The sequence below is a fragment of the Ixodes scapularis genome, unplaced genomic scaffold (assembly GCF_016920785.2).
Source record: "Ixodes scapularis isolate PalLabHiFi unplaced genomic scaffold, ASM1692078v2 PGA_scaffold44__24_contigs__length_19508400, whole genome shotgun sequence".
Classification (NCBI taxonomy): domain Eukaryota; kingdom Metazoa; phylum Arthropoda; class Arachnida; order Ixodida; family Ixodidae; genus Ixodes; species Ixodes scapularis.
In genome coordinates, this window is record NW_024609873.1 from 17,289,726 (window position 1) to 17,361,814 (window position 72,089).

At 44.5% G+C, this 72,089-nt stretch overlaps 1 protein-coding gene across 1 annotated transcript; it reads left to right on the plus strand.

The window, feature by feature from the left end:
* The first annotated feature begins 10,400 nt into the window (after positions 1–10,400).
* On the plus strand, positions 10,401–42,220 carry LOC8032982. Its single transcript, XM_040217095.1, has 5 exons — positions 10,401–10,460; positions 10,578–10,637; positions 37,038–37,352; positions 39,832–39,951; positions 41,165–42,220. Exons 1-5 carry the CDS (start codon positions 10,401–10,403, stop codon positions 41,603–41,605), a joined length of 996 nt encoding a protein of 331 aa, XP_040073029.1. The 3' UTR covers positions 41,606–42,220.
* Positions 42,221–72,089: the final 29,869 nt, after the last annotated feature.

Below are 72,089 nucleotides of genomic sequence, written 5' to 3' on the forward strand. Positions count from 1 at the left end.
ACTTAGTAGACACGCACAGAGCTATGTCCAAGTCTAAGCATCGTTTAAGTCCATGTATCGTTTAAGTCAAAAATTGGGGTTTAAGTTACCAATTAAAGTTTACCATATAGGAGTTATCTCTCGCTCAACACTATTATGGTTTATTTAATCAAGTACCTACAAATAAATTACCAGGATTGTGCAGAAATCCGAAGAAAATAATTACAATGCTTAACGGAAGAGTACAAGTCGAGCCCCCACCTCAGTCTCTTCAGGCTTGGAAAAATTTTCTTTCATTTTTAACACTACAGGATATGTACGTGCGCGTTCCAAAGAAAATAAAGAAATATTGAAAGCATCTTTATCAACGAGTGTGATCAGCGCTTGTAGAGCACAATTTATCACGTGATAAATGTCCTTACCTATTTGAGTTTTTTTTCTTTTTCAGTCAGGAAGCTGTTTTTATTTGTCACAAAAAACTACCATATCAACCAAAAACCCTTTTTAGTAAAATTATGCAGCTATCCGCAGCTTCTGCAGCAAAGAAGAAGAAAGAACATATTTTGGAATTGGAGGTACTGTTTCTTTAAGAATAAACGGCTGTGGCTACATATGAAGATGTCTGACACTTCGCGATTTTTTTTCTTGATTCTTCTTAGCGGCTGTTGCTCGCAGCCTTTTCATCATTTCTGTGGACCAGTAATTCGATTCAATAAAAAGAGACGTGAGGATTCGATTTTTTTGTAATTGATATTAGAGACAGTGTGATTCCCCGCATTGAAATCAATCTCAAGTGCAATCTCTGCAGCGTATTGGTTAATGTTAAGGTAGCTTATTATTTGCCTATATTTTATGCACTGCAAATTTCTTTTAAGTCTTAGTCACACTTCTCATGCATCATGCAAAATACATGGTGATCACTGCAGACGTGTAGGACATGATTGTCTGAGAGCAAGCCTCATACTTGTACGGAACTACGGATTCTGCCACACCGGTTCCAGATTGTCCGAGGCGGGTCTGCAAACAAGCATGCATGAGCAGTGAGATTGGTACTTCGGCAATTATAGCAGACTTCGAGAATGAGAACGATTCAATACAAAAATGGGAACAGAAATAACAATATGTTACATTTCCTGCTCATAGCATGCCATTGGCGTAGACTGCCACCCACTAAAGCCGGGGTTCACGCTACTCATACACCATACGAAGGACTGTCTGCAAACACAAGTCACCGCAATACCCGTGGTTCGAATGCCGCGTGCCAAGTTTTCTCCTTGAACTCATCGCCATGCCGCATTCGAAGCACTGATCTCGCGGTGACTCGCGTTCGAATCTGTATGCAAACTGTCTGTTGTATGACGTATAAGCAGTGTGACCCCGGCGTAATGCCGAGAGGCCCAAATGCTGCGCGCATTTGGGCATATATGCGCTGACCCAGCTCGAGAAACGCTGGTAATTGCCACAAAAGCACGTGAAACGACCATCTGCTGGTTGCGTACGACCGACAGAAACTGAAGGGATGAACCAGATGAACACAATGAGCCTGAACAATGAAAGAGCACTTACAACCAAAAACTTCTCGAGGTGCCGCTATATTTTTTACTGTAATCTTCACCTTTCTTCCCGCCACTTAAAGTTTATTATTATGGCTTGCTGCACCGCCGCATTTTGTGCTCGGCTGCACCGCGTAAGATCCATCATCACTATTAACTGTAGCAAAAACAACCAACAACATCACCGGCACGAAAACAAAAGGAGCTGTCCGGTCGTAGGAACGCTTCGGCGTTTAGGACGGCAATCGGTCCTTAGCGCCTGTCCCCTTTCAGAACCGACGACTCCATTGTTCCCGTATAGATACGCACAGGCAACACGACGGCGACCGGGCGCACTCTCGGCCACTGCTACGTGCTTCTGTGGCGTGCTCCCAGCGAGGTGTGGGAGCGGCAGGCGGTTTCGAGAGCACGCGTTTCTACAATCGCGTGTTGCTCGTGCGTCCATTTCGCGGTGGCGGCAGTGGCGGCGAGCTCGACTCGGTCCTGGTGCAACGCCGTGTCCCTCGCTGACCAGTCGGTTCGCCCCGGCCTTCCATTAATCGATACGGAACGTGGCAGTTACGCAACGTAAGCGCGCGCGCTACCCCTTGTACGATCGAGACCCGAGCGCGCTTTCGTGGCGTCGCTTGCCGTGACTGGCAGCTTGGACAGGCTGCCTGATTTGCTTTCTTGAGTCGCGTCTTTTTTCGTTGTTGCTGTTCTTGTCGTTGTTGTTGTTGTCGTTGCAATGTCGCTGACCGGTTCTCGTTGTCGGCGGTAAGCGTCCTTGTCGCCTTGCGGTTCTCACTGTAAGTGGGGCGTCCGCCCCTGAGAACGGGACTGCCCGCTCCATGTGGACGTGCGGGTCAGCGGTGTGCATATCGCTCTTCAATTAGCGTCAGGGAGAAAGACAGACGATCGACGAATGCTCTAGTATTTTTTTTATCTTCTACCGCTCGCTCACGGCGGCGATGTAATTCGATTAGGAACCACTGGCCTTCTCAATTGAGTTCGACGCCTCGATTTGATTGGTTTCCACTCTCTGTGTGCCCGCGGCATGGTGGTCTTGTCCCGCGTCTGGGCACTTCTTTTTTCTGAAGCACCACGGAACGTATAATGAATGAAGTCAATTCACACTTTTCAAACCCCCATCGATGATCAATGGCTGTTGCCATTTGTTTGGTGGGTAGCGTGGCATTGGGCCCGAGTCCTCGCCGAAAGCTGACACACTGGTTCTCAACACGAGCCGAGGGAAGTTCATGATGAACGCTGACCCAGCCGTCGTCTCCAGTACATGTTAGAAGTTCGAGTCGCCATGTTTTAATCGTCTGCTTTCTACACGTATTCGACACAAGTGCAGTAAAATCAGAGTTCTCCGTGGAGGTTTTCTACTCTCAATGCGTTACAAAGTTGCTTCAGTGGTGGTGTGCAAGCCACGAGATCCCTAATTATCGGCCCCTCCGCTTGTAGAACAGCTTCTACGTCATATCTCGTTTTTCATTACGTCAATGGATTTCTCTGTTGCGCAGTTTGTTGTAAGTTAACCCGCACCAGCAACGTTGTCGTCTGTCCTTACAAGGGCGGCAATTAAAAGGCGGACTCGTTAAGCAAGGCCTGCGGTAGAAGGACCCGTGTTTAACCGGATCGGGCGATTGCGCACAATGACCGGAAGTTGGGCGGGGGTGCCCAGTTTCAGACACAAGGCGCATACGAGCGGTAGCCATATAGAAGTCTGAAGCTAGTTTCCGGCTATTTGTTTTCTTTATCTGTGAAACTGCGTGAATAGTTTTTTTAAGCATACTGACTATTATGGTGCTTTGCAGTAGTTCGTTCCCGAGTATCCCACGGACAGTAGACTGCCTGCTGCTCAATGATCTCAATGTGAAGCCACAAATAGGCATCAGGAACATGAAATACCGAGTTGAATGGATTGTTTGCAGAAGGATTGCCTTTCTTCATACACGAAAGAACAAAGGAGTAGCAGGCGCGATACTAAAATTGCAATTCAAATCAAATATATTTTCACATCTTAGAAGATGTAGTCACATCCACATCTCTGAAGATGTAGATGTAGTCACCAAAATGCAGCTTGACAGGGTCAGCCCTCTCCTCCTCCTCCCTTATTATTTGATAAAATAGCTGGACAATTAGTAGTTGGGAATAGCACTTGCGGTATTTGCAAAAAAAAAAACACTAGAAAAAAAAAACAATTACAGGCTCTTTAGTCTTTTCCCAGATTACAGCAGGTAAAACATAGCCTGCATAGAATGCCGAATATTTGGTCCAAGAAAAATAAACACTTATTTGCATTTTTTTAGTTCTAGATAACAAATACACGTTCTAACGTTTTTATGTGGTCCTTGTACCGGAGGCAAACTAAATATGAATTGCGCAAACAAACCTATAATGATAAATGAAATCGAAGCCACTTTGTTGATTGAAGAATTACGCTAGACACACCCGTGTCTTGTTAGTGGATGAACTGAATATGACACGCAACAAAAATGCACACGTTTTGTGCTTTTACGTGAAGCTACACAGACACGTGAAGGTATCTGAAAATGAGAATTCTAGAAGTCTCAGTGTGGAAGCCGAAGATTCGCTAACCAGTTCCCGACCGTTCAGGCCTTCAAGAATTTCAGTCCGTTGGAAAAACACCGGCAGCTACACGCAATATTTTAAGAGTTTTTTTTTTTTTTTTTTCATCTTTCTACCCTTTTCGTCTATCTTATTGTTTTACACAAAAACTTCCTCATATTTGCAAAGTGCTAAATATTGACATGTTATTTTATATTATTATTTAAATAAGGTTTTGCGTATTGGGATTTGATTTGAATAGCGCCGAGTAGTATATAGCTTTCGCAGGGCAACCGAAAGCCAGGGCTGAAGCTGCATATTAAAGGGTCTTACAGTTATAGGGGTGTAAATCAACTTGCTCCAAGGCTGACACCCTGAGGGTGTTACAAAAGCACTCTTAAACTGCTAGTACACACCGAAACAAATAGGATTCCCTAGGTCTTGGCAGCCTTCTATGGATTTTTTTTTTTTTTTTTTTTTTTTTTTACAACCAACAAGTTTTGACGCAAGAAGCATTACACGCAGATCTGACGTGCACGCAGATCTGACATTGACGAAACAGCATTACACGCAGATCTGACATTGACGAAACCGCAAATGTAGAAGCAGTAAATCCCGCACAGGATATAAATCACGATCCCGCTGACTATTCCACCGCCTTATATACTCGACAATTATAACACATTCATTCGCAGACAAATCGTCTTCGGACTCGCGAAGTGTACTAGCATGTTCCTTTGTTCTCTTAAATATATCACGTAAAGCGTAATATATCTAACTCCAAAGAATATATATCTAAGCAAGAAAAATTATACAAGTAAAACTTATTCGACAGTAGCTGAAACAACCTCGCTAAAGCTTTTTGGGCAGGAGGAACCCCCTTCAAAAAGGGTGTTCACCACCCACTTCACTCTTCCTCTACTTTTCTCCACCCTTTTTAGACGGAACACCCTTTATATTTTGAAGGCTGTTCTATGCATTATTACCCTTTTCTACAGTAGTATGCGTGCATCATTCAGAATGAGGGTGCTGAAGAAGTGTAGTCCTAAGGGTAAGTCACTAGAAGAGGCCTTTCACACCCTCAAAGGTGTGAAATTTATTAGTGTTGAAATGATACTGAGGTAAATTCCAACTAGTGTTTGTACACCCATAATTTAAAGTATTTCTTTTATACTGCTTCTCTTTTCCTACTAATAATGTCCTAGGACCAGCATGAGGGGTTGTCCCACTAGAATCTGGAATGGGCAATTAGATTTGTATTCATCATTGATAGATAAATCACTACAACTTGCACCAAAGAAGAAAAAGTCGGGTAACCCCCAGCCGCGAATTCGAATCAGAATGTAACTAATCATTTGACGAAATTTCGTGGAGCATTCATGCCTATGGCGACTGTTTCACTCTACAGCCCAGCCTCCACACAGCATCAAGAGACTTTGAAATACAAAGGGTCCGACACGTCTAGCGACAAATACAATCCCTTTGCCAGACAGCGCCTTTCATTTTCTCGTTTTATAAGAAACAGATACTAAGAAACAACGCGCTCAGTCTGAGGAGAGGCCTCGATTTTCGACGCATGACCGCGCTTGTGTACATCAGCGCAGCCCTAAACGCGGATCAATTCTACAACACGTAACATAAACAAACAAAAAAAAAACACAAAAAAAAAATATATATATATATATCACCGCACATTTATAAATAATGTATGGATAAATATGGCCGCCGTCTCGCCCCAAAAGACACAGCCGCATGCATTTGAATTCTGTAGCGCCGGCACCTCGTTTCCATCGACAAGTTAAACAAAACCATCTTGTCATGCCTAAGAAACTAGCTACACTTTCCTGGCTAATTCATCATTTTATGGTTATGAACCTTGATAAATGGATAAAAATTTTGTGTTTGTATCTTAATCACAGATATACCTAGAGGCGTCCTGCTGTCTATTTTCTTTCCCCTCTACGTTTTCATGTTTCTTCTCTAAATATTCACCAGCACGCGTGCACCCCTACTATATTTCTTCATTCCAAAAGAGTTTTCTTTTTGGAATCGTGCAGAACTATTTTGTGAAATCTCTCACATACTCATAGAAATTATGAATAAGCAGTGCAGCATCTTTGTTGTCAGTCACGTGATTAAACCCAAGGTGGACACATAAAAACGATAGGCCTCCTGACTGCTTTTATAAAGGCGAATATTTTTTTTTTTTTTGAAAAATACACGCATTAAAAAGTGACAGCTTCGAAAGTTATGTCTTTCAGTTTATAAACGGTATAAACGACAACTGCAGTTACTAGCGCCACGGGGTTGGAAGCCTAGAACGTCAAACTCTCTCTTCCGGAGGATTACCGACCACGTGTCCTTGACAAGAGCACCTTGCTTGTCCGTCAAGGAGGTACCCATGGACGTGGTGGATGAAAATCTGTAAAAAAACGCATCGGTCTGGAAGCGGTTCGTAAGGCTTCAGGGACGCCCCTCGGAGTGTGCGGAGAGAGTCGAATGAGCGTCCTTCTTGTCACGAACCTTGCCAATCACAGGCGCTAGATCACGAGAGTACGCCACCAGTGGACGGTACAGCAATTCATACGCTTGTGTTTGAAGACAGCCGAGTGTGTCACGCACGCTCACAAGGACGTTGTCTCGTGTAGAGAGCGCGAAACCGTTAGGATACGAACGCGCAATCAGCGATGTTTGAGTCTTAGTATTCATAGAAGTATTCTATGATTATAATGCAATTAAATGCAAAAAATCCCTTCTCCAAGGATTATTTTCGTCAAGTATTCTAGGTGCTAAAGTTTAATGTTTGAAGCAACATTCTAACAAAAGATAAATAAGTATTCGAAGTCATATTTGGGATGACTTTGTTGTGGGTTTAAACAATTTTTGCGACAAAATCGGGAAACACTGGTGTTTCACGATTCTTGCGAGTTTTGGTAAAAGGGACCATGAAATGACCTCTTTACGTTTGCCAAATAACTTTTACGAAAAACTGTCAATGTTCACTGAACGCGGGACAGGTATCCGTTTTCGTTTCGGTTTTTTTATTATTTTATTCGTATATACTGCCAGCATTCACTTTGAACCTCTACACGAAGAATTCATAAAATACTGCGTTTTTCTTCGTCTCCAACTCACCGCAAAACAAGCCGTATCATCATTTTCACGATCGTGGCGTACTCTGGCACCGGAATCGGAAGTTCTCTCGGCAGTATAACAATGGAAGCGCTAGCGACGAGCTGGTGGTGTGCCGGTACGTCTTACCGCAGGGTTTTACTGCGCTGATAACGCCGATGCCACCGACATATTTTCTGAATCGGCGCCTCTCATCACCGCGATAGCCATGGACACATTGCAGCTGAGCGAAATTTAGGTAAATATGTTGCGCTACAACGACAGCATGGGACTGTTCCCATACGCCGGTGCGCCTGTTGGAAATTCCGGCAAGACTTCCAACGAACACTCCTGTTCCTCCTCGGAACTGGATGACAAGGAGTGGCGACTCGAGTGTACGGGATGTTCTGAGCATACACGGACGTCCTTAGACCTGGCGTCCCTCAAACTGATGAGCCTGCACCAAGTGCTTCGACGTGGATCCTCGAGTGGCAAGCGGTGAAACTGCAGCTGCTTCTTTTTAAGCTCGGGACTGCACAAAGTGTAATTCTTGCACTTGCAGCGAGCGCGTTAGCTACGACTGCGTCCGTTGTGACCGGAGAAACTGCTCTGCGCAGTGCGTGCACACTTCTGCAACCACTGCGACAAGCGCAGCAGGTTGTCGGCACGACTGCAACTTCTCCGGCGCCCTTAGCTGTTTTCGCGGCGCCTTTTAAAAGGAAGGGACTCGACGCGCTGCCACTCACTGGCGTAAGAGAAAATTAACAGTGTGTCCTACGAGCTCCAGCTTTCTTCATTTCTATTTTGTCAGGATAGGCCCGCAGGGCAGGGTAGATAAAAAAAGAAAAGAAAAATATGCAGTACGCTGTCTTGGGCGATCGCGACTTTAACACACGACTTTAACGATTGTGAAAATCTCGCCACACGCCTATATTCGACGATAGCAAAATACGATCTAGTTTTTGCAGCAATTTAGCAACGTATAATTATGATTTCTAGATCACATAGACGTTGTGAGAGTTCAGGAATGCTAACACTAATCACTTTTTTTGGGTGATGAAAACGCGTCAAAATTAGCATTCTTCATACACTCCTTTAAATACAGTACACAGCAGTAATACCCTGAACTTGAGCCCGCGCGTGGAATGCGCAAAATAAGAAATCCGGGAGATGTTTGAAGACACAAATGCTCAGAAAGCACCAGTGTAGTCGAAGTAAACATACACGACGACACGAGAGTTTCTGCTTTCTTGAAGATGCCGCCACAAAGTCGCCGCACGAGTACATGGATCTTCCCCTTCTAGGGCGTGCTGGGTTATCATCCCGACACACGACGGGAATTCAGTCAAAGATAGCGCTCTACACGGAACGATGAGCTTCCACCACGCGACCATGTCGACGATCACTACCGACGCATGTTTTTCACCAGATAGCAGGATAACAGGAACCAAGACCGGCATGCAAAGCGTGCGGCCGAGCTCTTTCAGCATACGATGGCTCGTGGGTTGACCGTGTAGGCGCAGTCTGATCTTTCTTTTGCTTCGTCTTCCACACGATAGATGGCGCATGGCTCCGAGCATTCTAAAACTCGTCAATTTCCGTAACATCGCTAATGATGCTACAGGATCTGGATCAGAATTTTCTTTAAGACAACTTTTAAGAAACATTCGCTGACTATTTATTGTTTATGATCGCGGTGCTGGTGAAGTAGGCTTTTATCCAGAAGCGAACGTGGATCTGACTGACGTGCTTTCGCACCGCGGATGCATCGCAGCGAAAAGGCAGAGAGCTTTCGGAAGAAAAGAAGATATAAAAAACGTTCGCCTTTCTTTTAAATGTTTAATGGCGATTTTTTTTCCCTGGCTCTATTTTTTTTTTGCTTTGGTTTTCTTTTTACACCTTTTACAATGTATGGTAGATGAAATTCGATTTCAAACTCGTTTTATGGTCCCTTTAAGTGTGCATCCGAAAAGACATTTTACAGAACGTCCATTTATTCAGATATACATCCGTAAAATGGTCATGTGGACAGTCTATCATTTGTACTTCTATGAGACACTTTAATTCATAACCATGGATTTTCAACGTAATTTATTGAAACTTATTTTAATTTTTATTCGTTGCTGTTTTCCTTTTTGTTCTAGTCTTCCCGTCCGTGAAACAGATATGTTAAATGTGCAAGGATTGCCAGCTTAAGAGGCGGATGGTGTATCTCACTATGTCCACACTAATTCAGGCTTCGTAATTCGTTCTACTGCTTACTTATCGGCTAATTCCGCAAGCTTATTGACTGCGGAGCGACGATAGACGATATTGAAGCAGAATTCACTCGAGTCCTAAAACGATTGCTTGCAGTTCATTAGTGTTTCATTTGATTACTTGTTTATTAGATAGCTGAACTAATGAAATTACGGTGTCACAAAGGACCCGAGACGAAAAATAAACAGAACGAAAACAGCAGTTCTGTTTATTTATTTTAGAGCGCAGCTCTTAGGGGCCCATTACGGGCTTGAGCGGCGTCGGCGTGACCGTCTGCGTCGCCGTCGCCGTCGGCGTAATTGCGAGGTCACGTGACCCCCCCCCCCCCAAGGTCACGTAACCTCCCAGATCCCGTGACCCCCCAGGTCACCTGACCTCCCAGGTCAAGTGATTCCCGTGCTCACGTGACCCCCGAGGTCACGTGACCCCTCTGAGGCCACGTGACCCCCTGAGGTCACGTGACGTCCTAAGGTCACGTGACCCTCCTGACGTCACATGACCCCCCTGAAGTCATGTGACCTCAAAGAGTCAGCTATCCCTCAGTACGCTCCCATCCTCCTCCTCAAGAGCTGCGCTCTAACCGGCATGACAGGGAATTCTAAACGGCTTTCATTTTTTTCTTCGTTCCTGAATTTTCACCATGTTAAAGTTTAGAAAGCCGTTTGCCGTTGCTTTATCCTTTCTAAAGAGGAAAATAACACTTAGTTATCGGGTTACTTTCCGGGTCAATATAGCTTGTGTCATCTAGATTTCTTTTTTTTTTTTTCTTATGTAAATGGTATAATAAATGTATACCTATTTTTTCTGACAGTGTAAGAGTTTTTGTGTGAAGTCAACCTTCATCACAAAATAATGCTCATGTTTTGTGATTTTCGTTTCGTCTCTTATTAACTAATTTAAAAAGAATTAAAGCGAATTTCCATCTTTTTATTTGCGACGACAATGCAGGTGCTCGCGGGTTATCTCAGACTCAACGAAGACTTTCCAATGACTCCACGGGCTGTAACTATCGATATCACGAGCCCCAAGAATTCCCATCAAAATATTGTTCCTGTATTTTTTTTTTTTTTTAATTTTTTATATCGGAAGTCTTTACTGATGCACCTTTCCTTCTTTCAGGTGTGTTTACTAGCGTCTCTGCTTTTGGCCTCCGTCGACGCCGGCTACGAGGACCAAGAGGTACAGTTCATTATTCCTCTTTTTTTTTTCTTTTTTTTCTTTTTTGACGTGATGTCCGCAACGTTTAGTCAAATATAATCACTGGCAGAATGAAAACGGCCTCCAGCACGCGCTACATGCCTTCCGCCGTGCTTTGGGTGCACGCGCTCGAGGTCGTTCACACTGGAAAGGGACAACGGAAGCTCCCCTCCCTGCAGCATTTTCACCTTTTTAGTGACTATATGCTGGCTAATTATAAAACACCTGTGACGGCTATGCTTTATACTCCAGGTTGTTCGTTGTCTGCACACAGGTTTACAAAAACTCGCACCCGGGTGGCGTGCTGAGCTGAAAACCGCCTAGAGCACTACAGTGGAGGCTGGCGGCGAGCAGGCTAATCGCGATAAGCAATGATATCGAAGAAATATAGGTTGTCCCAAGTCACCAGGCTCGATCTAGAATGGACCGTAAAAATCGGCGCCTGGACGTAGCCATTTAAACTTCTCGTCAAAGGTGTCTTTCGCAGGTCCGTTTTTTCACGTAAATTTACAAAGCGTAGCTTCCTTTCTTTGAAAAATATGGGTAAGGAACTTGCTATGGTCAACGGCAGGCGACGACGCAGTCGACCAAGTCGAGTGGCGGGGCGCGTTTGGCGCTCGTATTGGTAGATGGCGCTACCTCTCATCGAGTCTGCTCGCGACCAAAGTGGTTTATTAAAATGAACATCATCCTTTTGTAATATTCCTTTGGTTAAAAAATAAATTCTTACAATAAAATAAAGTCTAAAAGTTAACAAGCAAGAAAAACGCGTTTCCATAACGACGGCGCTTTTACTGCCAACGAATTTCGTTTGCGTGTCGTCTGCTTTCTTTCGCTGATCGGCTACACCTTCGAACGCTGCTCCCGGCGCCATCTACCAATACGCACTCCAAACACACCTCGCACTCCAAACACACCTCGCAACTCGACTTGGTCGTCTGCGTCGCCGCCCGCCGTTGAGTCTGGAAAGTTTCTTGGCCCCATTTTTTACAGAAAGGGAGCTGCGCTTTGTGATTTTATAAGAACAAAAACGACCTTTGAAATACACCTTTGACGAAAAGTTTAGATTGGCACGTGAATGGCGTCGATTTTCACGGTCCATTTTAGATCGAGCCTGGTAACTTGGGACACCCTATATATATGAACGACGACCACCCGCGGGAATGAGCTCGAAACCAGTGGGCAGACGACGAACGGGATGACCGGATATAGAAAACGCACGGTAGTCGCGTTCGTTTCATTATAATTATTTCACCATCTCTAAGATTAACTCTAAAATATATATTCATTCAACTTTTATACAACACCAAACAAAACATTTTGAGTGCGGAATTGCAGGTATGTACGTTTCAAACTTGAATTCCACAAGACGCGGGCTAAATTTGCTGGTTCTTGGGACCGCACCTTGTAAGTATGAAAATTTTGTCACGCAATAGCAAAGTACTGACTTTTTTTTTTTTAGTTAAAGGACGTATCGTAAACCAACTAAACGTTTGTTCTCAGAGGGAACGATACAAGATGAGCACGACCAAGTCCCCAAACTCAACTTGGAAAATATTTATGGTTTCATCACGACGGTCCCGTCCACTGCCGTATCGCGGCGCTTGCTCTGCCGAAAAGACGATATATTTAAAGAAAGTATCGCTCGAACGCGTAACCGAAGCGGTAGCTGAGTGATAGAGACAATAAAAAGGCGGGTAGGTTTGCCCGGACCACACCAATGCATAGCGTAATGTGGCCAGGAGATTTAATACCAGCTCCACATCGTGAACAGCGGGATCGGCAGCCGAATGTGTTAGCCCGCCGGAGCTCGGAGCACGTGGAGCAAAAGCTCCCGCCGCTGAAAAGAGAGGAATACGGGCACTGTCGGTACCACGTTTAAGCTGAGACCGGAAGCTCCTCTGCCTTTAGCGCGTGCTCGCTGGCTTCCGCGGTGCTTTGATTGCGCGTGGATGCGCCTTCACACTTGTGTTAGCAAGGGTAGAAAGCTCTCGCTGAAGGCGGAGCTTCTAGTCTCAGCTTAAGTGCGAACAGAGTATGCGGACCGCAAGTTCGACTGCTTCTTTTTTAGAGGTTGTGGTGACGTCAGAACGCCAAGCTGTTATTTGGTTCTGAATGTAAGATAGTGGGTAGACCTCAAGGCAGCTTGCTTTGAGGTCTACCCGCTATCCTTCACTCGGAGCCAATCAGGGCTCGGCGTCTCTCTGACGTCACCGCAACTCTTGGGCAGGAAGCAGACGACTTTCTCTCCGAATAGATTTTTACGCCATCACAGCAGAATCAAGCGCAAACCGCTTATTGGACACGAGCGCTGACGCCGAAGTCCGGCTGGGCGTCGTGTCCAATCGACACGTCAGAGGACGCACGACGTCGGGCTCGGGTCCAAACCGCTGAGTTGGCGTCATCCGACTGTTACTACGTTTCATGGAGAAAGAATACGATGAGAAAGTAGGCATCGATTATTCTAGGATAGTGTCGGTTCAAGCCATCGAGGCAAAAAGCTAAAAGCTGAATGCGTATTTTTCTGCTCGGTATATAATTGTTCTGTTCCGACTCCTGAATGGTGCAAACAAAAAGTTCGCATAAACGGCTATCGAATGATAAAACTGGAACGGATAGATTCGCTCGCCCAAATATAATGTGAGCATAACCACGGCAAACTTTGTTTAGGGAAACTGGTTTGAACTTGACATACTGACGGTGCTCGCTCCTGTATACATTCTCAGACACGTGCAGTAAAATAATAAAGATGGTTGATTAGAATTGTAATGGGCACTAAAGCTTCAACGCTGTAATAAAACACAAAATATAACACTTTTTCTTTCAGGTTTTTTTTTGTTTTGTTTTTAGGTGGCAAATGTTTAAAACAGAAAATGACCCTGAAATTACCGGAATTATTCCTGTAGGGTACCGTTGTCTACTTCGGTGGACGTCAGAGCGCGAGGAGAAAGAAACAATTAGTGACTTAAATAACTAAAATTTGCTAAGTAACGAGGTGGCCAACTGAGCCAGTTGGTTGAGGTATTTGGGAAAATACGTCAATATATGGGGAAAACAGCTTAGAAAACAAGGAATAAGAAAAAGAACAAATACGACAGCATTGTCTTCTCGTGTTTGTTCTTCATCGTAGTATGTGTTTTCTGAGCCCTTTTCCTCATCATGTATATCGCTAACTAGGCACGTAGCCAGAAGGAAAACCCATGCGGCCCGCCCCCCCCCCCCCCCCCATCTCCCCCCCGAACCAAAGTCCTGGTTACATGCCTGCCGCTAACTAACCATTTCAGTATTCTTAGCTGGCATATTCCAATCGGGGTTTTATATATATATATATATATATATATATTCTCGGTAATATAGCCCAGATGGGTTATTAGATTTTATAAACAAATATATGCTTCGAGTTACCACTTCGTGGGAAATTCGTCATGTGATTACTTGAAGACGAAATTGTTTTCTATAATCTAACTACTCATCTGGCCTTCATTAACGACGGCCTACAAATTTCTTATAGAAATATGTCGTATAAAATATAATTAAAATCTTAGTACCGAATTTTAGGTAATTGCTAAGTATTTCTGCATACCCTCGCCCTGGCGTCCGTTGCCGAAGATAACGTTATTCTGCAGGAATATTTACTTTTTAATTCCAGACTCCTTTTCGTTTTGAATAATTGCCGTCTTAGAAGAAAAAAAAATACCCTGTATCTGTATATTTAATTTTATAAAACAGGTTGCATTTGTAACGCTGAGACGTGTCCCCATTTACGAAATTCTCATACCTCAATTAGCTTTTATTAGTTTTTGTTTTTGCATTTTGTAATGCATACGTGCGTTTCAGCAGTAATTATAAGAGCAGCGGGGAAAACGAACGACTTGAAAACGTAAAATCCTATGTTCTGGCGCAGCCCGAGCAAAGCAAGAATTGCGAGAGCGTGCGCCCCCCGTTCTCCTGCGGTTGGCGGACAACCTTCGTGCGGAGAGACCTTGTCCAAGGAGAGACATATACCTAAACGTTTGCCCGAGCTTATCCGACTCGAAAATCGGAGAGCGAGCACATTGCACGCGCGGCATAATTTATTCCTGGTTTACTCCTTTGCTTCGCTTTTTTCTTCTTTTTTTTTTTTTTTTTTTGCGTGTATAGGCCATATGTTTTCGCGCGCTCGGATAGACTGGTCTCAATCGTTTCCTGATTACAATTTGTTTTCTTGTTTGAGGTCGCTGCTTACGAGAAACGTGTCAATGAGCGCTTACGAATCTCCCAGAGAAGACGATTACTGTGTGTTCTTGGTTCTCCACTAAGTTGACAGTGCGGTGGAAGTTACTTGTTCGTTGGACGAGCCATTAAGTTATTTTTTGTTGGTCCGTGAAACAACCAGAATCACGGACCTCGAGAAATTGCGTTTTATCAAATAAAAAAAAAGAAAGGATGCCGCGCATGTTTGCAAACGATCTATATCTTTCGCACGCAGAAATCCTGTTCAGAAACTATAGTACTCTCAATATTAATAACGTTTTTGTTTGCAAGCTATCCATGAGAACCGAACATCATGTACCAGATTTTTCTCGTGTAATCTGCGGCAGCATCTAGTAACCTACCAAGTTTCATATCTAGACTATTGACAAGTTTCGAGGTTTCGATTGAACACCGGAAACGAAATGTTGACCTACAGTAGCCTTCCGAATTTCTTTTATCCTAGCGATATTCACATGGACACGTTGAACCTTCCGGGGTTACGTGTCATCTTATGTACATTTTTCTTTACGATAGGTTGTTCTGATTAACTATATTGTTTGAGTCGGTTACTGTGCATTTTTCTTTCTTTTTCCGTTTTCTTTTTTTTTTATTTCTTTTTAATTTTCGTTCTTGCGAAGCGCTGGATAGTTATTATATTATGCCTACTTCGCATTCACTTTCCTTTTGAGCTGCTGCTACAGAATGTATGAAGGCCGAGAGCTCGTCAAATCGTCTAATGCGGCTCTATTCTTTTATTATTATTTTTGGGAGGTGTTGTTTGATAGATATGGGAACAAACTATATTATAATATATTACATACATCTACTTTTCGCCGCGTGATCAGGCTCCCTCCCCTACCCACACGCAGAAAGCGGGGTCAGGCGATGAAAGAAAGGCGGATGATTGGTCCTTGGAGAGCGTACCTGCCACCGCACTACCAGTGAACACTCCGTTCAGTGAAGCAACGGTGCAGAATTAATGGATATCAACCACTGTCGTAGAGGAAGGGTTAAAGGGGCTGATTTCGACCTGCTCGCGATTGCGCAGAGTTGCTTCCGACTCTGCGTTTGTGGCTGAAAATAATTGTAGACGTTTGGGCTTAATGTGACGGGCCGCGCCATTGCAGGTAGACCGAAGCACAGAGGCCTCGTTGCAAATAGGTGTACTGGGACGCACCGGCCGCTAGACTAACCTGTTTCAGGTGTCTGGTTCGTAGAAATCATAGATTCCACGAAGTCCGATGGGCAACCCATTCTCTTCGTTGAGCGCCATTGCTTCAAAACAGTAGCGCATTAGTAATAAAAAAAAAACGCAAATTTTTCGTTTCTTTTTTTTTCTATTTTTCATATATGATGGTTGATTTTATCTGAACTCAGACACAAATTTTGGGTCGAACCTTTAATTTTTGTCAAAAATATATATGTTCTCGGGCAATTCCTATAATAAAAGAAAATGCAAACGGCGAGTTCGTCGGATTTTTTTGTTCTCAAGTTATGGACCATTGAAGCGGCCAAGGTGGGGAAACAGGCTTTTTCCAGCTTATCGGGGGTGCCATATTTCACTCCATCCCTTTTCCCTAACTTTTACGCTACATCAATATAAATGTTTGGAAACACTCTCGAGAAATGCTTTTTTATGCTAATTAAGCGTCTAGGTCATAAAATCTTTCATTTATTTTTTTGTCTTTTTTAATTGTTAAACCACCTCTCTGCGACGATATTTGACAAAGTTCAGCAAGCTGTGCTGCGTGACCTAATTAACATATTTGTATGATCTATGCATCACCGTAAAGCTCCAATTAAGCTCTTAATTTTGAGTATAATTTTAGTATTTTTGCAATAAGTATATAACCCACAACATGTGCCTGAAAAACTAATATTTCAAAAAACAAGCAAATTTGGAGTTAATTTTCTAAAAAAACACACATTTTATTTCTTTTATTTTTCATTCACAGTTAGGTCCTGTAGTCGTCTAACAGGAACTACCAACAGAAATTGTATTATATTGTTCGTATGGCCGCTACTAAGAGTCGAATCTCATGTTATGAGCGTTTTAAACGGGACTGCGCACAGGCGTTGTGCTGAGCAGAATTTTGGCCTACGTATGTTTTTTTTTTTTAATTTATTGTTAGCAGTTATCTCAATATCCAACCATAAGCATTAATGAAATTCAGAGTAGTGCACTTAAAAAAAAGGTTTAGAAGTCCGTATCCACAAGTGCGGGCTTAGCGCTTACTTCTAATTCAGGGGAATGCAGATCGTTAGAGAATTCCTCTGGGGCCTTTTGCTTTCGCCTTTGAGTCCGAAATACCGAACTTGATATGTAATTGTAATATTTTCTTATGTCAAACAGATATTTAGGGCATATACATACGTATGATTCAGTATCTGACGCTTAGGAAGTACGGCTTATTTTGTGCACATACGTACTCTTTCGTAGAAAAACGAGCATTTCGTAGCGTAAGGCTTCAAATGTGTTAGTCGTGTGATTAGGTTTCATTTCTATTTTTAGTGATTCATGCCGGGTTACTTAGACTTTTCCCTCTTGACTTAAGTTTGTCCGGGAGTCTAGATGTTACGTATCTTCTCCGTCAATATATAGGGCGAAGCTCACACACCTTGCAACTTACCCCAGTGCCAAGTAAATAAATATTGTTAGGATAAATATTGTTGCACACTGGCTTTTATGCGTTAAGATATTGAGGCACCCACTAACATTAAATAGAAAACCTTACATAGGTCAAAATTCTGCTCAGCCGAGCTTCTATGCCAAGTCCTGTTCAAAACGCTCATAGCACGAGATTCGAGTCCTAATAGCGGCCACACAAACATTATATTACAATTTCTGTTGGTAGCTCCTGACAGACTACTATATTACCGAACTGTGAATACAAAAATCAATCAATTAATCAGTCAATGCTTATTTTCCCCTTGTGCTAGCCAACAGTTCAAAAAGGGTTAAGCTCAAACACTTGAAATACACACAAGATACAGAGTTGACAAAATAAAGAGTTGTGAAAAAAGAACATGCAAGCACGCAAGAATGTATATATGCCAACTAAAAACACATCCACCGAAATGATCGCTCTCCGAAAAACATGTTTGTACGAAGGATATCGATGCCAGTAAATTGGGTGTTTAAAACATGTTGGATACGCGAAACCGGCGATGCGTTTCAAATGAGGTCTGGGTAAAGTACTCTTTGATTTCTAGAGTTCGTTCTAAGTGGAAAGCGAACAAAGGTGAGGAGAGTACGGCTGTCTATTGCATTATGAATTAGCCTATGTAAAAACTGAATATCCCGAATAGAGCTTCTTTTACCTAAGGTGCGCAATGTTCATTTTGCTAAAATCGAATTATATTCAGAAAAACAATATGAAAGAAATAAAACGAGGGTCTTTTTAGAATATCGACTTCAAACTTGCAAGTTTTTCTAAATTTTTGTTTTTCAGACAAATGTTCCGCGGTATATGTGTAGCGCAAAACATTAAAATTATATTCAAAAGCTAGAGCTTAGTTTGAGCTTTACGATGATGTGAAACTCCTAAAAAAATATATTGATTAGGTTACACAGCATAGCTTGCTGAATTTCGTCAGATATTGTTGCAGTGAGGCGGTTTTGACAATTAACCAACTTTAAAGATATTATGACCTAGACGCTTTATTAGCATAACTCGCCGTTTGCATCTTCCTTTACTAAAGAAATTAACAGGTAGGTACTAAAAATTTCAGAGGAGTTAATTAGGACTTAGTTTATTTTTGTGAGTCACTAGTATTACTGGCGACAAGTGAATGCAAACCAAAATGTGAGCGTTTACAGCCGCCGTGCAAACAAAATATTACATTCTCTGTTTATTTTACTTTATAAAGTACTGCGTAGGTACCTAGAGAAAAACAATTAGCCAAATAGCAGTTAAGGTTTTTAGAAAATTAACCTCCAATTCGCAAACCTTTTGAAATAGTCCTTGATTTTTGAGAGCATACTGCCCTTTCTCTTTTTTACGCAACATCAAATTTGATATTATTAGAAGGAGTATACTCTAAGCTTTTTGAAAACACTAAATATATTAATGCACCTCATATAGGTCACACGGAAGACCTGGTAAACTTTCACAAATATCGTCCAAAAACGTCATATTGGCAAATTTTCTCAAATATGTTTTATATAAATAATCGCGTTAAAATTATTTATCATGGAATAATTCTGTTCACAGGTATCTAACAAAAAAAATAAGAGGCGCCAATTTTGAATAAGTGTATTTTTGAGAGTAAGTAGATTTACTGACCAAACAGTGAAACAAAATCCTTCAAGCTTTTATAGCTGCCGTACAAGCAAAATATTACATTTTCTATTTATATTGCCATATAAAGCACTGCAATAGCTAGCTATAGAAAAACAATCAGCCAAATAAAAGGTGTTTTTCTTTTTTTAGAAAATCGACCTCCACGTTGAAAATATTTTCAAATAGTCCTTGCTTTACGAGAATAGGCTACCTGTTCTCTTTTACACACAACATTACATTTTTTCTCAGTAGAAAGGGTATATTCTCAGCTTTCTGAAAATACTAAATATGTTACGATATCTCCAATAGGTCACACGGAAAAGCTAGTCAAACTTTGACAAATGTTGTCAAAGGGACTCACTTTGACAATATTTAAAACAAAAGTGACGATAAATAACCACAATAAAATATATTGACCATAAATAATCGCTATTCTGGAAGTGGTCGAAAAAAGTTACATTGCACTACCAAAAAAAGGCGAAAAGTTGAGACGAGTGAAACATGACACCTCCGACAGGCGAGAGAAACGTCAGTTTGCGCCTCGGCTGCTTAAAATGTCCTTAACTCGAGAACAGAAGATTGCCCGAACTTTCGGTTTGCACTCCCTGTCACAGAAGGGTTTTCCCCAAAACATATATTTTTTCATCAAAATTAAAAATTAGACCCTAAATCCGTACCTGAGTTAAGACGAAACCACCCATATCTATATATATATATATATATATAACGGGCATGGTGGCGGGAGGCCGAAGGCGTGGGTATAAAACTGAGAAGAAAAAACCCTTAGTGAAAAACAGCAACAACGGACGATTTAATCTTCAGATTGAATTAAGATTAAATCGTCCGTTGTTGCTGTTTTTCACTAAGGGTTTTTTCTTCTCAGTTTTATATATATATATATATATATATATATATATATATATATATATATATATATATATATATATATATATATATATATATATATATATATATGGTCGGTTTCATTTGGATTCAGGCAACGAGTGGCAGTCGTATTTTTTAATTTGCTTTAAATATTTATATTTCGTGGCGGCGCATGTTCCGAGAAGAACAATATTTTTTATTTTAATGTCCTGACATGTTTAGTTTCTGAGAAACAAAATCTCAAAGAAGCGGGAAAGAACGACGAGGTTTTGACGATTGTCGTGTGTGGCGTTTTTGAATCACTCTCAATCTCAAAGTATTCAAAAGAGAGCGTCTATGCGTCTATATTTTTTAGTGTGATATATATGCAAGTAGATAAAACTACATAATGACTAATATTCATCATTCCTCGTTCCAATCTTTGTAAAAATCCCCAAACATGCCTCCACGAACAACTGTGACCCAAATTGCGGATTTTTGTTTGAGTCGACTATGTTTAGTATCGCTTTTAAAATATTACCACGTGTAGAACATTTTATTGCCTTCCAAATTAAGTAAAATTTGTGTTTTGATCAAGTACGAGTACTGAGAAATAAATTATGAAACAGAGAGTGTTTTCACTTTTTGTTCAATTTCAGCACGCTGTATAAAAAAAAAAACATTTTTAATTTTTTTCTTTTTCTCGCGTCGCGTTCTCCTCACATCCCTCTTTTAGCCAGAACACATTTCGTTAGAAGTATTTTCTTTGGTTTTGAGCTTTAAGCCTCTCAATATGTTAAAAAAAAGAGCAAATGCCGATATTGGGTTTCGACGATTTTCGTGTGTGGCGTTTTTGAACCACTCTCAATCTCAAAGTATTCAAAAGAGAGCATCTACATTTTTTTAGTGTGATATGTATGCAAATAGGTAATACCACATTATAACTATTATTTATTATTCGTTGTTCCTATTTTTGTAGAAATCCCCGAACATGCCTCCGCCAAAACTGTGACCTAAATTGCGGATTTTTTGTTTAGTCGACAATGTTTAGTTTTTTTTTTTTAATAATACCACGTGTAGAACCTTTCATTGCCTTCCACATTATTAAAGTTTGTGTCTTAATTACGTACTAGTAATGAGAAATAAATTATGAAACAGAAAAGGTTTCACTTTTTGTTCAATTTGAGCGCGCTGTACAAAAAGGAAAGAAAACTTTTTTTTTGTTTTTTTTCTTACGTTGCGCTTTTTTACACTTTTCTTTTAGCCAGCATACAATACGATAGAGGTATATGCACTAGTTATGAGTTTTAAGCCTCTAAATATGCTAAAAAAAATACTGATGGTGGGTTTATGCTTTATACCTGTATATTTTATTCTTTATTTTAATAATCTAAGAGACGTTGAATAAATGCTCAAATAAAGTACATTAATGTCGTTTGGCGTATAATAACAAGTTCGCAATTCCACACGTCTAAAGACTATAAAATTGCAACTGCCGAAAGCGGGTTTTCAGAAAACTTTCACCGGAGCAATGATTGGAGAGGCCTCAAGCCTAACCCTATGCACTACATAATCTGTACTACGTTAGTAATATCAAAGTACAATATTGTAAAACATTAGAGTAACAGACACTTCCTGTAGAAACCTAGATTTTTAAATGCAAAATCGCAAATTTTAAATGCAAAATTCATGTTGATAAAAACAGAATAATTTTTATTTATTTTGCCCCTCTTGATCTTTTTACGTTTTATTTTTACTCTGCAAACAACTGGTGGGTTCTAAAATTATTTTTCTGGAGTTTTGCGCCTTTACAGATGCTAGAGAACAGTACATTCCGACTATGGGTTTATAACGAGTGGAATGTGTGTGTAATGTACGAGGCAGTCAGTTGTGGTGGCAATGTATTATTGCCACCACAACTGACTGCCTGACTGCCCATGAATAATTCTAGAACATAACGAGGGAAATATTCACATTGAACAGCCCTCGAAGCAGTTTGTAAATAAAGCAATATTTATTTGTTTCTTTTTATTTATTTCCTTCGCGAGACTGCCAGTCATCTGACCAAGCACTGAGCGAGAAAAGTTGAGAGGACAACCCAGTCAAGGGCTAAAGATCGACAATGATAAATGAATGTGTTCTTCCTCCCATCGTGCTCAGAAAACGCTGTAAAGCTCCTCCCATGCTTTTTACGAAATAGCGAGCGAGCCGCGGCCTTCGGGCTCTTTCCCTTGCAAGGTTTCCCTATCGCCTCTAGCGACCTTCGCGATAAGAGCTATCGGCCTCGCATAAGGGAAGAGGGGTCGGGAAGTCGCTTGGTGGGACCATCCCAAAGGAGAGAAAGAAAATACGAAAACGTTCAAAAGGCTGGTTGGCCGAGCACACTGGTATGATTATAATGCAATTAAATGCAAAGGTGCAAGCGAGCTGGACAGTAATGATGAAAACAATCCCTGGAGAAGGGTCCTTTGTCCCTCTTGTTCCCCTTCTCCAGGGATTATTTTCATCACACTGGTATACTGTTGAGATCGGACAGACACAGGAAAGCGCTTTCTCAACTTCGAGTGCCACGATCCTCCAAAGCGATGGCGGAACCGTTCAGTGCGGACCGCGTTTATTGTGCCAATTATCGACGCCGGCACAAGAAAATGGTTTTACGGAATAAGGACTTCAAGTGTGTCACCGCTCTGGATTTGAACTCACTCAGAAGAATTTTGGATCCTTGCCCTGTGCCCATCCTGGAGACTGACGAGCTGTGCATGAACTGCAGCATCTGTCATCGAACTTAACAAGTGTGTATCATCACTGGATACAGAGGTGTCGCCGTTCAGAATGCCAGATGAATTGCGAAAAAGATCTCTTCGCTCATACTCCGGAAGAAAGCAGAGCCAAGTCGAGGATGCTGTGAAGTCAAAACTACGGCGCAAGATCAGTGACGCATATGATGTGCCAGAGGAGGAACTTAATAAGACGTCTTCTAACAAAATGTGCGCGGAATGGGAAGCGAACGTTCGAACAGCATACGAGAAGAGCACTTCGATCAAGGAAAGATGTCAGTTGCTGACGTTGTTTCCGAACGAAATGACAAGGCAACAAATACTGAATGCTGTTCCTGCGGCTACGAAGTATTTGATTGACAAGTCGAGAAAGCTCAAGGCAGCTGACGGGGTATGGACGCTTCCTGATCCGTACACTTCAAACAAGTTGAAAGAATCGGATGTTGCGACAGCTCTCCGCTACTTTTTAGAAGATGAGATGGACTGCACCATCCAAAGCCCAAACAAGAAAGATGTTGTTACCATTAACATATCGGGAACCAAAGAGTGTGTTGTCAAACGCTACATGACTCGCTCTATTCGCGAATCGTATGCTCTATTGATTAAAGCTCATCCAGACGTCAAGCTTGGTCTAACAAAATTTTATACGCTGCGCCCAAAATGGGTCAAGATTGCTCCGTACCGGGACCAATGTGTGTGCGCACATTGTGCGAATGTCGAACTGCTGCTAGCTTAAATAAACCACGCGTCATCGGTACATTTCACTAAAAAGGACATCACTGCACTTTGCATGTGCTCCAACTCATCCGAAGCCTGCATGCTCCAGGAGTGCAAGAAATGCCCTGGAGCGAAGATTCTAAGTGCACGTTGTGGGGACCTTCTCCCTGGCTCCTCCGTGACCTTGCCGCTACCCGCCGCCTTACTGTCGGGCGCTCCTTCGTTCCCCGTGACCTTCGCGTTTCCTGTCGCCGTCCTGTCGCGGAACGTCCGAGCTCTCCGGGAGGAACGGGGCAAGCGCCCCCTCACCCAGCGCTGACGTCGGAGGGTCGGCTCGCAGCACGGTTCCCGATTGGACGGTCGGCGGGACAAGGACTTGGGAAGGTCTTAAAAGGGTAACGGAGACAAAGGAAGAGGGCTTGGGGCTGCCGACTTCACAAGGGACCGGTCATGGAGGCGAGCTCGGACGGCGCTGGACGCTGGCGCAGGGAGTGCGGGCACTACGTCGAGTAGCGGACTCGACAAGCGGACCGGGCAGCGACCCTGGACGACGACGTCCCCATGACGCGGTGTGGACGACCACCGCTGGGACTCGGAGAAGCTGCTGTGGCAGCGGACTCTCCCCCGGCCTCGCTGTTGACCGTCCCCCGATCCCGAAACCCCCCCAGGCAATCAGTGAGTGAATAAACCCTTTTGCCGAGAGCGAAGTATTGAAGTGTCATATTCATCCGGAAACAGGGTTTGTGGGAATCGGAGTAGAAGATGCCCGCAACGTACGCTACACCTCGATCCCGAGGAAGAAATAGAAATTGCAACGCGGGAATTGGGAGATCTGATTAAGAAAACGCTCAGTGTAGTCGTATTTATCAAATTGGCGAGAGATTGCGTCGAAAAGTATATCACCCATCAGTACATAAAAGACATTCAAAGAAAGGCAATATGGAATGCTAAGTCGAATCCGTCACCCAAGTCTATAGTGCTTCATTTCGACCTTGCCCAAAAATTGGAGCATAGTGCTCCCAAAGCAAGTGCAGGGGTATTACTGGCAAAAGAAGCAACTAAGCATTTTCACCTGCGTTGCAACGACACCCATCACTACAAAAAGTTTCGCCACCATCAGCGACGATCTTCATCACGATTCCGCGCACGCCATCTTCGCCTTAAAGAAGATTGTTGAGGTCCTCGAAGAAGAAGAACCAATCTTTACAACTTTAACATATATCTCGGATGGTGCGGTGATGCACTTTAAGAACAGGTTTCAGTTCTACGAAATGAGCGAAAGCGGCCTTCTTTCAAGGTGGTTGTTCTCTGCCAGCGGGCACGGCAAGAACGCATGCGACGACATTGGTGGCCTCCTAAAGCACCATGCCACATTACACAACATGCGAGAGCCTGCGAATGCTGCAATCCTCACTTCTAGAGACTTCGTGTCGGCGCTTACATCAAAGCAAGGCAAGACACGAATTATCGACTTGACCACCCTGGACCTCTTGAAGTTCCGAGAAGAAATGATGAAGAAGTGGGAATCCGTTGGCTCAGTGCCCGGTCTCCGTTCGTGCCACGTTTGGTACAAGCAACCATCAGAGGTCTCCACCGGGAAAAGAGTGCGAAAAGCTAGGACTGCTAAGAAAATTCATCACTGAACTTCAATCCTCTGAACGCTCTTGTCAAGCGCGTCGCATGTATATAGCTGTATTGTGCTACCTCAAACTTTATAACTTAATCGCTCACTGTAAATAAATATATCGTAAACCACCCAAAGGAAACTTCAGCTTCACTTTTTTAGTTGATAGTTATCCTACAAGAATCAAAGTAGTTAAATATCTTTATAAAAAGTTCCGAGAACCTCTGAAATTATTTGAGGTAACTGTGCCATTTTGTGTGTTATCACGCTGAGCTCGCCTGAAAGCAGAAAACCTCGAAATTTGGAAGCAACGCATTTTTAAAGCTGATCGTGTTCTATATTTTATTTAACATTACTAAAAATCAACAAATCCCTAAATCATACGTAACGCATAACGCCCTTGACGTGCGCCTTACTTGTCATTACCTTGAATGCGATACTCATAAATATATGTCACTATCTCTGATCTACAAGAAATAATGTAGTCCATAATATTATTTCCTAAACGTCTCTTAGATAATTTAAAAAAATATGTATAAAATATACAGTTATGCCCGTTAAGCCTCGAGGCCTCTTCATAACCAATAAACCCGCCATCGGCATTTGCTCTCTTTTTAGCATTTTTAATGGCTTAAAACTCAAATCTAGTGCATATACCTCTAACGAAGTGAATACTGGCTAAAAGAAGGGTGCGATGAGAACGCGACGCAAGAAAAAACAAAAAAACAAATTCAACATATTTTTTTTTATACAGCACGCTGAAATTGAACAAAAAGTGAACACACTCTCTGTTTCATAATTTATTTCTCAGCACTCGTACGTAATAAAGGCACAAATTTGCTTAATTTGAAAGGCAATGAAAGGTTCTGCTCATGGTATTATTTTAAAAGCGGTACTAAACATAGTCGACTAACAAAAAAATCTGCCATTTAGGTCACAATCGTTTGCGGAGGCATGTTTGTGGATTTTTACCAAAAGTTGGAGCGACGAATAATAAATAGTAGTTACAATGTGGTCTTACCTACTTGCATGCATGTCACACTAAAAAAATATAGATGCTCTCTTTTGAATACTTTGAGATTGAGAGTGGTTCAAAAACGCCACACACGAAAAACGTCAAAACCCACCATCGGAATTTGCTCTTTTTTTAGCATATTTAGAGGCTTAAAACTCAAAACCAAAGAAAGTACTTCTAACGAAATGTGTTCTGGCTGAAAGAGAGATGTAAACAGAACGCGACGCGAGAAAAAGAAAAAAATTAAAAATAGGTTTTTTTTTATACAGCGTGCTGAAATTGAACAAAAAGTGAACACACTCTCTGTTTCATAATTTATTTCTCAGTACTCGTACTTGATCAAAACACAAACTTTGCTTAATTTGGAAGGCAATGAAAGGTTCTACACGTGGTATTATTTTAAAAGCGGTACTAAACATAGTCGACTAAAAAAAAAAATCCGCAATTTAGGTCACTGTTGTTCGCGGAGGCATGTTTGGGGATATTTACAAAGATTGGAACGAGGAATAATAAATATTAGTTATTATGTACAGGGTGTCACAAAAGAAAATTTACACGGTCTTTTTCGCCACAAAAATAAACTAGGCATCGCCGAACGCTCATTCTCCGCCCAAAGGTAGAGCTAGAGGTCACAACCAGATGCCAAAGTTTGAGCGCGATCCGATAACTCAATCAAAAGTTATAAGTGATTTTCTGAAAATTTCAATGGGAAAATGGAGCCCATTTTCGCCCGTTTTCGGTTTCTGGTGCCATAGAACCCCATGTGTTTGAAAACGCCGTCGGCCGCCATTTTCCCATTGAAAATTTCAGAAAATCACTTATAACTTTTGATTAAGTTATCGGATCAGGCTGAAACTTTGGCATCTGATTGTGACCTCTAGCTCTACCTTTGGGCAGGGAATGAGCGTTCGGCGACGCCTAGTTTATTTTTGCGGTAAAAAAGACCGTGTAAATTTTCATTTGTGACACCCTGTAGTTTTGTCTACTTGCATATATATCACACTAAAAAAATATAGACGCTCTCTTTTGAATACTTTGAGATTGAGAGTGATTCAAAAACGCCACACTCGACAATCGTCAAAACCTCGTCGTTCTTTCCCGCTTCTTTGAGATTTTTTTTTCTCAGAAACTAAACATGTCAGGACATTAAAATAAAAAGGATTCTTCTTCTCGAAATATGCGCCACGAAATATAAATATTTAAAGCAAATTAAAAAATACGACTGCCACTCGTTGCCTGAATCCAAATGAAACCGCCCATATATATATATATTGTTACCCAAAGTGTTACCCCCCCCACTCCCGGGCCCTGTTCTAGAACTTCCTAATATCATTCGAAGAAACTGAGAATAAATTTTACCGCGTGGCAGGTGTGTTGGTCGGTTCAAAAACAAATTTTCCGAACATAATATATATATATATTATTTTCAGAATACTTATTTCTATCTAGAACAGGGCCCGGGTGCGGGGGTAACACTTTGGGAACCCCCCCCCCCCCCCCCACCGCATGGGTTATCGCGCTGCACTTGCGTCTGCGCGTGCGGAGTGCGCCACCCCAAACTGCTCGGGGGACCCAAAGCGTTGGGGCCCGCTATTGTAAGGCATTCTAAAGCTTTTCTACAACTTTATACGCTATTCTAAAACATTCGGAAACTATTTCAAAATGGTCTAAAGCTATTCTAAAACTTTCTAAAGCTACTCTAATACTTTCTAAAGGTATTCTAAAACTAAACGTTCTAGAATAAGGGGCCCCAACGCTTGGGGCGCCTGGGAAAGTCGGGTACACAACGTGCGCGACTCCCCAAAGCTGCGTGGGTGACGGAAATCGACGGAATCCCCTTATTCTGAAAAATCTTTATTATCTGCTCAGCCAATCAGGGCGTGCCACTCCTGGCGCAGCGCGGTGCACGCGCGATGCTTACAGATAGGATCGCAAGTTAAGTCGCTGATCATCTATACTATACCCTAGTTGCGTGGGCACCCTTCTGCGGTCGAACGTTGAACCAAAGTAAACGACTGGTATCGATCTACGGAAATCAAATATGTGCACTGCCAAAATATTACAATACACTAAACGGGAACCGGGATCCACTCTAAAACCGATACTAAACATGCTACCACCAGCTCGTCAACGGGTATTCAGCGGGTTGGCTGTTTTTGTGAAGCAACTTTGTGCCCTCATGTTATTTTCTTATTAAATAATGTTTCTTGTTCATACTGCCAGTTCTTTCGCCGTGTTTTTCTGTTGTGTCTTCAGATTTCTGCTTGTTGTGTTATGTTTTAGCGACCGTATTGTAAGTACTCTTCGAAGATCGCGCACGGAGTCTATTGACCCTTTTCATGGCTAATGCCCCCAGTCGGTGCTCCAGTCTTCGACATCCGAGTGAACTTCCGGTTCATAAAAAGAATTAACAAAGCCACCTTAACACCGCTGCTTGAAATGTCGATGAAACGCTTAACCCCAAATTCTCCTGGTGAACGCCAAAAAATCGAAGAAGCATGAGATCTGTTAAAAGTTTTCGAATATTCTTGTGAACCAACTTGCCTTCTCCTACACATTATATTCTACAGCCGAAGGCCCTCGTTAAGTCACCAACTTTGTTCTCCCTTGTAGCATTAATACTTTCTAGCACTAGTGACATAAACAAGCTCGACAGGCTTGCAAAGACAAAGCGATCGAAAGTCGCTTGGGACGCAAGCGGAAGTTCATGTTTGTTAACAGCCAAACGGTCGACTGACTCCCAGCTCGCTCAAATGCGTCGTGATGCCGAAGGTCGCACTCATTAGCGGTCGTAGTTGAGCCCGTTCCTGCTCAGCGAGAGCTTATGATTAGCTTCCACAACGCTTTTTTAACGTGCATCGCACACCACCAAAATTGTTGTTCTCAAAAGATAAGTTGGGGCTCGTTCTGAGCCTGCGTTTATCGTAGGAAACTCGCTTTCGGCCAGCAACTTTATGAATATGTATTAATATTTCCTACGGATGTTTGATATCTACGAAGCAAAGCAATAAGACAGCCATAGCAACTCACCTGACTGATCGGAACTGCTTTTACGACTAGGCCACTCATAGGTTTTCCGCGAAAGCGGTACAAACTTTGCGTCCCACGACGGCCATCCAGGTGATCGCAAGGATTGAGACCATGCTCGAGCCGGTAGTGTCAGTTTCGTCGTAGACTCCCGAAACAAAACTTTGAGATAGAATATCTACAAAACGATGTCAAAACGGCACAACGCATCAAAAGTAGGAAACTTACACCTCATAATTCAAAGAAACTTCCTTCACTGAAAACGATCGTAACTCTAAAAATGAGAAAATTTACCCCAGTTACTGTTTGAGCGCAGATAAGTGTAACTAAGGTCAGACTTAAATGCGGTTAAGGGTGCCTGGGTAACTAGAGTAGGGTTGGCAGTAACTGCTAAGCATGCTTAAGCGTAACCGCGATTTAGGGTGCCCGTCGGGCATCCTTATTCGCAGTTAAGAGTGGCCCCACACTTTGCGCCGGTGTAACTCGGATATATCAATATTAGTCGATGGAACCGCCATTAAATTTTTTCATGGAGCAGTAATAAAATGAGTAACATATTTCCTCGCCTTTCATTACTGCGTAACTCGAGAATATTTGTTCTGATGTGAGTAGGTTTCATCTTGTTCCCTGTACCTGAATTATTCCACCACGCCGTATATAAACCTGAACGTCTACCTTTAGAGGCCGTCCTTGCTTATGTGTTTGTTGCCCCGCTGCTGTGCAAGCGCATTCTGGAGCAAAGCCCCGAAACATTCACGAGAAGCAGTCAGTTCCTTCTCCGCGGTCTCGTCTGCAAGCAGACTTCGAAGGGAAACCAAAAGTGCAAGGTTGCGCTCTAAATCTACCCCGAAGTCTGAAGTAAAAAAAATATATAAAACAAACACCGAAACAAGTGCGCGCACGGTTGCGACTTAAAGCCGAGCGGAATGAAGAAAGCGAACACGCGAGCCGCGAAAACGTTTCGATGCGGCTCTCTTTCTCCGCGTCTCCTTATCGTTCCGACCTGCGTGGGTCCTTTGCGGCAAAATGCACGAGCGTGAACGCCGCCGCACAGTCGTGACAGCCCGAGCCACGCCCAACAAAAGTCGCGCTCAAAATAAAAACGCGAGTCTGATTGCGCCCGTCTGTTTTCGAGGCTCGACGTACAAGGTTTGTAGAGAACATAGGTTTCCGACTGCCTCACCAGAGTACGGTGCATGAAAAGCGTCTTCGACCGGCGTGTTTGGCGTCCTATATCCTGCCGATACATCAAACGCGTTCCCAAAGTGGCTAGAAATGACGTCACAGAGGCTGGCCTGTCATGTTGTCGGATGTCTCGATCCTGGCGGTTTGTTTAGTGCTAGAAGTCCAGCCAAAAAAGTTACGGCAGCGGGCGCGAGTGTCGTTGTCGTCGCTGAGTACCAACCCCTAGCTGCTGCTCCGGCTTCCGTGGACTGTCGAGCTGGAGAGCGACCTGCGGCCGAACAGCTTGACACTTTCATGGCGCCATTATATAGAAAACATCGAGGGACAATTGTTTTTTAGGGAGCGGTAAAGCACACCAGTTGGAGACGCGATTACCAGCTATTGAGGATCCATCTGTCTGGCCCCGTGCCGCTGGGTTGAGGACTTAACCCGTGGGGACAACAACAACTTAAATTATGTGTTTGTGTATCCGAAGCAGCGCTTAGCTGATGTGGCCGAACGTTCGTCTGGGGCTCGTGTGTGATCTGGTAAGCGGCCATTGAACGCGATCCCCGCCCAAACGCTGGTGCAGCACTCGTTCCTAATCCGTGCCAAGCGCTCGATCGAGGTCGATGACATTAAGAATCCAGTGCAGAGGCCTTTTGTTACGCACACTACGGAACTTTGCTAAAACAAGCTGGAGGGAGTAGTGAAGTCTTCTCGCCCATATTCGGTGACAGGTTAAGAATGATGTAGAAGCTTCATCTCCAGGCACGATTTTTTCATCTTCCATACCAGTTCGGTTTACGCGAGGCCAAAACGCAGCCAAACCACTAAGGTAGCTGGGTCTAAAGGCTCGTTCACACAATTGCATTCGAGTGCGACTGCAACCACTCGCGTCTTGTTAAGACTGCTAGCGTCAAGCTGTTGCCATGGCGACAATTACGACGCAACGCATCGCAACGCAGTCGACGCAACAGTGGGAATGAGCCCTAAAGGTGTCCTGAGGAGGTTTCTGATATCGCCTAAATATGGCAATAACTCCCTCTGCTGGCTTTAAGCACCCTAGAAAATTTTAAACCATGACGATCCGCTGCCGATTTTCCTATTAAAGAAAGCAATCAGAGATTGCTACACACCGAGGGGTCCTCTCCGGCGATGGGAGGAGCGTGTTTCGAAACCAGCACCGCTGTCAGACAATAGAGAGCGAAGGAACCTCGCGCCTCCGAACGGTGGAACCGCGGACTGATATCTCGAATGCGCGCAGGTCGTTGCCCGTACATCCCTCCCGCGAAAAAATTAAAAAATAGTGCTTTGTTTTTGAGACGATCATTGCAGTATTAAGTTCCCTCTCCACGAAAAATTAACATTCTTCGACTACGCTTTCTTTTTTTGTTACTCTTATCATCTTCAAAAGCATACTCATTTTGGAATAACAGCGTTTGCAATCTCAACGAAATGTCGCGTTTTCATCGGCCACATGTTGTCTTGGCTGCCGGAGCACCTTGGCGTATTCGATCTTTGATTGCTTTTTTAACGGTGAATTCGGCCGCGCATAGTTATGATTTATGCATTTCTAGGATGCTTAGAGGCCGCAGATTGAGTTATCGCCATGTTTAGGCGATCTCCGGAAACTCCTCAGGGCACCATTAAAGTTTGTTCTATAGACCTTTTTCGTTTGCTTTCATTCTCAGTCGCGTGGGTTCCGGATCTGGCATGCGGGAAAAACAGAGAGTCAAACATTTAAACCTGGAATGCACGGGAACATGTGGGTGAAGCGTAACAAGAATGTGTGACAATAAAAGTATTTTTCGTGAACACCTTCCAGCGGCGTTGAGAGACCAAAACGATATTTTAGCACATACTAGAAGAGACGACATTCAAGATGGCTGCGCCCCTGTCAAAAGGTGCATAAAACAATGAAGCCATTCCTTTATGCAATACTCATTTAAGAGATAGGATATGAAGCGACGTATATAGCTGATGTGAAAATACACTATTTTGTGTGCGCAGATATTCGCAAAAAATCAGAAGTACCTCAAGGAAACCTCACACCCTCGGGAGCGATATGGTACCGTACACTTTACGTGGACGTTCAGTGTCCACACTTTCTGACACGTATCGCGTGATCCATCACCCCTCAATAGACAGCGATGGGGGTAATCGGTAAATCTATGATCTTGCAGACCTTCGAAAGCCCAAAGCAAAAGTTCGCCCCGAGCTGATCAATGGCTGCGAAACAAGCCATCACTTTCTCTGGGTTCTCCTTTATTCAGACCTGCGCAACCGCTCAGAAGCCTCTTATCATCGAAGCAGCAGCCTCAATTTCTTACGTTTAAGCGTCGACGGTGAGCGCGAGGCCCCCTTACGACCGGCGGCCGGCCCTGCTATGCATAAATCTATTCCTCAAGAAAATCTGTGCCGGTGGTCCCGCAACCACGCCGCAACTCACCACCGATCAAAGGCGGGGAGTACCGGTAACCGCGAAACGCCGATAGGCAATAAAAAATTAGATACCGATCGTCTGTCCAACTGGCTTCGTGGTCTTCGAAGCGAATATGCGATGGCAGCCTTGAGGCGTCAAAAGACGGAGTGTTATACACGTGTTAACGTATTGCCACGTCCCGGCTAACACCATATCACTTAATTTCCAATGAAGCTTTAGAGTTTGGGACAATGTGGGTGCGTGTCTCCTGTAAAAACAAATTGAAGATAGGATGACTTTCGCATTAAATCGTAGGGAAGAGTTGCTTGAAGACTTCATAAAAAGCAAAATAAATTTTGTGATTTTGCACTAAATTTATTATTTGTCGAATCTTTTGTCGTACCTTCATAAAGCGTATTTTATTACACATATCTTACATGATCACTTCACATCTCGAAATTATTCGTTTCTTTTATCTTCGGGGCTTTGATCCCTGCTTTGATCTCTTCGGTTCACTCGAATTATTTTAGTGACATTTACCTAAAGATGTACATATGTAAACATTTGAGTATAACACTTTTCATGTGTTCCATAGAGGCTTGTTTCCACGTCAAAAATTAACCGAAAAACTTTTAAACGCAATCAACTGATTTTTCTCACATAGAGTCATTGAACGATATCTGAAATAGACGTGCATTCCTCAATCATTTTCGTAGCTTTAATTATGTTTAGGACTGATGCTTCTTCTGTAAAGCTTTTTTCTGGTCACCTAGTGAATAACATGCTTAAATAAAATGAAAGTTGCCGTAAAAACGTTTACTGCTCTTCAGAAAATTGTTCATTGCAAACAGTTCAGCAATTTGAACAAACAAGAATTGTATTCCAGAACAAAAGAAAAATGGTTATTTTTTGTTTACGAAAGTAAGGGGGACAAGTCGAAAAACTACCATTCTCCAAACAGTTTCGAAAGTTGAGGTTTTCGGTTTTTTTAAATTGACAACACTGTCTTTTATTTGCAAGAAATGTTGAATAATCGCGGTGAACAGCGTGTTTAAAGCGCAATCATCTGAGGCCAAAATTCTAAGAATTACTATGTACTCGCTAATGCATTCGTACTTTGGTTTTAAAAACGTCAAAAGAAATGTAATACAATTCCTGAGACAGTTTTCGAATTCGGTCTACATTAAGAAACAAACTCCCACGAGCAAATTTCGCCCATATAGTGTAGGGAGTATAGTGATCTCAATAACTTTACATATATATCATCGTGTGCAGCTATTAAGTTCCAGCATTTAAAAGGTCTTATATACGGACTAACTTATTTCAGACATAATTGAATATATCAGATACATGAATATGTATAATGTTTTTTTTTTTTTTTTAGGTTGATTTGTTTCCACAGTAAAAATTTAACAAACAATTAAATCAAAGGGGTAATGCCCGACATAATCCGTCCACGCAACGTCTTCAACATCATATATCCAGTTAGCTCTATCTACCTGAACTCCGCCAAGTTCTCGTTCGCTTGATACCCTCTTGTGAAAGACTCAACACTTCCTGCATTTTTTGTTCCTTACCAGAAGTAAGTATCAAGTCTTTAACCAGACTAGAACTCGCAACGAAGACCTTCCCTCCCCGGTCGTTTGTATACGTCTTAAAGGATATCCTTAAGCCGGTGTCACACGGCTCACACGTCATACAAAAGACAGTCCGCAAACACGAGTCACCAAAACATCCGTGGTTCGAATGCCGTGTGCCATGCGGCATTGCAGGCACGGATCTCGTGGGGACAGGCGTTCGGATCTGCATGCAGACTGTCTTTTGTATGACGGTACGACAGCCAGCAAGCTTTGGTAAAAGTGCAGAAAACAAACCTCCGGTCACGTTGTCTAAGGGTGACAACTAGGCTTTGATTCCCTTTACGTTCTAGCGTAGCCATTGTTACAATCCGACGGAACCAATCAAACAACGCCAAAAGTACATCGTCAGGGCGCTCGTCATCTTTGTGCGTTTGCTATCGCTGGATAAATTAATCACGAAAAGTGAATGTGACGTGATCCGGCCCTTGTTTTGTGTGATTGGTTTAGTCGGTGACAGCAAGGCCTCAAAAACAACGAGCGGCGTGACGATGAACTTTTGGCTATGTTTGATTGGTTCCGTCAGATTGTAATGTCGGCTAGTGTCGAAGTTAACTGGAAACGGAATATAATAGATAAATTGAACGAAACCTGCAGTCAAATCGTTCACAAGTGGAAAGAGGCCATGCAATAAGCGCTGACATGTTTCGGTGGCGTCCTTTCCGTTCGTGACGTCACGACCGAAATTTGCATCGGCGTGATTAACAAGCGTTTTCTCTGCCTCGGCGTGATTTGCAGGATCTTTCGAGCCGTTAACCGGAGATTGGGCAGGCATTGTCAGTATGCAGAAAACTATGGTTTGGTCAACCGTGAACTTCGACCACAGCGACACTTTTGGTCGCGCACGTCGCTAAAACATGCCTTACACTGACGTCACATCCTCGATTTCGTACCACAACGGAGGAGAAAGAGAGGAAAGCTGCTTTTGCACCAATTTTGAGTGACGGGTTAACCTCCTGAACAAGTCTGGGGCACACAAAAAAAAGTCCTGCTGAGAAGCGAGTTCCTCCTTCCACTCTTCTCTGGTGGTGGCCAAAGAGCTGACGAGATGACGTCAGGTGCAAGGCATGTGTACTCGGGGACGTCTTTCCTCGGCATTTCCGTAGAGAGGAGAGCGCGCGAGCAGCTTTAATTAGCGTTAAAAATGGAAGAGGGCAACCGTGTTCGTACCTTTGATTGCATTACCAAGAAAATTTTTCGCCGAGTACACACGTTACGTCAAAGCGTAAAAAAAAAAAGAAGAAAAACAGTTGACGAATTACCTTCGAGACTAAACCCACGTATTCAAAATAAAAATAAAGTACAAACATCAACTTAGGGACAGTAATGTACCATAAAAACTGTATTCCGAACTGCCCTATAAAGGCGTTCCAGACGCACGACGGCCCGAGAATCATGTTTCTTCGAACACAGCTACTGTCATTGACATCCGGCACGTAGAAGAAGGTCATCCGCTCGCTAGGAGCGCCTAATGATTCCCTTGGGCGAAATTGGTTCATTGAGGCTCGATTAATCGCAGCATCTCTTAGATAACGTCGCTCGATTTACGCGGCAGGCGCTTTGCATTACTTGTCACGGAGGCAGTGTTGGTGCTGGGCGCGAGGTTTTCACGGAAGCGAATGAGAAGGCTGTAACCAGCTTGAGGCGTACATTTTCGTGGCAGAAGTCGACGCTGGCGAAAGCATGTGTATTGAGCTTCATTACAGGAGATGCGGCCCTAATTGACTATTTGCCGTGTAAATTACTCGCGAATTTACTGCGTGCTGCACGTGATTAGATGCCTTCATACGCAACCACTGCATTGTATACATTGTAAGACATTAGTGATGGTAGATAGAGAGATAATTTCTTAGACAACTCCCAAGTGTCATCAGTCGGCTTAATTGAAGTGAAATAGGTGACAGCTGTGCTCGAGGAAATCTTTGCAATGAAGTTAGCACGCGAGCTAGATGCTCCGAGCTCGTCCTAACCTGAATGGATGGACAGATGGACGCTAATGGCTGTACCCTTTATAACGGGCGGTAGCTTGCGCCACCTAGACTAGCCGCTTCTCAAGCTGTCAGTCATTGTGCTTCTTTGGCCAATAGAAAGGCCAATCAAAGGGTAACACGAAAAACGCGCATCGGACGCGCGTTGAGGAGGAAACCAAGCAGGCTTCATTGCTTGAGGTCGAGGGGTAAAACAAAGGGACGTGGACGGATTTGGCGGGTAAAGAAACGCGCGAGGGGTGCAAAGAACAGACAAGCTTCATCGTCTTATTCACCCTTGTTTCTTTGCAAAGAAGTTCGATGCCGCCCGCTATCAGCGAACCTCTATGCGCTTCCCGTTTTCTTTTTTTTTACATTCTTTTTTGTTATTTGTACTACATTCTACAAGAAGCACAGGTTCCCACAAACATATTACAGGTACTTCTCCGAAAAAAAGAAATCTTCTGACCCGATCGCTGTGTGTTGCTGAAGAACAAGTAAATACACTACCGGAAGTCTACGGGGCACCATATATACTGCGGCGCCGTCGTGGTACCACCAACTCCCAGTGAATGCGGTGAAGAGCGGCTCTAATGCAACCGAGAAAAAAAATATTTCTTTTTTTTACGACCGTTCGTCTCCTGCGCAGGTCTACGCCCCGCAGCCGTACCAGTTCGGCTACGAGACGCAGGACGAGTACGGGAACCGGCAGTCCCGGCACGAGCAGGACGCCGGCAACGGCGTCAAGACCGGCTCGTACGGCTACCGGGACGCGTACGGCCTGTTCCGGCAGGTGCAGTACGTCGCGGACTCGGGCGGCTTCCGGGCCTGGGTGAAGACCAACGAGCCCGGGACCCAGGACTCTGCGCCGGCCGCCGCCAAGATCGAGTCGCAGCAGCCGCACCCTTCGGCGCTCGCCGCAGCCCACACGGCCGCACACTACGCCGTCGCGGCCCATCCGAGGGTACGGGCTACATACAGTTTCAGCGGCAGCTGTGTATGCGTCCATCTCCGTCCGCGTGCCAATGCCACAATCCGCTGGAGCCAGCCAAGCGGTTCCAAAAAGTGTATCGTCGTGGCGCTCGTCGCCGGCTAAACTAATCGCGCACAGTAAATGCGGCGTGCTCCCGCGCTTATTTCTGGGCGTGATTGGGTAAGTCGGTGATTGCAAACTCACAAAGGCGACGGGCGCCGTGGTCCTCTTGGCACTGCTCGATTGACCAGATCTAAAGACCTGTTCACACGTTCACACAAGTCAGCGCAATGTAGCGCTTCCTAGCGCGTGACTTAGTTCTAATATAGCAGCGCCTTGTTAGCGCTTTAGTGGTGCCTTGTTAGCCCTTCTTGTACCGCGGTTACTGCTGCGGATTAGCGCGTGCAGTGCGTTTCCGGTTCCTGTGGTTGGGTGGGCGTCAGCAGCATCATGGCGGACATGTGGTACTCTGAAATAGAAACGCTACAAATTCTGCTACATACGCAATTAGTGCATATGTGTGGAGGGCTTAACGCCCAGAGGTGCCTTCTGGGTGCTCAAAACTTTTCTCCACCGAAATACCGACCGGTACTTGGTGAACCTAGTTCCCAGGCTGAGGCACCAGGACACAGAGCTCTTTCGAATGATTATTTTTTAACTGCTTGTCTATGAAACCAGGGTCACGCATGTCGAATAGAAAGCGATGAGGTCGTAACCAATCAATTAGTCGCTCAAAGTTCATAAATCTGGATCGCCTGCCCGAACGTTTGCTTCCTCTTAATTCTTTCATTCCGAAAGGAAAAACAACAACGTAATCGCCGTGCACGCGCTGTTTCGCAGCAGCAAGCATGGCACAAGGAGCGCGAGAGCGCCTACACTCCGCTACTGAAGCGCTAACCGAGCGCTGTTAAAGCCCTACCCGAGCACTACGTCACCGACAAATCGAAGCCACATGAACGCTGCTTCCAGCACTCATGAGGCGCTAACTTGGCGCTCCGCTGTGTGTGTGAACCGGCCTTAAATTGCAGCTTTGGTTGCGGCCGGACTTCCTGTGAAACGGAGTATATACGAAAAGACTAGCCCTCTCTGTACAGTGAAACCGCCTTATGTTCTACAAGCTACCTGTGATTTCGCCCTTTTGCACACGGACCCCGAAGCCACATGTGTGGGTCGAATCGTGTTTCCCTATGCGGCATGCGCATCTGTTTGGAAGAGCTGACTTCTCAACACCACTTCTGAGAAAATTTCACGAAACCGTCGGTGACGTGTATTCGAGCAGACTGTATCGTAAAATGTAGGTGCAGTGCAGGCTAAAGTAATACAGATAAGGCCCACTGTGCCTAACTGCCCCGTGACATACCCCTCAGTGGAGTAACCCGTGCAGGGGAGGCAGCTCGCTCAAGGGCGAACTGTCTAAGTTGTGTGCATTGTTCGTACGCCACGCCAAGTAGTTCTTACAAGATTAGGTTCTTGGAGGAAGAGTGCATGGCGTTTGAAAAGTATACTGTAGTGTCATGAAACGATACCCTTTGGTGAGTTGTAGTTGTCGCTCCTTCCGTGAGACGGCACCACCACCTCGTCTCCGTACAGCGTTGCACAGGACAGTCATTTTCGTTCTGGTCGGCACACCGTTTGGCCCTTGTCTGGGTTTCTCCCCTTCCGCGGCCGTCCGACCCGGAAAACAACATATACATCTTGACAAGATAACATATATCTAATCTAAGATGCACCTACATATATCTTAATTATCTAAATAAAGAGTAAAATTAGTTATGCTTCGCGAGGAGCCGATCTTTTAACTACGGTAATTGAGGTGAAAACGACTGTTGCAAAGCCCAAACGCAGACATTGCGTTTCCAGTGGTCATCTAGCTACGATCCGCTGTGCGAGAGGTACGACAAGCGTAGATCACTTGGGTGGTGAAATTGCTGCGTTGAACCAAGTTCTCCTAGGTGGCAATGCCTGGACCGTGGATTGGACGCGAGTGCTGCATCAGCGTTCGTCGTGGAGAGCACGAGTTCCAGCCGGACGATGCAGCTCTCGTGTCCAACCTCTGCTCCACGCTGACCCCATTTAGCTGACGCCGAACGTTCATGGACTTGCACTCTAGGAAACGTTGGTTGAACCCGGTCCAGCCGCCATTTCGGGCTTGAGCGAGTGGCCTCCCCTGCTCAGGGCTATTCTAATGAGCACTACCTCATGGACCATCCGTTCAAGTCTGTTGACGAGCCGGGACAACTCTTGGTGTTCTACGGTGCTGTAGTCACCAAATTCTTAAGAATCGCAGGCTGTTACAACTTCACTTTTGTAGTGAATGACGCTGTCGTGAACCGTTACAACTTCGTCTTTTGTGACGACTCTAAACTTATTGTTGAAATCTCAAGCGTGTGACCTCAACGAGTCTCCTAGAATTACGGCGCGCTCCTTTTCGCCCTGGTTCTGACCCTTCCTTACCCAACTCCTACCTCAGGCCGTCCACCTGTCCCCGGCCTTCTCGTCCGTGAGGAAGGTGCCCGTCCACCACTCCCTGTACCCGGTCGGAGCGGCTACAGCCCGACACGCGTCCATCCAGAGGGCCTACTCGCACCAGGTACACGTCATCGGTATTCCTATATCGTGTGCTCAAACACTTTACCAGGGGGATACATTCTACTCCGCCCGTGGGCGTTAGACAGCGCGCCAACTTATCCCGAGCGATATAAAATCCTCGGCGTCCAAAAGACCGCAGGCACGCGGCGCTAAATAAATACCTTACTATAGTCACTGACAGTTTAAGGAACGAAGGGCGCGGCGAGTTCCGGTCATTTCATTATCGTTACGCAGCCAGTGAGATTCCGGCATTGGCCGCTATGGACACCGAAGAACCAATCACAAGGTAAAAGGCATGGACGTAATAAGTGGCTTATATTACGTTCATGCCCTGTCAGATAGGAGAATACATTCTACTCTGCTCATTTGCATTAGACAGCGCGCCTACAGAACTAAAGTTGGGGACAGCGTCACGCTGTCCTCGCTATCGCGCTTTCGCTCTGCGTCAAAAGCGGAGAGGGTTCTCACCGACCACCGTCGACGTACCGAAATGCCGGATAGCCAAAACAACAAAGACGGCTGTCTCGGCTGTCACTACAGGTTTCCACGACGACATATGGCGGTAGCCACCCTCCCATTTCAAAGAGGAAAATCCCGAGGCTACGCGCTTCTGGCCATTCCAAATGCGTGAAAGCTGTCGGCGCTAAGACCATTGGATCTTCAGGAAGTAAAATGTATACTCTGAGAAAGTAGTAGGTGGGTTTTCTGTTTTACTCTATCTCTCTTTCTCTCTAAACGCATTTCTCCTTTTATATTTATTGTATAAGTAAAGTACGAATCAGAGCTTGTCTGTCATGTAGTACGCTTTTTCCCTTGCTCTCTTGTCCACTGTTTTCCCCCATGTTGTAACACAGATGCTACGTCAGCTACCACTGCATCGGGTTGCTGTTGATGTGTATAGAGGCAATACACATCCTCGAAAATAACGACGTAATGCTGGATTTTGTACGTCCTCTACCGGAGGTCATGACGAAGCTCAGATCACCCACGAGTGCTGCGGCAGCACTCGGTTGTTACCCGTGACCTCTCACGGAATGAACATACACGACTCGGAGCCGAACGCATATGTGTCCCTGTGCTGGCCCCCGGTGTCGTAAAAAACCTTTCATTACGCGACCTTGTTATCCAGAAGGTGCTGAGTTGCTGCATAACATACGGTCTCATTTTAGCTGCAACATTCTTCTGAACGCACCACGTTCCCACACTTCCCGCAGGTACCGCAAGTCTACAAGCACAGCTTCCGCCGCCTCGCCGTCGCCGCTCCAGTGGCTGCTCCGGTGACCGCTCCGCTCGCCGCTCCGGTCCACGTTCCGGTTCACGCCCCGGTCTCCGCCCCGGTCCAAGTTCCAGTCCACGCTCCGATCGCCGAGGCGCCGGTGGTTCCCGTTGCCCGAGCCCTGGTAGCGTCGCCGCAGGTCGCGCTGCCGCCCGTGGTCTCGGCGCTGGCGTCGTCCCCGGTCGTGGTAGACCTCGACCAGGGCGGTCCCTACCGGGCCGTGAAGAAGGTCCGTCGCCCCAAGCCGGTCGAGTTCTTCAAGAAGTCCATCATCCGCAAAAGGAGGCCCAAGACCCCCAGGGTCCGCGTCCGCGTCGTGTCCACCACCAAGAACGGAGAACTCATCGCCGCCGACCTTCCAGTCTACAAAGACAAATAAGCGCCACCTCACCACGGCGTCATAAGTTATTCCGTCGTCGCTATCGTAATTACGAGGGTTTGTTTGCTCGTTGTTGTTGTCTTAGCGCGTTGTGCCTGACCGTTTGAGAATCTCTCCGACGCTGCGCAGCGAAAGCTCTATTTGCCGTGGGCGCATTTTATAGAGTCCGGCCGAAAATTCGCAAATGTAACAACATATTAAACTGGAACAAAAGAATAACGAAGCGTGCGTTTACCATACTTAAATAACCTGAGCTTGGGACTTTAACTGGCGAGGAATGCACGTGCCAAATGTAAGTAAAACGTAGAAAAGTAGAAAAGGATCTGCGTAGTTCGTTTTGTAGATTTTCTTCGGTTCACCCCATACTGTAGTGGTGCAGACGCTGTGAGAGCTAGCTTCATGCTTTGGAATGTGTGTTGTCCCAATACCACCTAAAAGACAATGCCTTCCCCAATAAACGTCACCCCTAGTGGATCCAAGCAGCGCCGCCCAGCGTGCGACAGTATTGCCACCAGCTTTTCTTGCAGCGTCGCACAACGAGCACGATGCCAGCACGCGGTGAGGCTAAGACTGACACGTCGTTTGATGACGTCATGTGCAAGCCTTGTCTTTTCTTTAGGGAGGGGGGGGGGGGGGGGGGGGGGAGTCATGCAGAGCGCCAGTTCGTCTGCTTCTTTTGCAGGGGGTTGCGGTGACGTCATAACGGCGAGCTCTGACTGGCTCTGATTGAAGGATAGTGGGTAGACCTCAATGCAGCTTGCTTTGAGGTCTACCCACTATCCTTCCATCGGAGCCAATCAGAACTCGCCGTTCTGACGTCCCCACAACCCCACCGAAAGAAGCAGACAAACTTGAATTCCGCATTGCTTGGCCGCAGGAGCGAGTGCACCGGCAGTGTTATAAGCGCGTGTATGTAGCCTTGGGTTATCTACTCTACCTTAGGGTGAAAATATGTTCATTAAAAGTGCATTGCATGTCCGGCTTAGTGTACATTCGCATATCAGGAATAATCATTTTCAGTTATATTTCGACAGGACCTTATCGTTCGCCAAGGGGAACACCTCAGCTTCAAATTCTTAGATGCCAACTTTATTTAATTGTCTTTTAACAGGAGGAACTTAGTGCTTCCCGTCAAGAATATTTAGGTGACTCAACCAAATTTTCGAGCTACGACTCTGAAGTACGTAATGCACGCTGTTTTTAATATATAAAATAATCTCATTCAAAGAGAGGTTCCATTCCTTGAGATGTAATTGCGTAACGCACTTGGCTGTTCAAACTGCAGCCGCGTTTTCATATTAGCCATTTCTTATGCTTTTCTTAAATATATTTAGGCCGGCGGCTTTGTAGACAAAACGTCAAGTTTTTGTTGTTCTTTTTTATAAATATTATTTTTGAGATGATTCCGTTTAGTGTCAAGCGTCGTCAAATATCGGTTTCCTTGCAACATCCCACTCAGTAGAAGGCGAGCTACAGAAAGTGTTAACATCGTGCGAGCGCAATGGCTTCGCCATTTCATATATCATTAGCTGCGTATGCCCACAACCCACACTTATCTCGCTTGTATCCTATGCGGTACAGCCATTACCCCTCCCTTTCAAAGGTCTCATAAAAGTATTTATCCACTCTCATGCGTAGAAGAGTCTTCTCTCGGCAGGCACATGGCGCTAATTCAAACACCTATGACTGACTTGCCCAAGCAACAAAAGCCTGGCGCGCATAGAATTGCGAACATCCGAAGTATCTCCATCCGTCTATTTTCCCATAGTCCACTTAGAGAATCAATCATTACAATAAACGTTACAAGGTCAATTCAGTTGGGGAACTTCCGCGGAAAGGGGTACTTCTCCCTCCTCTCTCCCTCCTCTCTCCTTCTCAAGTCCCCACCTGTAAAGCCCCTCGATATGTTTGCGTTTCTTCCGAGTAGCGTCAAATGCGCCAGTGCATGAGGCCCATGTCTCGAGCGGCCCTTGGATGCAGAGGGCGGCGCAACACTGAAATGAGCTGCCCTTGGAAGCGAATGGTAGCAGAGCACCCGCTCGCGGCACGTGTCTCTCCCGTTTTCGCAACAATGGTTGGCGGTACTTGTAAAACAACGCCTTTATCAAGCGGCTTTACCAACCTGTGGTGTGAGGCGCCATCTAGAGGCTGCAGTTCCAAACGCTGTTTTACCAAGAGTGTGGTGAAGCGCCATCTAGCTGCTGTGTTTCAAAACCTGCGTATTCCAGAGAGTACACTGTAGTTACCGTAACAGCCACCCCCAAAACTGGGGTGCTTTGAACGTCGGGAGGCGAACCTTGGGTTGGAGAGGGGCCGTACTGCTCGTGGAAGCACCGTCTATGGACAGTTTTGTAACTGGGTTGACCTAGTAACGTTCACTACTCAATACCCTAAGCGAGGCCAGCAAATAACGCCGCCAGAAAAAAAAAAAAAAAAAAAAAAAAAAAAAAAAACAAGCCATTAGAGGAACATAAAGTTCACGATGTGACACTGATCAGGGATCCGCTCATGTCCTGATCAAGTTCAGTGTATAACATCGCAAACTTCGGTTTCAAGTGGAGTCTTTTATTTTACTTTTTACGGCCTCCTCGTTCGCCGTGCTCGATTCCGTGAAAGACCCTTTTCAAAACCCCACCAAGCAACCTTGGCGGTCGCCATTCCTTGGGTAACGAAGCATGTGGCTGGGTCCGAGTTCTCACCCATCGATGACGCAGCCCTCGCGTCCAATACACGCTCAGGACACGAACCCTAACAATGGCGGGCTCGGGTGCTTGTCCCTTTTCAGCAGATACCAGGCGGCACGGGCTTTTAAAAAGGGTCTGTGGTGGTGATTGACTTTCGGGGTACTATGCAGGAAACTAGACGTCCAAGATGTTTTTTGATGCAGCTATATGTATGCGTTTTGAAAATTGCTGGATTTAATGGCATATTCTCGCAAAATCCATCGCAAATTGAATGTATAAAGGTGACGCAGTTTTGCGAAACAAACATTAATAAAAAAATGCTGGCGATTTTTCGCAAGCAATGAGGAGGACTAAGACGTAGATAAAGGAACCTCCTCTATGCAGCCTTCGATAGAACATCCGCTTTCGATATGTAAAGTGAATTACTTCTACTTGGAAGACAGCGTACCACCAGCTAAACTAATTCTGCTTTTGATTAAAACAATCAAAAACTCTGAATAGCCTTTACTTCGATGTGAGGCGAATCGGAAATGTATGATCGTAACGATCATACATTTCAAAAAATTTTGCACTTTGGACATGTCGAATACAGCGTTGTTACATGAATGACGAGTATTGTTACGCACTACCAGTGAAAATATTTATCCTTCGTTAGTGTGTGTTTAGCTTTCGCTGGCCCTGATTCAGGTTAGCGGTTTTACGGCTACAATCGGCGCTTTTTGTTTTATTTTATCGTTGCCCTTCATTGTCTCGAGCCAAGTAGTTTGTAGCTTCAACGCGGACGATCACCTCCTAACTTACTCGTTCTGTTTTGATGAAAGTTATTTCGTTAAGCTTAAGCTGGGCTTCGTATATATCGCCTTCGAATGGAAGTGGCATTAGACTAACAGATTGCGTTCTTACAGTTGCCCGTAGCTATTGATTCTGCTCGACTCTTCTCCGTGTGCTCAGAGTCACCGCCAGCTTAGGGAACTGACAGTACTGGCCAACACTTAATTCTAACTCTTTTGACTGAGGTTCGTTTGGCGGGAATCCCTTCTGTTTAAGTTCACGCAGTATTGGTTAAACATAAATAATAATTAGAAGTTTACCCACTGTTTGTGAGTAAAAGAAAAAGAAAACTGGGACCCCTTACTTTCTTGTTATTCACGACCAGATAACCAATCCTTCCCGGCCTCTCTTTTGCGGATGAGAGCCCGAAAATGTCTAATCACTCTATGACGTCAATGACACCATGCTGTCATGTTACCCCGTGACGTCACGTGACACTATGACGGTGTGTGACGTCATAGTCATGTTTCACCGTGACGTCACACGCACATGGCCTAGCTCATTCACAACACATTCTGTGATCCTCGGTATTCATCAGCATGATCAGGCTGGTGTATTCTTGAATTGGTTTCTAAATACTGTGTAAATAAAAGAGAACTCATTGACCAGTACACTTTCCCGGGAACGAATTTTATTGTGATCTACGTCGATTATGCGAGAGTAGGTTTCATGAAGTTTTGAACTTTAATGTGAAAACACCTGAGCCCACTGCATATAAAAAAACGAAAATTTCCGGTTCATTGGCACAAAGTTCTTGTTTGTGCTTGAGCTTTTGGACGCGTTTCCATGAGTTCAGCGTAAGATTGGCAGTGCGCACGCATGTGTCTCTATTCTTCTGGTACGCCTGTATTCCCTGCAGCCTGTTGCAGGTGGTAATGTTGTTGTCTTTGTCTTTGTTTATCCTGACTACAAACTATTGAATCATGATAAACTGCGCTTTTTATGTTTATTGTTTGTGTTTGCTTGTGTTTCCTTCAAAGTTGGTACAAACTTCTTTTGATATGGCGAATTATTCTTTGTTTCTCATGGGAGACAAGCCTCGTTGTTTTGTTTTAAAATATATTTTTATCATAAAGACGAAGCTCCAAAAAATATTTTATATATAATTATGACTCTTATTTTTACAGCCGTATTTTGTTTGTTTTTTACCTGCGTTCTGCGTTGCAGGACTCAGTTCGGTCCAATTCAATTTTTCCAAAATAAAAATGCGAAACTCTGTTTTTCTGTGTTTTCTTTCATTCATGGTGGCATTGCTGCATATAGTTAGTAGGTCAACTACCCTACACATGCAGCATCCACACCTCCCCCCCCCCCCCCCCCCCCCCCAGGCCGCCAAATGTTCGTCACCATGCAACTCATTAAAGCGCCACTTTTCTTGCGTGCTACAGCCACTTCTTGAACTGTTGTTTCGGACACGCGTCTTGCATGCGAACTTGTATGCGATTTAAAGGAATGCTCCGACGAAATTCTGATAGTCCCTGATTTGCGTCAAAATGAGTGCAACATAGTAATAGACAGATCTGAACTAGTAATCCAACAAAAAGTTAGGGCGCAAACAAGCTGGCGAAGGTTTAACATATTGGACAAAACGCCGAGACTGGGGGAAAAAAGGACAACACAACACACAGTCTCAAACACAGCTGTGTTTGAGACTTTGTGTTGTGTTGTCCCCCCCCCCCCCCCCCCCCCCCCCAGTCTCGGGGTTTAGTCCAATATAATAATCCAAATTGTAAACCGCAATTATTCTTCTTTTTTTTTTTAGCGAAGGTAGTAAGTTTTTGTTTGGTCTGAGAGGGTGAGAGGCTCCACTTGCAACAGTAAAAGCGTAGCGTCAGCCTCTGCTAGGGTAGGTGGCTCAAGCTACCGTTCGTTATCAAGGATAAAGCCATTACCATCCATGTATCCATCCGTCCATCCATCCATTCATCCATCCATGTTGCAATAAGCCTGTTGCCGACTGGTTACAAGGGGGACTACTGTGGTGAATAAATGCCGGAGACACTCACGCCAGCGGAAACGAAAGGAAATATTCAAAATGTTTGTATTTTTCACATTGCCTGCTCGACTTGCAAGTCATACGAAATGCAACGTCAACCCATTCATATAGGGGGAAAATTTAAATTTGGGTTTGGCACAAACTTTGGTTGCCGCTTTTGAATAGCTATTTTTAATTTAGAGATAATAAATAACGTTCCGACAAGAGTGAAACCTCGGTTTCCCAAAAATCTGTTCAGTGTGGGAAGAAGAAAATACCGCCGGCGCTTCCCTTGAATAGGACTTTTCACTTCTCCACGTCAATATCTACCTTATCTACACATACAAGTCTGAAATGGCCGTGTGTTCCCGATTTTGTGCTCATGCGCTCTGGTGTGCTTTCCCACAGCTCATAAATATGCATAACTACCGTTGTCGTTCTACAGCTAGCGAACGAAAGGTGCATTAACAGTGCCGCAAACTTCTCGTAGTGTGCTCGTGCTTTTTTACACCGCCCAAATGTATTTTCGTGAGAAAAAGAAAATGAAGGGACAATCAAATTGAGGTTACGCTCCTTATATATATATATATATATAAAAAAAAAAAACGTGAAACTTTCCGAGTCATTATTCTCGGAGACCTTGGCAGAATGGGCGTGTCGTGTAAATGCTTATTCCGCTGGAATAAAACGCGGTGTCCAAGCAGTCGTCTATGTCTATTGTGTGTAGCGCAATTCCACGGCACGGGGACGATTTATCACGCAGGTTTCATTGCGTGTGCGAGCTGCGTTTACAAACAATGCCTTTCCACTGCACCGTCACCCCTAGTCATGTAGAAAGCAGAATGAAACCTTCGAATTTTATGGGTATTGTTTTACACAGAAGGGAGCAAGCAATGACAAAATCAATTCTTGTGAAAAGATAAGTACGCGCCACGTATACACTTCGGATAGGCATACATATTGCGTCATCAGTAGCGCCTTACTAGTGCTTAGTCACTTTGTTGGTTGAAGATTTGCCAACTTAGAATTACCTTACACATTCAGAGCTACAATTTACAGCATAAGTGATCTCAGTAAGAAAATAAAGCGGCACTGCAATGGTTATCAAGCTCTGGCCAAAGATTGGGTGGTTCACTATTACCTATAAAATGAAAAGCACAAAAACGTTTTTTTTTTTTTTTTTTTACGTGCTCTTGTTTCTATTTAAAAAAAAACTAAACAACTCGAAGTTCGGTGTACCCCTCAGCTCTCACGCCATCATTTGAGTGACGTCACGGTTTCCCTGTTATGTCTTCAGGGCCTCTATCGTTCCCTCCACGATTGTTGACTTTTGAATGATTAGAATTGCATTATCTGCAAGTTCCGGCGAATATAGGGGGCGCGCTGATCGCTCAAACATGGCGGTCAAGATGGTGATCATTCTGCAATGCTGGTAGACCAGTAACGTGTAAAGTAAAATCGATGCGTAGTTCTCTGCTTGGTATCATGTTTACATGCTCACTATAGTCGGTTGCAAGCTAAGAAAAAACCGGAAATGCCTCTCAGAGGAAAATGTAATCCTACGCCGAGAAACGCCAGCCAATCGTTTTCATGACGTCACGATTCCGTGCACCAATCGCGATCCTTTTGAAAAAAAAAAAAAAGCTCAACATGGCTGCTGGCCTTAGCAACGCGACGCTAGTTTCTCGTGACAATTATTCTGCTTTTTTGCACCGTGTTTTACGTGCCCGAGGTTACGCCACGATATCTTAATGGTATCGGCTTGCGTTTGCAGCAGTTTTTGCGCGACAACGTGAGAATCCAGCGACGCTATCGCCAACGAAAATTTCGAAGCGGGCGCGAGGCTTAGCACTGCTGAGAGGTGAGAAGACGGTATGTTAGACAGTATCTTGGACAGAAAATGAATTGGGAAAACGGTACATTGGGCATTACTTTCTTTCTTTACTAAACAGCTATTTCGTTGACAAAAACGTATTCTAACTTATTTAAATGTCCTGAATGAATTAAATAAATATTGTACTAGTTTAAGACACGTTTCCTGAAGGAAGAAAAAGCAACGTTGCTAGCGAACTACTTTCTCGACGGCGGAGGCACTTCAGATGGCCGCAATGCGCTTGTGGGTGGAGCTAAAAGATTGTTCTCAGGTTGCATCCGACTATAACACCGTTTTCCTCTTTCCTGACCGTATACACAGCGAAATCAATGACCCAAGTGGCGTTTCGGAGGGTGGCCACCGGGGCGGTGACTCCGTAGCTGGAAGTTGCGGGTAGTCGCGGCGAGTGATCAAGACAAAGGGCGATTCGTAACGGGGATTCAGACAGGAAGGGGAGAAGCATACAGCGAAGGGTTTGGTTGACTTCCGTTCGGCGGCTCAACGAAAAGCTGTGTACTCCCCATGACGTGACACCGTGGTTTCTCTGATCACACGCGGGGATAGATTGGGAAGTAGTGCGTTCTTTTGTGTCACGCAGTGGAATTGCACTATTTGGGGGAAGATGGCGAGTTTTCTCTCACTTGTGCCTAGGTGAAAATTATAAAAAGGACGAGTCGAAAATTGTATAAACAATGCAAGCTGTCCCTTTAACAAAGCGGTGACTTGGAACCAATAATATTAATAATAATTATAATCTTTATTTGTGAAGTAATGCTGCCCCTGGTGGCTTGCAAGGTTGGAACAGAAAGGCAACAGTCTTATGATTGTGCGTCCACTAGCCAGCCATACAGGAAAGACCATTTTAAATTTTCAGAATCAGAACCAAGGTAAACTTCTTTAAAGTAATAATAATTTTAAAATGTAAAAGTTGCATAAAAAGTAGGAGCAAATTTAAGAGACTATAGATTATTCAGAATGTCAAAAGCTTTACCTAGATTTACGTTCATCTATAACCATTTTGACTGAGAATCCAGTCACCACCGCAACATTCACAGATGCCAGATATTCTACAAAAAATCGCAAACGAAAGGAGCAATCGTACATAAAACGGATGCAGCTACCTGTTTGGTTGTCATAGTAACGAGGACAGCAACGCCTTACTTCTAAAAGAAAGCTGTGCGTTTCTTTCGAAGCCTTGTAACTAGAGACACCCCTACAAAAAAAAATGTTTTTACACCTTACTGACGTTCACGGCAGTGTATGCCTAGAATGTGCATCATAGCAGCTCGCTAAAATTGCCGTAATTGCTAACACCTTCCTGACATTTTCTTCGAAGACCTTAGAAAAAATTGGCCACAAATAGATGCTCTAGGTCTCCACACCGTGTGACATCCTGCTGAAGTCGTATCATTCGACAAACAAAGGAATGTAATTATGAGCTCCAGTGGCGTTGATTTCAGCGAAAGAACTTGTTAACTATACATTATTGTTCTCCTTAATGATGAAATGCTCGTTCAAGAAAATAAATGTCACTGCACGCACAATGTTCTTTTTTTTTCTGACGAATATTTGGCCGAGGTGAACGTTAGCTTATAAAGAATTTTCGAGTTTTTCTTTTATTAAGTTTTATGCAGGTAACGTGATGTTCTCAAGATTTCGCATTCTGTCACCACTACTAGCGTTAGATATTCCCATAGAGGTTCAGCTTCTTGCGATGCATAGGTTATTTATGTGGCCGAAGAACCTTGTTTTATCTTTTCCCACGGATCCGGTCAATGCAATAGCGTGTACCGTAATCGCGGCAAATTCCACTGCGATACGAAATTATATTGGCGTTCGAATAAAATGCGACTACGTGACATTGCGCTATGTGCAAACAATTCGTTGGCCTGTTTTTTTCACTTTGATTTCTTGGTGTAGAGGTTCGTCTCCCTATATGCCCCCATTTTTGCGTGCCCTTAGAAAGATAAATAATGAATATAATAGGCATAACTCTGATGTTGATAAGTTAGATAAGTTTAATTTTACATTTTCAACGTAGATGAAAAATGTAAAACTCCAACCGAAAGCTTAAAGATTATCTGACGTGTCATCTGCTTCTTATAGGGGGCCTTATCAAGGTTAACAAAATCTAGTTTTACAACAATTTGCTGAAACGCACATACGCACGCGAGCGTCGTTAACTCAGTTTGCAGTGCCGGTAGCATCAAGTCAGTATTTCTACTCTAGTCTAGCGGCCTTCGCTTCTGCAGCACGCAAAGGCGTGATGACCGACCACCCCTCGTCCCAGTGGATTAGCATAATGAACCGCGTAGCACAGCTGCCAATCCAAAGCGACCTGCGTAATGGCGCCATGATGCAAGTCGCCCGAGTCTAATGAACTGTCCTCCCGCCACTCGATCACAGCGGCTGTCCGTCGAACGCCTTTCCCGTTGACGAGGTTTCGGACAACCACGGTAATGCCAGCACGCTTTCAAAAGGGCGAGAGAGTGTGCCTAGCACGGGTCGCTCAGAGCTTGCCTTATTTATGCTTTCAACACTTTCACAGAGTGTTTGAAACATCGAAACGTTAAAATACGCCCAGAAGAACCAGATCGATCACATCATGTTGCAAACGTGATGACGTTCCTTACAAAAAGATAAGAAGTTTACAACTAATCGAACATTATAAACCCGTTCACATGTTTCGTTGTTCTACAATACAGTGAGTTTGAAACTCATTGTAGGGGATGTAAAAAGTTGTAAACATTTGACGTGTTAAAAATATGCCACATACTTAGGTATATACGTTGACGAATACGTGTTATAAAATCCATATGTTGAACTTGTAACCAAAAGATTCCGCACTGTTTCTGCGTATTTGCACAAAAAAATAAGAAGCATGTACAGTAAGAAAATGAGGTTACGGCTGCTCAACGAGGCTTTTTGAGGAATCTATTTCTACGGTATGAAATGGGTTTATATTGGCACCGTTGGTTACACAAATTAAAAATTTCTGGACAAATATTTAAGACAGATGGTGGACAACAATGCTTACGAAACATGGTATATGAAACATTGGACGTGGAAGACAAATCGAGAAAGCTTGGCATTTCATTTTACTTGATTTTTATGGGTTTTATGATTTTAAATATTTACTTCAACCATTCCTTTAAAATTACAGTTCACAAAAAGGAGAACTAAGGAGCATCGGAAGGTTCAAAATCTTGAGAATATATATATGTATCATGGGAAAAGACATCAAAATACCTATATTACATCGTTCTTTAACGTGCTAATAAATTTTTAAATACCATAGGCTCCAGAAAAATCTTCGAATAAGAATTAAGAAAATGAAGCCAGGTATCTAAACCTCAAACATTGTTACATACTTGATCGATAAGATATAGGGGCTGATATTATTGTAAAGTTGATGTGATGTATCTCAATTTTTTTTTTATGTCGGTTAATTTACACGAGATTGTTTTACTGAGTTTGTGTTCTAGTTCGTTTTGTCTGTCGAATTCCCATCATTAAATGATGTTTTTTTTTATTTTTGGACTGATCATTCCCTTGTGTAGTGTGGTATTTCTGATTTGTTTTGAAGGCGGTATATTTACTATAGATTGTTTTACTGAGCTTGGTGTCCCAGTTTGTTTTGTTATTGAATTGCTATAATATATGTTTATTTTAGGGCTGATCGTTACTCTGTCTAATGCGGTATTTTTTTATATGTATCAAATGACTTCATATCTTTACTCGAGAAAATTATGTTCTGTTTATAGCAGTCGAGTTTATCGTCGTAACTGACGAATGGCTGGAATTGATTAATGTTTATCCTTTTGTATGTATATGCATTTCTGCTGGTTGTTTGGCCTTACACACAGGCAGCTGGGTCTGCTTTCGTAGGCCAGTACTTTTTGTATATATTATTCAGCGTGAATAATTTCTATTATTTTCTACTTTATTTTATAAATAGTATATTTACAATTTATTTCCTTGTTTCGTCATATGGATATTTGTGTGTTTATTAATTGATTAATTTTACTATCAAAAGGTATGTGGGAATACATCAAATGTGTAGATGAGCGAAGCAAAAATAATATCGTACAAATTCTTAAACGGTTTAGATACATCATTTTCACAGTGAACAAGATTGATTACTGTGGTGATTTAGGTGGATTAGTGTCGTGATGTAGGCGAGTTGGTCCAAGGTAAACGGAAAATAAACAGCGCGCAAAAAATACACAAGGACAAAATACACAAGGGGAAACCCATTTCAGTATTGAGAGCCTGCTATCAAAGAACATTTCATAGTGTAGTTCATAGAGTGGCCTCCTACTACCCAGATATATATTGTGTTTCAAGAAGACTTTCCGCTGTAAAACGAGCCGAAAAAATCGGCATTTCCGCATGGAAAGCTCAACCTTTAATCGAATGTGCACTTCGCAGGTTAGTTTTACTGTGCGAAATTTCAAGACGCAGTTCTCCTCCTGTAACAAATAAGAACAAAAAGACTTGCCAAACTGTGTCAAAGTTGGTCGCGTTCGCAGACTACCGAGGTAGCGACGCCATTTCCTTATGGCGCCATCTCCCAATTGGCGCATCAAGCAGACGACGCACTCTATTGTCAGTTTGCTGCACCATTCGGAAGATGGCACCACAAGTAAATAGCTTCAATAACTCGGTCGTCTACGAAAACGCTTAACCTTGATTATGTCAAGCTTTTTTATTTTTTTCTTGCTTTTATATTAAAGCGATAGCTTCTTGGGCGACACTTTCCAGTTATTTCGTCCTTGTCGCTTGTCGTCGCGGCAAGGGTGGGAAAAATGAAAAAAAAAAAAGATCGGGGTACACCGAAGCAATTTCTTAAGAGTTGTGAATGCGGAAGCATGTAAGCCGCTCGTCCGCTCCCTTTTTCGTCTTCTGCATACTTCTCGTCACCGGTCAGCGCGTGTGCTCCCCTGGGCACAGTCACCTTGGACGCTCCGTGCCTAGGGGAGCAACGGCGCGCTGATGGACACGCAGCGCCATGGGGTGAGCGGTCGTGGAAACTGACGAGCGCAGCGGCCAATGGGAGCCCCGTCGACGCGCGCCAGCCAATGGAACCGAAGGATCGGGCAAAACATCTGCTGTTTTCGAGCTTCACGCTGACGACGTCAGCTCGCTCCATGAGACAGTTAATGCTTTCGCATTAAAACCGTCTTCTCTTCCTTTTTGCTGCAAGGAGAGGGAGGTCGAAATTTCCCGTTCGCCGTGCCGCGAGCAGAGCGCGAAGAGGGCAGCCATGACATCCCGCCAAGTATTGCGCAACAAAAAAAGATTCGTCGTGTCGTCTGCTTGAAAGACTTGTTTTCCAATATTACTCACGCTATCTGAAATCCCACTTTATCAATATCCAGTTGCCATGCGCAATGTTGGATGGTTTTAGAAACTTTCACCGCGCTTACCCACTTCACGGATCACTGGTGGTAGTCGTCAAAGGCATCCACGACGTTAACCACAAGGATTAGGAGTATTAACCACGTCGCAACTCTGTCCTCAGGTACGTAACGGCACCATGTCACGCGCACTGGACGATCGTGCGGCTAAAGAAACGAAAGCTATCGCTTTCGCTTCTTCGCACATTGTGGTCGAATAATACATTTTTTTACAGCAAAAGAACTGCGCCTAGATTTTCCAAAAGCAAAACCGACTTGCTCAGTGCAAAAACTGTGAAAGATTAAACTTTCTCTGTACAGAGACCGAACTTGTTTTTTAACAGTGGAAGGTTTGTTTAAAGCTCCTATATGTGGTGTGAAGAAGCGAAAGGCGATAACACTGACAGTGGCCCCCAGGACCATCCCGTGGATCCTGATCCTGGGCGACATTGAACCACTTTCTATTTCACGGTTATCTTGCTCTTAAGAACCTGCTAATAGGAATAACATCTTAGTAACTACAAGTACCTGAATTCAGCAATTTGTGAGTATGCACGTTGAATCCTTCTGCAGTGAGTGTTCCTCATCGAATGTGGCTTCTTTTGTTTTCAGGCGCTCTGTGTTAACTGAAAAAGTCCCGCAACCCGAACCACGTACTGTTTCGAAGGAGAGGTATATGAATGATTCCTTCAGTATACCTGCGCTTAACAACTTGTCGACAGCATATGACTTATGAAATGAACCGAGAACTTGGATGAGACATTATAGGAGTGATGCAGTGAACTATTTGCATGATTGCAAATAAGGACCTCCAGTAAGCACTCTTTTTTGTATAGCCAGCACGTGCTTCCTTTTGTTCAAGCCGCACAGCACAACCCCTTATGGCTTTAAATATTGTTGTTACACGTTTGAATGAGGCTTTAAACTCTCTCTAAATTAATACCTCCATAGAAAGGTAAACGATCACTTAAATAATTCACAATCACTAAGTTGCTGAAGTTCTTATTCTTAAAAAATTGCTTTATTATATCGAGCACATTGAAGAGACTTGAAAAAAAGAATACTTCAAATTTTCTAAGGAACTGCAAAATGTTACTGAAAAAGTAAAGCTTTATTATGATAACGCAATTAATTCATAGGTACAAGCGAGCTGGACAAGAATGACTATAATAATCCCTGGAGAAGGGAAACAAGGGGACAAAGTACGCACACCAGTCACATAGCTGTGTTTGGAGATTTGTGTTTGTCGTTTGTCCCCATTTGTTACCCTTCTCCAGGGATTATTTCGTTAAAGCTTTAATTGGCTATTTAGCTTATAAAACTGGACGCGACATACAGCCAGACATTCCAGCGAGTCACAGTTACCACATCTGACTCCCTCATATACGCCACATGACATTGTTTCATAAGAAATGGTTGAAGACTATCTATATTTTTTATGTCGGGAAAAAAACATTTATAACGTCTCTCTTCTTTTTCATTCTCGTTTCAAACTTTCTTCTTGCTCTGACTTGAAGTAAAGCTATTCAAGTCAGGGCCGCTATTGTCCAAGCGGTGAATCATATCGCTGCGCTGACGTGTGTAAATACATACGAGAGTATTGGAATAATGAGTCTAATAATCAAAATTAGACGATATTACCCTACAAAATATGTTCCATTCTTCAAGCACACTGCGCTGACAGGCGTATGCGATATTTAAACAAAACACTCTGGTATGTCGGCTGCCGTCTAATCTGAGAGCGAACCTCGGCAATTTCAAATTCTCTTGGGCATGAGCAGCAGCCAAACGTGTCTACGGCAATTACTCCTCGTTCCTGCGTCAAGCCTTGCCTTGGCTCAATTACAATATGACCGACCGCAATGAGGGCTCCGGACGCACGATGAAATCACCCATCGACGTCGTCTAGTTCCGCAGATCCGTCCTGTCCACGCATTTGGGGGCGGGTTCTCGGAATGTGGAGCGCTCAGTGTCTTCGATTTTTCCCGAGGACATGCCTTCCGCTAATTCGTGTGCACGCACAAATTATTCCACCGAACACTTCCACGGGAACGTGTAGCGCAAGGCGTCAAAGCGTTTAACCTACTTCTTCAGGTTGAGATCAATTTGACCGATTCGAATCAGTCGACGACAGAAAAAAATGTTTCCGCGTGGAGCTAGTCTCTCAATCTTTTTTTTTTTTTGTAATTTTGGCATTGATTGGTAGTTTGTGTGTTCGTTGCAATCATGGAGATGTTGGCCGGAGTTAGAACTAAGATAGTACTTAAATTTAAGTGGGCTTTTACGTAAGTAGCGCCTTTTCACCTTAAGTCACCACTGCTAGAAGCTTCATCTGCTATCAACCTGAAACAAAAAAGCTAAGTTAAGCTAGTTTAAGCAAAAAAAATGCAATTCAATGCAATATTCAAATTCGGCTAATACATATTTAATAAAGTACAACTTATCCCACTTTCGGCTATTCAAGACCTATGGATTGCGTGCTGAGTATTCTATTAAATAGTTAAACTTTCTAATAAAAGACACATGCAATGAAAAAAATTCGCTTTTTTAAACAACCTATATGTAAATAGATTGTCATAAAACAGATTTACAGCGAAGAAAAAAAATGTTCTTGAAGTGGACATGGTTAGACTATTTTCAGGCATTCGTTCTTCACTCGCAATTCGGGAAACCGCGCGTCATCCAGGAACTTTTTGAGATTGGCTGAGTTGTTAACTGTGGACAAAATACATAATTTAGAGCTCTTGACTACAAGCTGCTGCTATTGCAAATCCTATAAAATTAGCCATATTTGCGAAAGCTTGTCTGGAAGTGGACATGTTTCGACTCTTTTCAGGTATTCGTTCATCATTTCCGATTCGGGCACCCGCGCCTCATCTAGAAACGTTTCGAGATCGGCCGAATTTTTAATTGGTTACGAAATACGAACCCTATGGCCGCCGAATACAAGCTTCTGCTATTGCAAAATCTTGGGCTTCAGCCCTCAACGAAGATTGTGATATCAAGTCTAATATTCCAATGCGCTATTTTCTCGAATTCTGTGGGTTTTCTTGTGTGTGTGTTAAGGGCGATTGGAATAATTAATTTAATTTAAATATTTAGCGAATACCTAAATATTACTTTTTACACTGGAATGTTAAGTTCACAATAAGGATCATCCTCTCATAAACCGCTTATTCACCGCAGTCTTTCCCTTCCTTATGATAAAAAAGTCACTGTTATAATCGCATAACAATAAAAATAACAAAAAATATTTTAAAAACTTTTTTATCATTTTTATTTATCATAATATAAACAGTTGCTTCTGTTTTCTAGCTTATTTGTTAGTAGTAGAATACTGGAATTGATCGTAAACGTGTAAGCGAGAATAAATCCGCATTATTTGGCAAATTGGTCTCAGGAACCCAAGAAAATAATTTGAAAAAAAAAAAAATGTACCCAGCACATTAAAGATTCTTGTGTTTCACTGTAGTCGAATGGCGAATCTTTTCATTTTTCTTTATTTTTAAATTGTGCTCGTTTCAACTTTGTTGTTTCGGGAAAATTGGAGCTAGTTGCCTCAGAAATATATTTTCCTACAGATGTAATACACATCGTAAACTACAGACTTTGCCGTACTAATGGGGAGGGATCCTCTTTAGTTTTACAATCATAGTGACTTGTTTATACCCAAGAATAAACTGTACACGTCGATTAACTTGTATACTATTTGTTGTGGCAATACATCAAAAAGTTTATTCGACTGAGGAACCCGCAGTTTACACGTCTTCATCTTAAAATTTTGGCACGAAAATAGTGGCATATTATAGATACACATTATTAGCATGGAAAATTGTCCGGAGCGTAACGTTTCTACGTTGTGGCCATATTTGTATATGAAATGCATGGGCTTTTATGGGAGCCCTGCCGTAATCCGCCAAGGGATGGCGCAATCATACGATGGCACTAATTTCTGGGGTGGTTTTAAAGAATAACCTAAAGAAATCTGAAAGATGACTGTACTCAACTATTTATCCTAACTTATGTTGTGGTTCTTTTTTTTACAAATATTGAATAGAAAGCGAACGCGGTTAGGGCACTTGGGCCTTAGAATTCGCCGGGATCGCTGAGTAAAAGTGTGGCAAGACTGCGCGCCACATCAGATCGTAACTTTCTCGTGACGCAGGAAGCTCGGGCTTGTACGACAAGGTGACAGTTTGCCGCATATCGCGTCAGCGAGCAGCGCGTAGGATTTATGAGTGCTGTTCCGAATTAGGTTTACCTTCCATACTCTGTTTATCTCCTAAGCTGACAGTATGGTGAGAACTGTGCCCTTGCCGAACCCATCAACCGCCTCTATTTTATCATGGGACTCCGGTTTCTGCACGTGAGTATAGGCGGGAGCGTGATTATGTTGCAAAAGACAGACCGCTCCGGCGAGCGCAATGTCAGCTGGAAGCATATCATGTATACACGCGTGCGCTTCTTTGACTCAGTGGACGCGGGCGAGAGAGCGTTCCGCTCTGTATGCGTATCGCGAAGAAGCGTGTCTTCGAGCTGCGCTTAGAGGAGCAACGTGATGCAACGATCTCGTTTCTTGGAAACAGCGCGGTTTTTCCTTTCACGCGACGAAGAACGTAGCGCGGTGCACTCACGACTATCAAATGCTGTTCGCCACAGCGGGGCCCTGAGAAGTTTTAGTGGATATTTTATAAGGGTCATACCGCTCAATGCAGTTTCAGAGTGGCACCACAGGGTTACTTTAATAATAATATTATCTAAAGAGAGATGCATGTGAAGTCCTGTTAAACATTCAGGCCACACGGGGACGCTGTCATCTAGCTCACGCTAAATACGCCATCGTGAAGGGCGCCAAAGGAAGCCGAAAGCTTGTACCGTGGTGGGATAATGAAATCAGACGATCCATCCAGTTACACCAAGCCGCTAACCGCCCACACAGACACGCATTGAAAACTCTTGGTAAGGTGCCTGTGACATTGGCATTATGGGAAGAATACAGGAAACTTAAGGCCCAAATGCAGGACATCGTGGAAACAAAAATACGAGCACATGACTGCAAGCTGATGAAAAATGTCCGGGATGGCGGAAAAAATGCCGGAGAAAACTTCTGGAGATATATCGACTCTCTAGATGGTTAGGGGAGAGCCCCCGAACTGACACTGGATATGTCAGTTCGACATATCCAGTGTCGAACTGACATATTGACAGTGACTGACAGTGTCGAACTGAACATGTTCAGCATGACACTGGATATCCAGTTCAGAATATTGAAGAACTACTTGAGAAACAGCTATACAGCATCTTTGGTACTGCACACGTGGAAGTCCCTACAGAGGACAGCGTGGATCCCAGTCAGCCTATAGAAGACGTGCCACTGTCAGCCTCCAGAGATGACAATGTCACTCGAGTGGGGCGAGTGCATCTAGACCGCGCACTCGCGTGGTTAAACGGCATTACCGCCCAGGGCTTAGACGGAAAAGCGGCTAAGGTGTTGAAGAACTTGCGACCAGACTCACGAGACCAACTGTCTTACCTGTTTAGTCGCATAGCCTGCGGAGATTAACTAATTCCCAGAAATCAGAGGCGTGGTCGAGTGAGATATATCCCCAAAAAAGAAGGAAACAAGGAACGTCTCAGAGATTACCGATTACTTACTGTCACGGCTGTGGCCTACAGGTTGTTTGCGACCATCCCGAATCGGCACATTTCGTGTTGGGTTGAAAGTAATGTCGCCCTCACGGAATTGCAAAACGGCTTCCGCAAAGATCGTCGGCTAGATGATAACCTGTTCACGCTGACGCAGCGTATACAGAGATCGCGCGAAAGGAAAAAATAAATTTAATATGCAACATATTAAATTTATTTTTTCCTTTAGACATTTCTAAGGCCTATGACAGTGTCCCCCTTTTTCGCTACTCAGGAGGCTTCGGCAGCTCAACATGCCGGATGATTGGGTCGGGCTCATTCAGGGACTGTACGATGGCAATAGCGGGATGTCAACGTTCAACGGTGCCACATCTGCAGACATTCCGGTGAGCAGGGGTCTACGTCAGGGGTGCCCGTTGTCTCCCGTTTTCTACATGCTATACACCAACTCATGTTTACAAACAAACCGGAGCGCCCATAGCGGACGCCACCGGCGCCGCGCATGCGCGGTGGATGGTGGGCAAGAAGCCCGCCGTCGCCCATAAACAAACCATTGAATTGCGTTGCTGCCGGGTTCAGTGGGAGTCCCCGTGCTCTTTTTTGCGTTGGAATTGTTGATTCTACGCCCTCCTAACAATGTCTGACTACTTAAGCGGCTTCAGCAAAACTAACGAGGCTAAACTTTGTGTGAATAATGTGACGTGCGGCAATTCATTTCACGTGGACGCCGCAGAATGGGCGCTAAAGCCTGACTCCCACGATCAGATTCTGCTCGCTATTTTCATAGTCCAAAGCTGGAGTGAGAAAAACTGGAAAGGATGCATTCATTCCGGGTAATATGAACAAAACAGCCTGGGGTAGAAGGGTGGAGCAGATGGTGTATGAAAAATAATCAAGAGGAAGCAAGAAGTCTAAATAACTGACAAAGTCGCGACGTCGCTCGGACTGCAAAAGCGTGGACCGTAGCTGAGATGCTGGACGTCGATACTGAAAACCGCAAGTAGAATCGGGCATTACAAGTCGGTGATGGCCATTGGCTACGTTTCCATGGATGCGACCATGGCGCATCGAATCGAGATGTGACCAGTCACGCGCCCGCGATCCTCCTTTCCCTTCCTCGTCTACCCAATCATAGGCGGTTAATCTCGATTCGATTCGCTACGATCGCATCCATGTAAACTCAGCCACTGGTAGCAATGATCAACATCTTGTATCTACTGTTTACACTTTGCCTACTCATCCCATCCAACCTTCAAAAGTGTTTTGAGGCCTGCACTTAGTTCTTATCGCAATTACCGGGTCAACGTTTGGCTTACGGGCCGCTGTCGTTTGAACGAGCTGACGACAAAAAGCAGCCAAGTTTGAAAGAGCAGACGACAGTTCGAACGCATGCGCAATGGAGTACGGCCAAGAAGCACCGCGTCCCGCGTCAACAAACCATTCGAATGTCACGTTGTCGGCGTCTGTGTGAGTCTGTATAGCCTTTTCGCGTTGGAATTGTCGATTCTACGTCCTCATAGCAATCAATGTCTTACCACTTTAATCGCCTGAGCGAAATTATCAAGGCTCGTTACGCCGCTAAACTTTCCGTAAATAATTTGACGTGCGGCGATTCATTTGCATGAACACCGCAGAATGGACACCAAAACCATGATGAGATTCTAGCTATTTTCGGTCGCGACGTCTCTCGCTCTGCAAAAGTGTAGAAGGTAGCGGCGATGAACGACGTCGATACTGAAAATCGGAAGCGGGAACAGACCAAACGTAACAAGTCGGTGATGGCCACCGGTGCCAATGATCAACATCTTGTTGATCAACATTACTTCTTATTACAATCACCGGGTCAACGTTTGGTCTACGGGCCGCTTTTGTTTGAACGAGCAAACGACAAAAAGCAGACAAGTTTGAAAGAGCAGACGACAAAAAGCAGACAAGTTTGAAAGAGCAGACGAAAGTTCGAACGACCAGGCGGCCGTGTGAATTTGAAGACGCACTGAACCCGTGGGTGGTCCGGACAACTTGGCGGTTTCCTCTCGTACATGTTGGAGCAAAGCAAATACATCTGGCGACCACAAAGTGTTGCCCGCACACGCAATCGTAGTTCGACAGCGTCTGGTTTGCCCTTTTCATGGCTACTATCCACGTTCTCGGACGAACGGAGGGAGCGAAAGCACATGAAAACTGATCTTCAAAGCTTTCCAGACTCTCTTGGTACAGCCCCAGTCGCAGCATTTTCACGAGAAGGCAGGGTTTTTGTCTCGTTTCTTCCAAAGGAACACAGGAATGCATGTCTGGCACGGCGACGTCTGCCCACCGCCCCAGACTGGAAGTGCGTCCGGCGCGCCACCATTGCGGCGTGACGTAGGAGAGTTGAGTTCGTGTATATACATTCGGCATGGGGAGGACACTGGAACAAACCGGCGTTGGGTTTACTTTGCAACACAAGCAACACGGAGATGTAATAGTACGACGACTTCCCGGGCTCGCTTTCGCAGACAATATTGTTCTGATGGCCGACAGTGTGCCAGATATAAGGTTACTGTTGTTGGAATGTGAAGCAGCAGCGGATCGACTCCAGCTTCAATTTAATGACAGCAAGTCGGTTGTTGTGCAGTTCTCGGGACAGTGCGAAGGCCTTGGTCCCTTACCATCTAGAGCAATGTGCTTCCGGTTGACACGAAGTGTAAATATTTTGGTGTGACACTCAACAGTTTAGAGGACTATCTGGCTGAACACACTCTAAGAAAAAATGGAGGAAAAAAGTAGCAACGGCGCGTCTTCCTCCCTTCTACCGACGCGCCCCCAAGCGGACACGAGAAACAGGGAGGAACCGAAACGTTTTTCTCCTTCTCCAGGCAGACGGGAGAAAGCTTTCGCCCTCCCGACTCATCTTCTTTCGGTTTCGTTTTTCGAGCAGGTCGCGCACGTTGTTTAACAAATAGCTGTTGAGTTGATTGAGCTTCAGCGGCAGCAAAGGCCACCTGTAATTCCGTCTTCCAGTCTAAACGTGTAGAACATTTCGGTTGCATTGACGTTTTTATCACTAATTTTATCAAACGAGCAAACGAAGCCGCTAGAAACAGCGAAGTTCCGGAGCACTGCCAGCAGCGCCACGTACACTGGGGGATGGCCGTCTCCGGATTCCGGGACTCGCGCGGCACGGAACTACAGTCACTACAGTAGCGAAATCACGCAGAACTGTGTCGACGTTTTCGACGTTATGGAAACCGCAGGAACTGCGTCCAAGACAGGCAGGTTTTGCTGTCGGCAGCCTGGGTGCCTTCCGTCCTGAATTCGGTTCTGTTTTCCGATGCCGAGTGCAACCGGCGTTCAACGTGGTTCTGTATTTGTGCGTGTCAGCAACATAGCTGCAACATCGTGATGGCAGTGTTGTGGGTTGTGAACAGAAGACTGGAATTATCGCCGATGTGACCGTGTGTTCGCGTATCAGTGGTGTAACAACAAGATGAGATCGGAAACTGCTGGGCATTGATGCCGCTGGTCGGGCCGTGATCGGAGGGGGCTTGGTGTCGTAGGTTGACATTCCGCTTTACATTAAAAAGTTTAATACCACTTGAGGGATTACGTGCAATCGATCAACGTGCGGATAGTCATGTTGGAAGGCTAATCTGAACAGTAGAAGCTCCTATCGCTATCGTACAGTGGCCAACGTGACTGTCGGAATTGTCTTGTCCCCGAGAGCGATTGAGCTCTGGGGCAAGGACTGAACAGTACGAAATCGTGACGGAAATACGTATATTTACAGTATGTAATTTCGGCATTAAAACAATAGGTAAAATAAAAAAAATAAAAACTACCCTTCATTTTGCTGTTTAAATATACTACGGTTCCTGGAGAAACTGCCCTACAACTGGCGCGCTGGGATGAGCGCTAGAAGCTTTCGGGCTCGCCACGGCGTAGCTCCGTACACTTAACACCTGCCGCAAGTCACGGTTTTGACTGCATTCAAGTTGATCGAAAAGCGATTTCTCAGCCCATGAAGCTTCACTTCCAGCTGAGTGAATATCCGCTCTACAGAGATTAATTCAAGACGGCAATTGCAGCTTTGCGCGAACAGCACAAATAGAAAAACCAATAGAAATACAGGCTACGACGTGCCGTGTGGGGAAACAAACTCATGGCTTTGAACCGCATTGGAGCGGCTTGATTTATTGGCTTTCAAATAATTACGGCATGATCGAGCGTTTAGTTTTAATTAAGAGATTATTCCCCTGAGCCATTCAAAATACTCTCAGAGGTATGACATTGCTGGGAAAAAATCAACATGCTGGGAATATTTCTTATTGCTCAGGGAGTCCCCGAAAAGTTCCGTATGTTCAAAACGACCAGTATAAAAGAAGGAAACGCAGAGCACAGGTGTAGTGTTCGGGTTAGTGTGGTGTTCTGTTGCATTGATATTTGTGTGTGCCGTGTATGTGCTCAATGTATGTTCAGCTGATGTTAGTAATAAGCGTAATGTGTGTATGCTAGAGGGTCCCCAGGCGCAGTAGTGGCCTTAAAAGAGCTAATTATTTTTTTGTAGAATATGAATTGGGCGGTACCTAGCGCCACCTAGTCTAGCTACTTGCAATTACTCTGCTTGACCCCTCCATCTGGTCGCTAGCGAATTAACCTTTCACGCTACGCCGCGATAAATAGCGGCTTCGAGTTTGTTCTTCCGAGAGCGGCTTTTGGTACCGCGGATTGAGTTTGCCCTCCTTCGTGATGTGCGGTTGACGAAGGAATTGTGACTCGAGGAACACCAAAGGTAAGACGCAAAGTGCGCGAAGTAACTGGGTATCGGTTGCCTCCGTTTAACATCGCAGTGCTGTCGACGAGAAGACTGAGTAGTTGCTTTCGAAACGCAAGTTTCTGTACCTGTGGGGGGAATCTGGCTTCGGAAATAAACACAGTTTGCGGAAAGCTCGTGTTACGCTTTTATTTGCTGCTGCTCACGTCTTGTACAAGAGACGTAGCGTCCTCGTCAAGCCTTATTGGGCTCGATTTGCTCGATTCGGGGCCGCCATATTGAGATGCAAGCAACGGAGGAATTTTGCTCACCTGCTTCAGGGACGAGAGTTTCTCCCTTTCTAAAGGAACATAGGTTACAAGACCGTTCCTCCCCAAAGGGAGGACTATCCATACCCTTTTTTCTAAGAGTGCACTACACAAATCTCAAGGCGTCAGCATTGCGAAAGCGAAACGTACTCCGTCAAAGAAGCCTTTCGAGCTCCGATTGCTACGCCATCACCCGGGAGTTTTGGAAAGCAGTGGCAGTGCCTGGATTAACTCGCCAGTGCCGGCACCTGCGTCCCCAGCGAGATTCGTGAATATTTAAACGCCGCCAAAGGGACATCGGAAGGCAGGCGCTAGGATGTCACGGACGAGTGGCAAATGAACCGAATCAGGGAGATCTCGGCTGGTCTACTTTCGAGGCGCGGGAGGCCAGCAGTAAGATGGAATATTATGCCCGACTGCGATGATGGATGGAGATTGCTGGGCCAGACGGGTATTCATGTACATCACCCTACACAACGTACATACAACATGAAGGCGACGTGTCATCCGGCTTGGTGTGAAGTATGGTGCTTTCGGTATGGTCGCCTAGCCTACGTCTAAGAAAGACTGGGTCAACCAGGTGCGATCGCAAATCAAGACCATAGAGGCCCAACGATGGAAGGAAGAGATGCAAAGACACACGAGCATGCACATTTACGCATCTATTAAAAACGAAATCGCCCTCATCACTTTTCGTGGGAATACAAAGGGCAGCAGACTCCTCATTGAGGCTCGAGGTGGGGCCTTGCGCACCCGCCTTTACCGACGGAAGTAAGACGCCAACGTGACGGACACGCGCTGCAGAGCATGTGCAGATGCGGAAGAAACAGTTCCACATTTGCTTCTTAAGTGTCCGGCACTTGTACCTGCACCAAGAGTCAACGCAAGCATCCACCAGGCCCTCGGGTTTACAGGACAGAATTGCCTCACGTGTTCCAAGCAGAGTCTTGAGGCTTGGTGGTCCATTCACGTGTGAACTGGTGGGATGGAAGCACTCCTTTTCTAACACAGTTTCTTCTTTTTTCTTTTTTTTTTGGGGGGGGGGGGGGAGGGGGCGTGTCTTTGGTAGACCCTCGTCTCAAAGATAATGGGCCACAGAATAGATACATACATACACCAGTCAAACTTTACAAACTTTATATCACAAAGCGGATTGCCCCCTCCGGGTTATCGTTTCTGAAAGGGGGACATGGCAAAAGTCTGTTGCCTTATTTTTGCAAACACAACTAAATCTACTTAACATTGATGATCCATACCTGATCCGCAGCTCCTCTGAAGTTTTCAACTTTTTAGAAGAGCATCGTGACCAAGACCTAAAAGTGTTCTCCATCGACATTAAGGACCTGTACTATTTCTTGGCCCACGACCGCCTCCTAAGGTACATAGAGAACAGCATAGACACCTTCGATGCTAATGCCTTTCAAAATGCGTCGGGCTTATCCCAAAGCACGTTTTTGACCTTGATTAACATCTACCTCAGGTCGACCTTTGCTATCTGGAATTGCCAACCATACCTACTGAAGAGAGGTGTCTGCATCGGGTCCTGCATTGCCCCTGTCTTTAGCGATCTCTATCTAGCGCACAACGACAGGAAGATAAAAGAATCATTAGACACCTCCAAAGTTATAAAAGTGTTCCGGTACGTCGACGAGTATTTAATTGTTCTAGCTTCAGACGATCGCAACTTCACCAGCATGGTTGCTGACGTCCTCGACAGTTTTAAAATGTGCATTAGCCCTTTGGAAATCACCCATGAACTTCCAAACGAGCGCTCTTTAAGATTCCTGGATCTCAGACTCTTAATGTTACCCTACCATTTATTTTGGTCGTATGAGCCCAGGGGAAAAAAACCGCTCTTACCATTCAACTCGGCCCATTCAAAACTTGTTAAAAGAAGCATCGTGCGGTTATGCATCAAAAACTCACTCATAAAATCCTGCTCGCATTCCATTCCAGCGAGCTTTGACGGGCAAGTCTCAAGACTAAAGCGCGCAGGATACCCAAACTCGTTATTAACATCAGTGGCCGAAAAGCTCATCAACGAAAGCAGGCAAGACCTATGCACACAACAAAAGCAAAGAGACAAAACAAAGAAGCCCATCATTGTGCCATATATTCATAATTTTTCTCACAGACTAAAGAAAATAGCTAACCGAGTAAACTTGGAAGTTATCTTCTCAGCTCCTAACCAACTTCACAGCTTATCTCAGGCCTATCTCATTAACATCATGTATAGGCAAAGTTATGGAGAAGTTGGTCCTTGAAAGACTGCTTTGGAACATCGACAAGAACAAATGTTTGCCTCACACGATGGTAGGATTCAAATCCCACGTCAGCACGCAGGAAGTCATGCTCCGCATTAAAGAGGACATATGACCCTGAAGCACCACCCAGATGCGGACGATCGTTGGACTTGACATCAAAGGGGCCTTTGATAACGTCGCTCACGAAGCAATATACCAAAAGACAAAAGACCTAGGAGTCGGAAATAGACTAATCAGATGCGTCCAAGATTTTTTACGAGACAGATTCGTTCAGGTCAGAGTCGACGACCATACTACTCCGCAACACAGAGCTGAGAAAGGAGTCCCACAGGGAGCGATATTGTCGTCCACTCTCTTTAATATAGCCATGAAAGACATTCCTAACAGTATTCAGAACATACCCAACCTTAAACACGCCGTGAATGCAGACAATATTACACTATGGTGTAACAATGGATCCCGGGGGAACAACAGGAAACAATTCAAAGGGGTATTGACGCTGTACATAAATACACTAGTGAGCTCGGGCTAACCTGCTCCCAAGAAAAATCCGAATACATAGTTGTAACTAACGCGACCGGTAGGAAGGCCGAAGGAACTAGAAACCACATATAGCTCAACATCGCAAACACACAGATAAAACGCAAAGACGTCATACGCATCCTGGGCTTCTGGCTTCAGGACAATGAAAAATGGAACGTTTGGCTAACGAAACTCACCGTACAAATACAACAAATACATCACATGATAAAGAGAAGCACACGCAAGAACAGAGGCGTACGAGAAGAACACCTGAGACGTATACTTGAGGCCCTCGTATACTCTAGGACTCTATACCAACTACCACACATCCGACTCAACAAGACTCAAACATCCAAACTTGAAACGATTCTTCGCAAAGGCCGCAGGCTTGCACTGGGCATCCCACGATTCTCAGCGAATTACCGCATCCCAGCAACCGGCACCTTTAACACGCTGGAGGAGCGGTGCGACATACAACGGCAATCCCAACATGACCGCCTACTAACCTCGAAGCAAGGAAGACAGCTCCTCAGGCAGCAGGGTTACCTTACACTTCCCCCTGAAGAGATCCCCGACATCCCTCCACCGTGGGAATACATCCCGAGACTAACGGTTCTACCTATCTCTCGGAACATGGACAACGAAAGATACGCCACAAGGAGGGCGGCAGGGATCAATAGACTCCGCACCTCTCCAATCCCGGCCCACGTCACACTATACTACACAGACGCCTCACACAAAGAAGAAATGAGCACCACATCAGTCGCCAGTCACTACCTCAACTGGCAGAACAAGCATGTAGAAATCCCCACTCCAGAGATAACTGCTATCAGCGAGGCAATAACACTACCCTACCACCCTACGGAAGACATCCTCATCCGGACGGATAGCCAAGCTGCATGCAGGGCTTTCCGAGATAACACGTTGCCTTCACACATTAGGCAACATATCCAGGATTACGTGCATCTGCGAAAAATAGGAACATAACGGTCACGATACAATGGACACCAGGTCATGATGGCCTAGAGGGGAACGACGAGGCTCACCTCCTCACCCGAGAACCTTTGCCGGGACCCCCTGCTATATGGCCGCCTGAGTACAACCCACGCACCGAGAAAGCCATCTGCAGAACTACAAGGAAATTTACACTTAAGCAACTAAAGGAAAATGTGAGAACTCTGCCCCCTCCTCAACGCTCGCCTGGAAGGAAGGAAGAAGTACTCCTAAGAAGAGCGCAGACATTATAGCTGCTTACAGACAACTTCGTCCATTATATATCTAGAAGTGCTGGACACCCAACCTGCAAACATTGTGGAGGATACCCAGACAACCACCATGCACTCTGGGCATGTCCCAATGCCCAATCTTCAAAACGCACGGCTCTATGTTGCATATCACCCACTCTACGGCCCTCATCCTACGAAGAATGGCTCCGTCCACCCAAACACCTCGTCACCGTGTACCAAGATACTCTCCTCCAACACATCATAACCACCCTCCCAGAAGAGGAATCGTAAACACCCCACAACCTTAAAAAGGCCCGTGCGTCAGCTTTCCCGCGCAGCGCTTGGGGGGCCGGTCGCCGCGACTTGCGGAGGCGGCTCGGCCGGTGGCGTTGCCGAGGCGTGTGTTTGGACAGGGGGGCGCGGTCTGAGTTGTGACATTGGGCATTGTAAAACGTCACGCTTGCATTGCTTGGTGTAACAGCTCGGACTGCGTTTTTTGGTCTAGACATGTGTTTCGGCATCGTCGTTCGCTGGGCTGCCTCCGTGGGTTGCGGTGGTTGGCTCTACGAGTGTTGTGCAAACGGGTGGACTCACGAGCTTTTTTTTTTTCTTTTTTTTAGTGTGCAAAACTTTTTTAACGATCGCCGGACCAGGCGCACAAAAATAAAGTTTACTCTCTCTCTCTCTCTCGGCGCGAAGTGAGAGCGTTGGGAAATACCAGTCCTGAACAGTATAGCTCGCGCAGCGAAGGCAGCGAGAAAGGTACGAGCTCGGACTCGCAGTTCTCGCCTTGGTTCACGGCAACCATGGTGCATTAATTCGCACGTCCTCAGACTTGCACAAGTCCGCGGACTTGTCCGCTGTGACGTCGAAGCCGCGTGATACGCATATTTCACAGGTCCGCGGACATCGTTCCCGAAATTTGTCCCCCGTGTGAATACACCTTTAATTTTGAGGGTTGGTTGGGGTAAACAGGCTCGATGTAAACAGTAGACACAAGGAGAAGTTGATCATTGTTACCAGTGGCCATCACCGACTATAGTTATGCCTGATTCACTTGATCCGCTTCTGCTTGGGATTTTCAGCATCGACGTCCACCATCTCAGCTACGATTCACGCTTTTGCAGCCTGAGCGACATCGTGACTGGAAATTACGAGCGGAATCTCATCATGCGAATAAGGCTTTAGCGCCCATACTGCGGCGTCCACGCGGAATGAATCGCCGCATGTCACATTTTCCAAGCTAAGTTTTGCGGTGTAACAAGCCTCGTTAATTGCGCTGAGGCCGCTCAACTATCAGACATTTCCAAAAAGACGTGGAATAAACAATTACAACGCGGGAAAGGGCAGGGGGACTCACACCGACGTCGACAACATCGCATTTCAATGGTTTGATTACGGACGACGGCACGCTTCTTGCCCACACTCCGTCGCGCATGCGCGGCGCCGGTGGCGTCCGCTAGGGGCGCTCCGGTTTGTTTGTAAACACGAGTTGGTGTATACATTTTTTGTTTCTTAGCAACAAGTTTAAAAGCAAAAAACACACTTAATACGAACGCAGTGAATCAAGCACGATACAGGAACCACGAACATGCTGACTGTTTCACCGCCCTATGCAAAGTGTTTCGGCAAAAGCTTTTAAAAATTCCTAACACTAGAGTGTTTTAGAAATAAAATTCCTTTCAGGATCAAACTGCCAGCCACAAAAGACGTCAGGAATCGCGACACAAAAGCATGCTAATTAGCTATCTAATTACATCGAATTTACTATTTATGTTTCTAATTAGTGAAAATAGACATATGGTTTCAATAAGAAAGCTGCTGAGCGTCATCGAAAACTCCTAAATCAATCAGTTTTAGGACGACTTCAAAAACGTTTAAAAAACGGAATAATTTTTTTTTCTGTATTTGTTAGTTTTTGAGAGCTGTTGTCCGGACTAGAGTTCCTGTATAGGCTCCCTACAAGAAGCAGTTACGCGTTTGTTTTCAACGTGCCGCCGCGCTGCAATTTGCCGAGATCCGATCACTTGATGAGCAGACTCAAATGCCGTGCAGGAAAGTATAGATGTTGCGCGCCCCGGCGTACGTTCCCCTGCTTTTGAGTGCAACGCGCGCCTCGCAGGAAAGCGGCACTATGGGGATGAACGGGCAACTCTAGTCCGAACAAGGAATGGAATGCCATGTTGAGGTCCCATGCGTTGGTCTATGTTTGACAAATTGAAATATAATAGAGCGCTGTGAATGTATCAATCGTGTATTGTTCGCGGGGGTTATATAAGCCCTAGCTAGGTTAAGAAAACTATAAATTGTTTTATCATGAACTTTCAATTCGTGAAAAGTTATAACATAGTCCCAGTTTGAAACTTCCTGGGCATTTGGCAGCATTTGAAGATGGTTGGTCTCACCGCCGACAGATGGCGGTAGCATCCAAGGAAAGCTATAAATTTTTGAGGCACGTGCAGGAGGGCTGAGAACACTAGTGTACCAACAGAAATATAATCGGATGGTGGAAACAACAACATGCCGGGCTTGTGGAGAAGCGGATGAAACCATCGAACACATCGTCCTCTCATGCACAAGCCTGCAACCAAGCCATCCGGTGCAGTGGTATTACGCTCCTGAAAACGGACAGACACCTGGCCAGCCCCTTCCACAAGCCCAATTGCTGGCGGAAGCACTCGGCTTCCAATCACCTGCGACGGGGTCAGCGCTGAACGCGTTTCTAGATAGAGATGCTGTTGCTATCCCTCGAAGTGAGGTTGAAACGCGCGCCGCAGCGTCCACGAAGCCGATTGGACGGAGCTGGAAAGTAATCGGAAGAACGAAAAGCAGACTGGAGGACTGGTGGCGAAGGACAAAAGCAAATTGAACGCGAAGAAATAAGTTTTTTTTTTCTTGTTTAATATGTATATATATTTTTTTTGGCTAGGTACGAACGTTGTTCGGAACCGCCCGATACAAAGGGAACAGCTGCAACAAGATCATCATCATCATCATCATCATCAG

What these genes read in the sequence shown, in the direction of transcription:
- LOC8032982 (XM_040217095.1), top strand. Translation starts at nt 10,401, where the DNA reads ATGCAGGTGCTCGCGGGTTATCTCAGACTCAACGAAGACTTTCCAATG. An exon ending in TTCCAATGACTCCACGGGCT is followed by an intron (nt 10,461 to 10,577) that starts GTAACTATCGAT and finishes TCCTTCTTTCAG; the next exon opens with GTGTGTTTACTAGCGTCTCT. An exon ending in CCGGCTACGAGGACCAAGAG is followed by an intron (nt 10,638 to 37,037) that starts GTACAGTTCATT and finishes TCTCCTGCGCAG; the next exon opens with GTCTACGCCCCGCAGCCGTA.